Raw genomic sequence first — 72089 nt, forward strand, 5'->3', positions numbered from 1 at the left:
TTAGGAACCAGTTAACCTGACCTAATTCCGTATATTAGTTTTATCTTTCTACTTGATAATTTTATAAATTGAATATTTATTTTTATTTTGTTTAGAAATGTTTGGGCTCCACTAATTCTTGATATATAGTGGGCTTTCTATTAGGTTTCTTTAACATAACAATTTCTTGGTCACATTTGTCATAATCTATTTTTGGGTTATTTCCCAATTCATATTTTTTTTCTCTTCAAAAAAAATAAAAAAAAATATAACAATGAAAAGAGGATGCCAGAACGCTCAAAACAATGGTTAGAAATTGGTTGAGGAGGTTCAAAAATACAAAGATTAAAATTTAACAGTATTTTATTGACTGACGAGAGCCATATTGTTGATAAAGAAAATTCAATTTGAAGAAGAAAAGTCCAAAATCAGATGTTTATGGACTCAATTAAATTTTATTAAAGGTTTAATTGAATTTATAGAGGGTTTGATTACAAGAAAAATTTATTTTGAAGTCAATTTAGACTTTAATTGGAAGAAATTAAAGTTCTGGGGTCAAATTATAATTTTTTTAAAGTTCATTTGGTTAAATTAGGGGCTTAATTGCATAAATATTGAAGTTTGATGCCCAATTAAGGACTTAATTGAAGAAATCTGAAACCAAGGACCAAACTGGAAAAGGCACGTAAATAGAGGGGTTGTAATTAAAACCAAATTAAATGCCAAATTGAAAAAATTAGAAGTTTATTGCTTAATTATGGGTCAAATTGCACTAATTTCAGCCAATGATCAATTTGGAAAAAGCAGCCAACTTCAAGGCCGACAATTGAATTTGGCAGGGATGCAATTGAATTGATTTTTAAAATCAAAATTGCAATTGAGGACTTGATTGAAAAAATTACAAATTGAAGACTGATTTGGACTTTGACATAGGTTTGGCGCTTTTTTCCTTTTAAATGAAACGACGTGTTTTGTCCAAAACAGCGTCATTTCATGCATTGTTTACGCAAAAAAAGAAAGAAGGAAAAGACCCAAATGGTGCCGTTTTGAACGACACTATAGGTCTTCTTCTTCCCCTGGACACGCGAAGCAGGGGAAGAAGAAGATTTTCCTTCCTTTGTTTTCCACCGCCATTTCTCTCTCAAAAAGACGTCGACCAACCCCACTTGTCCAAAAAAAACTTTCCACGTTTTGGAGTGGCGGCAGCACAGTGGCCGCCCTATCCATGTCCCTCCCCTATTTTTTCCTTTAAAAACAAGGGGGCAGAATAGATGAATAAAAGGAAAGAAAAGAGACAACGAGAGAGGGAGCACGAGGGGAGCACACGAGCAAAAAAAAAAAGAGTGAATAGAGCAGAGAAGAGAGAAAAGAGGAGGAGAAAAGGAAAGAAAAAGAAAAAGAAAAACAGAGGAGGGAGAGGAAGAAGAAGGAGAAGAATTGCCGGCCACCGCAGCCCCCAGCCACCACTAGCAGCGTCGTTGCCACCGCCACAATCACCAGCAGCACCGTGAGTCACCGCAGGTCAGCCATCTTCCCTCTCCTCCTCCTCTACCTCCTTCTTCTTCTGCGTCTTCTTCTCCACTATTCACGTTGCATGTGAACAGTGGAGAAGCTCACTGTTTAATGGGTTGGCAGCGCCAGCCCAGCCCAAAATGGTTGGGCCGGGTCCGGCACAATTCAAAAAAAAATTCCTTTTTGAAAATTGTAATTGTTTTCTGTGTTTTTTTTACTAAATTTTGCTTAGTATTTGGTTGGTATTTTTATACTGAACAAATACAAATTCAATATTAAAATACCTAGTTTTAGTCAAAACTTCCAAAAATACAAAAAAAATTTGAAAAAAGAAAAATATTTTTGTGCATACGACCAAGTGTCTAAAAGCTAAAAAATCATATCATATTTTTCATACGTCGAAAAACAATGTTTTAGCATGCATTTTGGCTTTAATAATCAGTTTATTAAAGTTAAAAGAACATTGGCCAAAATTTCAGAAACAACAAAAATTTTATTTTGTTTGTCTTTTAGTATATGGGGTACGACATTACACGTAATATGTATTCCGGATATTAAATTTTTTTTTCGGACGCTAGAACGGTTAGGTTTTACCCCATTAAGATAATAACCTCCTTATTAATGAGAGTTTTTCTTGAACCTTAGACAAACCAACAATTAGAAAACACAACAATTAGAAAACACAACAAAATCTTAGATTTTATCAGACAATAAAACAATGCAGCTTACCTTAGGTAGGGCGTAGTTGGGGTGCTAATACCTTCCCTTTACGCAACCAGTCTCCGCACCCCATCTCTGAGACTAGTTAGGGTTTCTAGTGACCAAAATACTAGGTGGCGACTCCTAGTCTATATTTTACTGTCTCTCCACATTTGCCAGATAGACCAATACACTTCCACCTTGAGAGGGTGGACGATCGCCGCGACAGCATATGTGCGACAACATTAAACCCATAACCACAACAAAAGACATATATAAAAATCAACTTATATAAATTTTACAATGAATAATGCTAAATGGATTACATAGACCTATGAGTTTTCATGGTTGGAAGATTTATGTAGTAATTTCATATAAATAGTACACAACAATGAGATAGAAAGAATTTCATACGCAAACATTAAATAGAACAGGTAGAAATGAACAGTAAGATATACTAGTAGGAAGCCATTCAAATTTGAATTAAAATACAATTAAATCAACCATATAAAGTATATATACCCGGTACATCACATCAAAGGTGTGGGAGGGGGAGGGGGGAGAAAAGAATGTTCAACCATAAGATACGGGAGGGGGAGGAAAAGGTACATCCATAGTTTCACTTAGTTGAGCCCAATACATCCCATTTTATTTTAGGAATTATGTACTCATCTTTTCCATCTTAATAGACATTTGTTCTGAAACCTTTCTCTACATAATCTCATCAAATTCTGTGATAAATAGTTTAGGCCAGAAAGTGGTGTGTCTAAAATTGAACCTATATGTCATCATTTGAGGATTATAGTAATATTGAATAACCACTTAATAAAGAGGCTTTAGTGATTAGGATATCACTTAATGTTCGGATCCAGGATGATGATGTAAAACAACAAAGTGAGAACATCTTCCATACTAGATGCAACAAAAGTAACAAGGTATGAAATATGGTTATTGATTGTGAGAGTTGTTCTAATGTTGTGCTTCACTTGTTTGAAAATCAAATCTGAATAATATTAAGCATGAAAGACCTTATAAACTACAATGATTGAATGATTGTGAAGTAAGATTTACTAAACAAGTTTTGATTTATTTTTTGGTTACAAAGTATAAGGATGAAGTTTTGTGTGATGTGATTCATATACATGTTACTCATCTATTATTGAGGTGTCTTTGACAATTTGATAAGAATCCCAAGAATAATGGGTTTAAGAATATAAATTATCTTGAAAATGATGGAAATACTTTCACACTTGTACCATTGTCACCTAAACAAGTTTATAAAGATTAATTGAAACGGGAAAAAAATGGTGAAGCTGGAAGTTCAGAATAACCATGTAAGAATATGAGGAAGAGTGAAAAAAATAGGAGCATTGAGAGAAAATATTTGGCCAAGTGGAGAAAAATAGAGTTTCAGTTGATAGAGGAGAGAAGAAAAAAAGGGTGAGAAAAGAAAAGAGTATAGAAAAAAAAAAAAAATTAGTTTTTATGCCAAAAGGGACTGAGATTAAGAATGCTTATTTTTGTAACATACCTATGATTTTACTTATGTCTATGACATATTTTAATACCAATGAACTTGATCCTTGTATTCCTAGTGTTTTTGTTTTTTTATTGCGGGATTATAAAGGTATTTTCCTTGTGAGATTCCTAGTGGAGAATTGAACATCAAATTGTTTGTGTTTCTTGTACTTGGAATAGCAATACCTGACTAACTAGCTTATAGAAGCAACCTTAAGGAGATAAAAGGAACTTCAAAGGAAAATGATGGATTTAATGTCAAGGGGGTGTATAAAAGAAATCATTAGTCCATATACAGTTTCAACATTGTTGGTGTTAAAAAGGATAAGACTTGGAGAATGTGTGTTGATTGTCATGCAATTAATAATATTATAATAAAGTATAGACATCTAACTCCTAGATTTGATTATATGTTAGAGGAATTGCATGGATTCTATGTGTTTTTTAAAATTGATTTGAAAATTGGATATCATTAAATTAAAATGAAAGAGGAAGATGAATAGAAAATTACCTTAAAAATTAAATATGGTTTGTATGAGTGCTTATTTGTGCCTTTTGGACTTATTAATGTACCTAGTATTTTCATGAAATTAATGAACTATATTTTGCATAATTTTATAAGTAAATTTATTGTGGTTTATTTTGATGATAATTTGATTTAAGCACGAATTCAAATGAGCATGATGAACATTTAAGGAATATATTGGATGTTTTAAGAAAAGAATGTTTATATGTTATTTTGAAAAAAGTATAACTTTTGCATGGAAAAAATTATCTTTCTTGGTTATTATTATAACTCAATTTTGACCCATTTGCTTTTAATTTAATTTTAAGGGGGTTAAAATTTTAAATTAAAAGATTAAGTATTGATTTCAATTAAAGGTGTGATTTGTCAACTTGTGGAAAAACAAACCACCTTTTCCCTACACCTACCTCGCTAACCCAAACCCACATCCTTCTTTCCCTAGTACCACAAACCAGGTCTCCCTTCCATTCACTAATCATTGATCCAGAGGCCACGACCTCATTAACCTAAACCCACAACCTTCTTCCACTAGACCTTCCTTCTCTAAACTAGCCCCCCACAAATCACCTCTTATTGTCTCTCACCCTCAGATCTGATTTGTCTTCTCCACTCAACCAATAAAGTGCCACAACAACCGTAACATCAGCTTCTCTATAACCTTGATTTGACCCCCATCATGACAGATCTGAACCAAGACCCAACCATAAATTGCAAAGCAATGTTAAACCTCACAATTCGGCCACTCTATTGGAACAATAACTAGCGATGGACCTGAAAGGAAGAAAAATAGAAACATATCTAAAAAAATTTAAAATCAACTGCTGGTGTGATTTCTTTGTTATGCAGGTAGTGGTGATACTCACCATCGACAGAAAAGGAAAGAGGGGAAGGAGCCAATCTAGATCCCCATTTCCTGGTTTTTTTTCTCGTGGGGCACGTGAACCCATGCACCGCCACTGGTAGGGATGCGAAGGTACACATGCCGCCACTATTCCTGCAACTTAGGGACCTCCTAGCATTGTTCTAGAATTCTCAATAGATGGATTTGTGATTTTTTTTTTTGCAAATTTTAAATGTGTTATTTAAATTAATTTGAATTTTGGTGATTTTTAAATTGATAATTAATGGTTAAACGATCCTAGTATTTACTGATGTCGAAGTCAGAAATATCAACCTTGATATTTACTAATAATAATGATATTCACTGACGCTAGAGTTAGGAATATTATACTTTTTGGGTTGCGTAATATTTACTAATGCTAGAATTGAAAATATTCATATATAAATATTCATTGACGTTAGAGTTAGGAATATTGTAGGACTATAAAAAAATAGAACAAAAAAAACTTGTAGCAATTTAAGACAAAACCAACAATGCAGTCTGCTTCATGTAGGATGCTTAATGGGTGATAGTATCTTTTCTTTTATGTAACCACTATCGTGCCAAAGAATCTATGTTGACCAGTTAAGGTTCCTAATGACCATAACACTAGATGGCAACTCCTTAAACGAGATTGTTTCCCCAAGAACAAGATGTCAAGTATTTGTTTTTTTTTCTTTTTCCTAGAATATTTTTAATTGGTCATCTTGATGTCCGGGTATGACAATTATGTTGTTAGTTCAAAAGGTATTGAAATGGATGAGGAAAATATAAGGGCTATCTAAGAATAGCTTATAACTAAGTAAATCATAAAGGTAAGATTTTTTCATGGTTTGACTAGTTTTTATCAAAGATTTATTAAAACTTTTATCACTCTAACCGAACCTTTAACTGAAATTGTTAAATGGGATTTAAATGGGATAAAGAACAACAACACACATTTAACTTGTTAAAAGAAAAATTGTTTTCAGCTCTATTGTTATCATTAAATTACTTATAAAAAATTTTGAGATTGAATATGATGCCCCAAGATAGATATTGAAGCTATTTTAATGGAGAAAAAATAGCCCATAACTTATATTAGCAAAAAGCTCAATGGTACAGCCTTGAATTATCCTATATATGATAAGAAGCTTTATGCTTTGGTAAGGATATTGGAGACTTGACAACATTACTTATAACCTTAGGAATTTATGATCCATTTCGATCATAAGTCATTGAAACATCTGAAGGGTCAAAGGAAGCTGAACTGACGACATGTCAAATGGATCATAAAGCGTTCCTATAAGTGATAAAATACAAGCAAAGTAAGCAAAATTTAGTGGTTGATGCACTATCGTCAAGGTATGTACTTTTTAAGCATGTGAAAGATTTATATGATAATAATATTGATTTTGTCTGGACTTATAAAGCATGTGAGAATTTGGTATTTGATAGATTTTACAGGTTTGATGGCTGTTTGTTTAAATAAAAATGATTGTGCATACCTAATTTTTTTATGCGTGAGTTTTATATTCATGAAGCTCATAAAGGCAAATTAATGAGATGCTTTTGGGTTACTAAGACTTTAGATGCTTTGCATGAACACTTTTATTAGACTAAGAAGAATAGGGATGTGAAAATAATTTTTGATAGATCCATAACATGTAGACAAGCTAAGTCTAAGGTCCTACATCATGGTTTGTATACTCTTTTACCAGTACCTAAGGAACGTTGGATTGATATATCTATGAATTTTGATTTAGGTTTGTTTAGGTCAAAAAAGGATATGGATTCTATTTTTATGGTTATAAATAGGTTTTTTAAAATAACACATTTTATATCTTGTTATTTAAGGAGATAGTTAGGCTTCATTGGGATAGTAGAAGCATTGATTCGAATTGTAAAGTTAAATTTCTCAGCTATTTTTAGAAGGTTTTGTGGAGTAAATTACAAATAAATTTTTTATTTTCTACTACATGTCACCCATACACAAATAGTCAAACTGAAATAGTTAATAGGAATTTAACTACATTGTTAATTAAGAACTATCATTTAAAAGAATTTGAAGAATTGAGAAGATTGCCTATAGTTTGTTGAATTTGCATATAATAAGAGTGTGAATTCTACTACTGATTATTCTCCTATTGAAATTATTTATGGCTTTAATCCTTTAGCTTATTTGGGTTTGATTCATTTACTTATTGATGGAAGGGTTAATCTTGATGACAATGAAAAAGTATAAATAGTGCAAAAGAGTGTATGATAGAAAATACAAGGAAAAAAAAAAGCAATATGCATTTAAAGCTAATAAGGGTCAAAAATTGGTTGAAAAAAGGCTATATTTAAATTAAGTGATTGGGTCTGGGTACATATATGTAAAGTAAGGTTTCATGAATGTAAGAGATCTAAGTTGATGCTAGGAGGAGATGGTCAATTCCCAATCCTTACAAGAATTAATGACAATGTCTACAAAGTAGATCTATCAAATAAGTATGATGTTAGTACTAATTTTGATGTTTTTTTTATCTCTCTTTGTTTGATATAGGTGATAATTCGAGATCAAATCTTTTTGAGGGGAGAGGGGATGATGCGATACAAATTACACAAAATGATTCATTAGATATTCCAGTTGGGCCAATAACAAGATCAAGGGCAAAGAAGTTCAAAGATATATTTAATGGGTTTATTTAGAGTATTTGGGCCAAGATGAATTTCAAGGAAGCTACAACTTCAACAAGTGATGATCAGAACTTAGTCAACTTAATCTATGTACAAGAAGGGTCTAACTATCTACTTTCTAGGCTTAATTAATTTTGGCATCGCAGATTAGATATAGGGGGAGCTTTCGACAACTATGGGGTTACGTGTTTCCATGAGTTTTATGGATATCAAACTATAGGATGATTTTTTATTATATGTGGAAACATAAGAGGTTGAGGAAGAATTATTTCCTTATTTGTTTTGGATACTAAAGGACGGCACCACATCCTATTAGGCCAAGGATCCTTTTTAAGCAAAGATTTCATTTAACAATTGTCTTTTTGTATTCATAGTGTGCAAAAAATTAGTATTATTTTTCAGAATTATTATTTTTATTATTTTTCATGTCTTGAGTCTTATTTGAGATACTTTGGGATTTATTTTAATTTGGGTTGATGTTTGCCCATTAGGTTAACTAGGGTTTAGTTTCTCCAAAGTATAAAAACTCATGCAAAGTTTTTTTTTTTTTTAAGGTAGATAATACATTGTTTGGCATTTCTTGTGTACACTATGAGAGGACTCTCTTATTTTAATTTTTCATTGAACTACTTTAACTTGTTAAAGAATTTATCAAGTTTTATAGTGTCTTCCATACTACTTGTTCACATCACTTCATAATTGTTGGGTAGGGATTTAATGTTTATTATTTTGGTTTCTTGATATAGGTTATTATTATATCAAGCTTAATAATAAATCTTAATTTAATTTTCTTTAGTCTTCGATATGATTATGAATCTCTTGAACAAGGTGCGCATCAAAACCTCAAATCTAAACAAGCAAGGTTGACTTTAGGAATCCGTTCTCTTGTTTTGATCTTTATCTTATTTAAGATTATAAATAAAGATAATACAAAGTATTCATATTTTAACCACTAGCAGCCATTAATTTATGAGGTTAACATTTCAAAAAGGCTAAAACTGTAAGCCGTCTAATTTATTTATTTTTAAAAAAACCTTGGGATAAATATATTCAGCACTCACTAAGCATAAAAGGTGCAATTTGGCATAATAGGACGATACAATTGAGAGAATATGTATAGTTTGTATTTTTTTTTAAAAAAAGTATATTGTCTTGATCGGGAATAAAATATAATAATAAAAAAATTATTTATTTTTTTTATATAGTTATTAGAATCTCATGACTTGAATTAGAAATTTAATAGATTAATATAAGTTGGTTCGAGTAAATTTAGGTTAATTTATATATTATCATCTTAATATTTAAAAAAGATAGCATCTTAATTTATTTTAGTCAAATTATAATTTTTTTTATTAAAAAACTTGTTATTAACATCAGAATAATTCTTTTATCTTCAATAGAAATTTGATCTAACAAGTAAGTAGCTCAAGAAATTATCTAATCTAATATATACTATCTCTACCCACTGCGATGTCTAGCAACCAAGTATTTAAAGCTTGTTTGAGATTATAGTAGTGTTGGCAGTTTAAAGTGTTTTCGTTTAGAAATGTATCAAAATGAAGTTTTTTTATTTTTAAAAAATTATTTTTTATATCAACACATCAAAACGATCTGAAAACATAAAAAAAGTTATTTTAAACAAAAATAAATTTTTAAGAATACAATTTACACTGCATTCCCGAACACACTCTCATATCTAGTCTATTTGGAAACTTTATCTACCTTTTTTTTTTTGCACAAATCCAGATTTGCAGAAGATAGAAAAATAATATCGGCTTCAGCTTTGGCGAAAGAGCCTTCAAGAATCCTTCTCTTCGGTGGCGTATCCTGGCTTTGCATCCTATTCTTTGGAGTCCACCCAAAATGACGGGTCTTGCCTAGGCAGCCACAAAAGGATGTTTCTGTTGCTCCATGTTTTTGCTCAAGATTCATCGGCAAAAGGAACTTTGAACAGAACTTCCCAGATTATCAAATTAATTTATTGTGGCCTTATTTTCTCCAGATTTGTGAAACCTCTTGTTCAGTTGCCAACGACTGGGAACGTTGGACAGAGCTAACCTTCAGTAGGTCATCAGAAACATTGCAGCATCAGCACTTACAGTCAGTATGCTGCAGGTGATGGATCTAATAATATCCCATTGATACTCTCCGAGTTCTAGGCGATAACAGTTGTTCAGCACAGAATGAAACAAGATGTTTTATCAGACACCAAATTGGCTGCCTTAAATTCACTAAATGAAGAATGATAAAACTCTAATTTGGTTAGTCATGCTAGCTTGGGCTATTCTCTCCTGGGGCAGAATAAGAACAGTATTGTTTTTTCCTATAAATATTCTTTTTATAGGAAAAAAACTAATAAACCTATAAATAACTATTTGTCTATTAAGTAGCATAACATATATTATTTAATGACAGTTTTAGAAATTTACTCAATCAAATAGCTATTTGATTTTTCTAGGTCTAGAATTGTAATATATTGTATTAATTATATTTTAGTCATTAACCTTTAAAACTTATTTACAATCAAGTTACACGTGATTAATCATTTCGGTTTAATTTTTAACCAATGAATCTTAATATGTGTGACCAATTAGGTTATTAATAAGTTGATCCAAATATAAATCACAATTCTAAATAAAATAAATAGAATAATTTAATTTATTATCAAATCAATAAATTAATTGATTAATAATTAAATATGAAATACAATATTTAGTAACTTGACATGATCCCTCAAATATTAAGAAAGTTATATGTTGTTTGACTTAACCTTTAATGATTAATTTCTTAGTATAATTATTATTTCTTCATTAATAATGTTTCGATTTAGACACTATAACATGAAGTGTATATTCTCCATCAAATAATGTTTATCATTAACCCTCATAGTCTTTAATTTTTTTAATGCGATATGAAACTCATTTCAAATCTCAATCTATGTTATACACAGATTTTACAATCAATATTATCTAGAACATGTGTAATTTGTTTTTTCTAATTCACCTAGGGTGATTAATCATCTCTTGATCACCCAATCACCTTTATATAGTTCATGTTATATATAATATTTGCTTATTTGTTACCCAGATTAGGACAATGTATTGTTAGGATTAAAGCATAATATTTCATATATAAAATTGTTTAGTGATCTCAAGTCTAAGAATCATTTATACAACTATCACGTGAATCTTTTTATAGACATTAATGATCTATCTATATGGAATCCCCATATATTGATCATGTTTCTACTGAGATAATGTCTTAGTGAGAGGATCTATGAGATTCTCTTCAGTGGGTACACAACCTATCCTTGCATTTTTTTTCTTTTTATTATTTCTTTAATCAAGTGAAATTTCTTAAGTACATGTTTGGATCGTTGATGAGATCTTAATTCCTTTACTTGTGTAAATAACTCATTTTGTTATCTTAAATGTAGATATGTATTTAACTTTAGTTGTGGAATTTGTTAGTCTCTTGTTTGGAACTTTTCCAACTCATAGCACTACCATTTAAAGTAAAAACATATTTTGACTAAGATTTGCTATCATCAATGTTAGATTTAAAGGTAGAATCTGAATAACCATGAACTAATTGTTTATCTTCTTCATCGACTAGAAAGACATTCTTAGTTCTTTTGAAGCACTTAAGGGTTTTCAAACTATTTTTTAATGACCTTTACTTATATTAGATTGGTATCTACTTGTTATATTTAAAGCATAAGATACATTTTGTCTTGTACATAGCATCATATATATTATGGATCCTATAGCTAAAGTATAAAGTATCCTTTTTATTATGTCTCTTTTTAATTTATGTCTTAACACTGATGTATTCCTTGTAAAATAGATAACTATCATCTCTTGGATTCTTCTACACTAAACTATTTTAGCACCTTGTCTATGTATGTGGATTGTAATAATCCAAGTAAACTTCAAGATCTATCTCTATAGATTTTTGTTCCCAATATATAAGTTGTTTTCTCTCATATCCTTCATGGTGAAATTCTTAAACAATAAGATCTTTACTGGTATACATATAATATTAGAAAAACAACTCCACTCCTACTAACCTTTTTATAAACACAAAACTCATCTGTATTTTTATATAAAATCGAAGTGTTTGATTATCTTATTAAAATGAATTTTCCAAGTTCTTGAAGTTTTTTTAAATCAATAAATGAGTTTTTGTAACTTGCATACTTTGTTAGTAAATTTCTTATATTGAAAACCTTCAAGTTGTATCTTCTTATACACATATTTACAAAGATTGTTATTTAAAAATATAGTTTTGCATCTATTTTTCAAATCTCATAATCATGGGTTGCAGTTACAATAAATAAGATTCTTATGGATTTTAACATAGCTACTATCAAGAAGGTTTCATTAAAGTCAATCGCTTATTTTTATTTGTAACATTTGACAATCAATCTAGCTTTGTATTTGTGTACATTGTCATCTATGTCATTTTTTCTCTTAAAGGTTCATTTACATCCAATGAGTTTTATCCCTTCATATGGATCAACCAAGATCAATATCTAGCTAATGTATATGGAATCCATCTCAGATTTTATGATCTCAAGTCATTTCTCAAAATTAATATTAGATATTACTTCCATGTCGTTGGTAGGCTCATCATGTATGAGAAACTTGTCATTTTTAGTTTCCATAAGAATTTCATATCTAATTGGTATATGATATGTCATACCAAATCTATGAAGTTCTTGTACTTCTAGTTAAATATCCATAGTTGTAACCTTGGACTCGAATTCCATTTTAATGTTAGTTTGTGATTTCTAAACATCTTCAAGTTTTTTTTTCTCTCACTAATCCTTTCAAGAACAAATTCTTTCTCTGGAAAGATAGCATATTTGAGACAAACAACTTTTTATCAATACAATGGTAGAAACAATAACCAATAGTTTTGAGACAAACAAATTCTTTTAAGTATTTTTGAAAAAAAAATTTATTTTATTTTTTTCTTTGGTTCAAATAAATTTTTTAGTGTTTTCAAATCGTTTTAATGTGCTGATATTAAAAATTAATTTTTTTAAATAAAATAATATTTTAATATATTTTCAAGAGAAAAACACTTTGAAAAATAACCGCTACCACAATATTAAATGGGTATAAAACTGGATAAAAAAATAGTATTGATATAAAAAATTGATATAAAAATATCTTATGTCAAGACAAAAAAGAAAATTTTCAAGAATAAATTTTTTTTTCTATGAAGATAGCATGTTTTGAGACAAATAATTTTTTATCAATACGAAGGATGAAGGTAGAAACAATAACCAATAGTTTCTTTTAAATATCCTATAAATTTCAAAAGTATTTTTGAAAAAAATTAAAATTTTTATTTATTTTTTCTTTGTTTCAAATAAAGTTTTTTGATATTTTCATATCGTTTTAATATATTAATATCAAAAATTATTTTTTAAAAATAAAAAAAATTATTTTAATATATTTATAAATAAAAAATATTTTAAAAAATAATTCTCATCACAATATCAATGGCTGTAAAATTTGATAAAAGAATTAGTATTGATATACGAAAATTGATATAAAAATATCTTATATCTAGACAAAAAAGAAAATTCATACTACACTGACGTTAAAGAATAAAAGCTTTCAATTTTTCATTCACACTTTCATAGAAAAATGTGATTGTATGCATTCAATGTCCAGATATTAGGAGTTTGATAGATAGAAACATCAGCATCAGCAGGAAAAGAAAGAAAAAGGTATGGAATGGAGGTTATAACTAGATCGCATTGGAACCTACAAAACGTTGCATAAAAGGGTACTATTGTAAGGTTTTAATAGTTAGGGATTGAAAGTGAGAATTCTGTAAACTACAAGGTTGTGTTGGTATGTTGGCCAAGACAGATCACATTAACAACATACTCCATCCCAGCTCTGTAAGAATTGAAGGGTAATTATCCAGAGACAAATCCAACGCTCTCGGTGAACTTCTAAAAAGCTACAACGCCGAAAACAGAAACATCAAAGCAGAGAGAGAGAGAGAGATGAACCCCTATAACGGCAACAACAGGAGTGATGAAGAGGAAAAGGGTTTGCTATGGAAGCTTCCAGAGGTTAGGTTTAAGGAGCTTGGGAGGGTGGGTCCTGCTTTCGGCTTTGGTGCTGGCTGTGGTGTTGGTTTTGGTGTCGGCCTCGTTGGAGGTAATCCATCACTTCTTCTTCTTCTTGTTCTTCCTGGGTTTATCAGTTTGTTAATTTTATTTTAAATATTCATGTGCTCTCAAATCTCTTCATAGAAAAAAGAAAAATCCCACTTTTTAATTGCCCGAATTGGGTTCTAGAGAAAGACTGAAACTTCGATATTCTCAATTGGCCTTTTTTTTCTTGAGTTGGGGTATTTGACTGCATTTAATATTTCTATTTGGTGGCTGCAGCTTGTGTTGTTTTTTATCTTATATGTGATAATGATGATCATTATCATCATTATATTTTGTTTTACTGAGATTTTAAATGGCCAATTCTTCAGGTGTTGGGTTTGGTCCTGGTATTCCTGGTTTACAGTTTGGCATTGGATTGGGTGCTGGATGTGGGATTGGTTACGGATTTGGCTATGGTGTGGGGAGGGGTGTAGCTCATGATGAGAAACGGAGATACTCTAATGTTGGCAAGCATTTTCGTGGTCCTGTAAATCTTCCAACTCAGTAAGTATATAATCATGTTTCTCTCTGTTTAGCTTATTCAACTGCACTGAACTTGCTTAGATGGATCGTGTTTTATCTTGATGTGTTAAGCAGAATATTCACTAACCTGCTGCAGCGGTATAAATGGAAAGCACTTTGAGAACTTGCCAATTTCTTTTGCATTAGTTTTTCTGGGAGCCTTTTCTACTCTAGCAGGGGAGCCTGCCTTGTTCAGACAACCAATTAAGTTTGCATTTACTGAAATTAGTCATCAAGAATGGGAGATCAGTGGCTGCATAGAAATTAAATTAAATTTGGTTTGGTTTGGATTACCTGAAAATAGTAAGATGATAATGCATTCTAAATGACTCTTTCTGGGGCCGGCCATGCTGGTGATGCAGTGTGTGAATGGGATTTGCTAGTTGGTGATGTATAGGAGAAGATAGGATGAAAATGAAATTTCATTATACAAAGTTTGGAACAAAATATTGTTCAGCTCTTTGGTAGACACGTATCAACCTTGTTTGTGATAGTAACAATAATTTGTGAAAATGTGATTCTTTTTATATTTTGGACAACCTTTGTAATATCCTATATCGGCGGGCGAGGGAGTGGTAGCTAGTCTTATTAAGAGTGCTAGTTGCCAACTTGTCATACATGTCTTGGGGTATCAGGCTCAGAAGTGAGCTCGCGTCACCAAGAACAAAACCGTGAGTTGGGCCGGGCTGTTACATTTGGTATCAGAGCTGACCTCTCTAGCTGTCCGGTTGTGCCGACGGGGTCATCGGGCTCCTTAAAGGGGGTGGATTGTAATATCCCAGATCGGTGGGTGAGGGAGTGGTAGCTGGCCTTATTAAGAGTGCTGGTTGCCAACTTGTCATACGTGTTTTGAGGCGTCAAGCTCAGAAGTTGGCTCGCGTCACCAGGAACAAAACCGTGAGGGCGGTAAGGCTCAAAGCGGACAATATATGGCAGGTTGGGCTGGATTGTTACAACCTTGTTTGTAATAGTAACAATAATTTGTGAAAATGTGATTCTTTTTATATTTTGGACAACGGTAAGGATTTTGTTTGATGCTGTGATTCAGTGTGTCTTTTGTTCTCACTTTTCAATGGTTAGAATTATTCGGTTCACAAAATGCATGAATTTTATAAATTGCTTCTCAATACAGTTTCTTTCAAATTCATTTGTTTGTTTGATGCAAATAATTTTAAACACTAGATATAATGAAAACATATGACGAGACACAAATTGGTTGTGAATTCATAATTTTTTTATATTTTCTATTAGACCATTGTCACCTCTCCCCATTACTCCACAAAGGCATGTGAAGTACACACATGCTTCTATATACATGTATGTGTTTTTGGTGTTTCTTTATTATAATTTGCATGATCACATCGCATTCTTCTCACTCAGCTTCTGGGTCATGCCAGACTTTTTTACTGTTTGTTAGAGATTTGTTCTCATTAACTAACGAGGCTGGATTTGGTGTTGCAGCTTGTTAACATGTTTATTAATAAGCAAAAGATTTGAAAGAGTATTAATAAGCAAAAGTTGTGCCAGTAACTGGTGTCTTATATGCATATGTTGTGCTTTGCAAATAACAGTATTGGGATTTTTTTAGTTTAATTTTTTCTTCAATTAATTTTTCTTCGTGTTGTTAATTATCAGTGATGAGGTTGGTTCCCTTATTGACGAGCTGGTCATCAACACCAAGAAGCTAGTCAAAGCAACTTCAAGAGAAATTGAGAAGTGGAGAAGATGAGTGAAGTCTGTTAGAGCTCTTGTTTCATGGTGTAAAATAGCATTAGTTTGGATCCAAGTGCTCTAACAAGAGTGTTCACAAATGCTTGTATAGATGAAATTATGCCATATTTGTTTTATATGCATAGATTTTAGATTCAATAGTTGTTTGGTTCGGTTGTACCAATAATTGTGCTCGGCAAGAAATTTTTCTTGCGCCATTGTGCATTAAGCCAAAAGGATGCAATGATTTTTCCTTGGAAATTATAATCAATGGTAGCTTTTCCTAGATTTTTTTAGCATTGCTATTGAAGTAGCAGCAGTTATATCTTAGGTTGCCTTGAGAGTGTTTGATGCCAGGATTTCTGCTGATAAGAGCTAGGAGTTTGCTGAGCTATTCTCTCTGATAATCATGCCTGTTCTGATCTGGAAGGATGCAAATTTTGCTTCCTAGTTAACCTTAGTCAATACCCTTTTTAATTGGTGATTTCTATAGTGACTTCAAGTCATCGGATTCTTCAATTCTTTTAACACATTTTAAAACAAAAAAAGACTTTTAAAAAACATACGAACTAGAAAAAATATAAATATATACTTTCGGTGGATATATTTATATTAAAAGATAGCGTAAATGCAAGACGTTCTTAATTAAATGCATGCAATGGAGTAGATGGATGGAACATGCTTCATGCAACTCAGAGAATCTAAAACTCTAAGCAATATGGATTATGTTTTAATTAAAATCATATAAATGAATATTTAATTTCAATACATGCATCTGCAAACGTAAGTACGAGTCTGAAAGAATATGATCTTCAAGTTGGATTAGTTTAAATGCATGTCCACTCATTTGCAAAAAACAATATAAAAAAATGTACTTAACTTCCATAGAACCCACCACCAAGCTAGCAAGCTATTAATAGCGATTATCCGTATGGTGGCTTCCAAAAAATGACTTTCTCATAGTGTAGACTTGGTCTCACTTATTATAAGAAAGAAGTTTCTATACTTTACTTTATTTAATACATGTTTGTTTTTGCTTCGTATCTGATATTTTTAGTAGTGAGGTTCACCACTAAAAACAAAAAATACAACTGTAAAAATATAAATTTGATATTTTTGCTCTTGTATTTTTTTGCTGTAGAGAATTGTACTCACAACACATATAAAAGTAGAAGCAAAAACAAATATATCCATACTAATTTCAATTCTAAATTATATTAACAATTTAAAAATAATTTTATATTATTTTTTAATAATAATATTAGATGGATATAATTTCCTTCAAAAACTTTTGTGGATCAATATTATTGCAAGCCAAGACCATCATGATCTAGACAAGTTGATTTGTATATATGATCAGAAGTAGAATATTTGCTGAAGTACTTTCGCATCATGATAAAAGAGTTGATTTCAGATAAGAAAAAAAAAATAAGGAAGGATTTCACCAAATGCTATTTATTTCTATCGTAAAGACAAGCTTGGAATTTAAGCTTATTATTGGGTGAAGATAGAATAACTTCCAACCTTGATTTGCTATCTCTAGGATAGAAAACGTCTCAACTTCAATATTTATATATTCAGCAGTTCGTGAGCACGATGACGACGTACCATGTCTGACTTTGTTGCTAGAATCTTAATTAGTCCAAGTGGCATTGAGAGAAGCAGCCATGGTGGCGAGAATTATTGAGAGATTTTTTAAATTCAATTATATGTTCATTTTTATCAAGCATGCAGATTCAAGTTTCAATCCAGTTAGCTGATAATTGAGTGGTAGAATGAACATCTTTGCCGCCTGAATTACGGCCAACTGTTCATTCATCCCCATGAATTGCTCGAATTTGATTGTGTATAGCTTAGTTACTTTGTTTTATAATATGGATCCAATGGGAGCAATCACATGAAGCCTTCCTTATCTACTGTGCTGTCACAGATCATTTCCAGCAGCTTCATCTTTATAATACGAAAATGGAGCCATCATGATCTTATAATAATTAAGTCAACAGAAAATTAGGATGTGATTATGCGCCACCACATGATTTAAATAACAAAAACAAATCATATTATTAATTGACTTTCTTAAGGGAATAGCAGATCGAACATCTTGTAAAGAGAGCTTTTCCCACGATATAAACAGTATATATGTCGAGGCTAGTATAAAAGAGGTGGCATGTTTCATTGAGTTCTCACCAAGAAACAAAGGTTCAAAACATTGCGTTGTCACCTTGACATGGCTAGCTCAAAGCTTTCCCCATGTCTAATCTTTCATCAGGTCGTTTTCTTGGTATTGGTCTTTAACTCGGCAAATGCGCAGTTGAGGGTAGGGTTTTACAAGGATACATGTCCAAAAGCTGAGGCTATTGTGGAAGAGGTTATGCATCAAGTGATGAAAGTAGCTCCTAGCCTTAGTGGTCCTTTGTTGAGGATGCACTTTCATGACTGCTTTGTTAGGGTATGTGAGCCTTTAATCTATCTCTGATCATTTGAAAATCCTGAAACAGTTTGAAGCTCTCTTTTTTTCTTGCTCGAACTCATGAACAATGCTTAATTATGATGACTAGCTAATTATATATCTTCTACAGGGTTGTGATGGCTCGGTGCTTTTGAACTCTAGCACTGGCCAAGCTGAAAAGGATTCACCTCCGAACTTAAGTCTTAGAGGATATCAAATTATTGACAGAGTCAAGACTGCATTAGAAAAGGAGTGTCCTGGAGTAGTTTCCTGTGCGGACATCATGGCCATTGTGGCTAGGGATGTCACAGTTGCGGTAAGAAATTTCTTTCAAGATAATTTCTTTTGTAAGAAAAATCTTAAGGAACAGAATGGTTTTAATTGATAATAATTTATCCTATCTATCAGACTATGGGACCTTTCTGGGAGGTTGAAACTGGAAGAAGGGATGGAAGGGTGTCCAATTTTTTAGAGCCCTTGACAAACCTGCCACCATTTTTCGCAAACATTTCTCAATTGATATCAATGTTTCGTTCGAAGGGTCTAAGCGTGAAGGACCTCGTAGTGCTTTCAGGTACTTGAGCATTTCACTTCAGGTTCTTTATAGAGAGTCTTGTAAGAAGAGATTGTACGGAAGTAAATTCTAATTATTCTGTAATTCTGTCACAAAGGTGGGCACACCATTGGCACTTCTCATTGCTCTTCATTCAGCTCTCGGCTTTACAACTCCACCGGAAAGGATAGCACCGATCCCACATTGGACTCAGAATACATAGAAAAACTGAAGAGTAGATGCAAGGTAGGAGATCAAACTACGCTAGTAGAGATGGATCCTGGAAGTGTCAGGACATTCGACAACAGCTATTATACGCTCGTAGCTAAAAGAAGGGGACTTTTCCAGTCTGATGCAGCTCTCCTTGACAACAGTGAGACAAAAGCTTATGTTAAACTTCAATCTGCTGCGACCCATAGATCCACTTTCTTCAAAGACTTTGGTGTTTCCATGATAAATATGGGCAGGGTTGGAGTTCTAACCGGTAAAGCTGGTGAAATCAGGAAAGTTTGCAGCAAGGTTAACTAACTAGTTCAAGTTCACTGTCATTATGGAATAAATTATTATTATTATTATTATTATTTTGCATGGAAAGATTTGTATGGCTTTACGTACCTTGTTAAGAATTCTTTCCTTTTTTCCTTGACGATTTGCTTAATTGTTTGAAGTGTGGAAATCCATTCCATTACTCAATCAATAGCAAATAGTAGTTAAATTATCACTAAATAGTAACTTTGGTGTTTTTCATATATATATATATATATTGTTGGGTTGAATATTCTCAATACAGGCTTGGCAAATCAAGCAAAGTTCTAGTTAAATTAGTTGACTTGCTCACCTTCTTAAGTGAATTCGATGTGTGAGAACAGGAAACGAAAAATTATTATAGCAAGATGTGGATTCAAGATATAATTATAGGCTACCAATTTATATTGATTATTACAAGTTTTTTTATCCTTTTTGGAGCACAAAATGGACTTGCAAAACAAGTTGAGTACTGTTCATCTTTACATCCATCATGCACGTTATTAATCATCACCAGAACTAATCCTTATATACTATAATTTAATTAATTTTATTTTTATTTTTTTATTTTTAAAAAAATTATAATTTATATCCTAAACTTTGTTGTGCGTATAATAGTTCACATCCTATTGTAAAATAGACTAAACTATATGGTTGATCCTAATAAATTGTTTATACGCACAATAAAATTTGTAATATAAATTAACTGTAATTTAAAAAACACAAAGGGTAAGTATAAAAATGATAACAGAATGAGATAATCAGACTAATTTTTATTTTTATAGATATAGTTCTTACATATTATAGTCTTCAAAACCCATTTTTTTTTTAAAAAAAGCTATAGATCACTTAGGTCATTGAATTATACAATGATATTATTTTTTTTATTAACATAAGTGTTCGGGTCAACTTGCGTGTACTTCGACTAATCCTACGAGCTCTGAAGTTAACAACCATGTAAACCAGCAGTGACCCTAAGATTTGTGAGACTTGAACTGGTGACCTTTAGGGAACAAATCTAGAGCCTGACCAGTGAGCTATATCTCTCAAGGTTTTGTTTTTGTTTTTTAATACAAAAAGTAATGATATTAGATTAATCCACCATATCAACTAATCAATCAATTTTAATCTATATGGATTAATTTTATAAATAGCAATCAATGGGCGAACTATGGGTACATCGGGCAAGTGTGCATGACATAGTCAACTGTTGTGACAAACTATGCCTGGTTACAAGTCACCGTTGAAGTTACGGAAGTAAAAACCCTTTCTTAGTTAGATGTGATAGTTTTTTTTTTTATTTAAAAATTTATTAAAATAATTTTTTAAATTTTTTACATAGCACTTTAAAATTATTATAAAAATATTAATTATATATATATTTTCAAGATAAATATATTTTTAAAATTCCGTTAAACCCAATTGAAAATATATATAATAACAAATAGTGGCCTAGCACTCTCACCTTCTATTGATGGCCACTGCATGATTATGAGGGCATTGTTATTGCCAAAGCTTTTGTGTAAAACAACAAAAACTTATGGATGAGAATTTGGATAGGCCACCAATATTATCCATGAACTTCAAGAGCATTCCACGTCAGCCCCGTGATCTTCCACGTCAACAAAACCACCCTATCAAACCTCTGTGTCAGATTACACATCTGCTACACCAGCCAATCACAAACCATGATGTGTATCCAATGTGGCATGTCGACATCCACCAGCTCAAGCATAAAGTATCTCCTCATTCAGTTTTTCTACATCCCATTGTTACCTTATCCAATCCACAACAGAAGCGCCTGAGCAGCACGAAAGACAGAAAGCTTTGCAACAAAGAGATATGGCTTCCCTGGCAGCATCCAGAGCAGCTGCCTCCCTTGGAGTGTCTGAAATGCTAGGAAACGCTCTCAACTTCAGTGGAGCCACCAGGTCTGCTTCTCCGGCTGCATCAACTCCTGCCACGTTCAAGACTGTTGCTCTCTTTTCCAAGAAGAAGCCCGCTCCTAAACCAAAGCCTTCTGCTGTTTCACCAGCTGATGTGGAGCTCGCCAAGTGGTATGGTAAGTGATCCATGTTTCCGTCCATCCTCTCTTCTTCAACTTGGTGAAGTTGAGTTCTATATGCTTAAAAAAATGCTATTCCTTTGGTGGTTTCAGGTCCTGACAGAAGAATCTTCTTGCCGGATGGGCTCTTGGACCGATCTGAGATCCCAGAATACTTGACTGGAGAAGTCCCTGGAGAGTAAGATCACTTTTCTTGCTCTTTATCTTAACTGGATCTTGGTTATTATTCCATTAAACTACAGCTATGGTTTCTAAATTTACTGTCATGATTATATATGTTGACTGATAGCTATAAATATTAATGATGTGGTTACATGTGACTTGCAGCTATGGTTACGATCCTTTTGGTCTCAGCAAGAAGCCAGAAGACTTCGAAAAGTATGTTCAATGTGACTCTAGCTTTTCTTTCTTAAACATGTCGATTTTTCTGATGGAGATTATACTTTTTATTACAGATATCAGGCATTCGAGTTGATTCACGCCAGGTGGGCCATGCTTGGAGCAGCTGGCTTCATCATCCCTGAAGCTTTCAACAAATTTGGAGCCAACTGTGGGCCAGAAGCTGTCTGGTTCAAGGTATGCAACTCTTTATTGGTTTTTTCAATGACAGTTGTTGATTTTTCTTGTCTCGGAATTAATCTTGATAGAAAATTATCATGATACTAGACAAGAGTATAAATGATTTCTGTTTACTTGCTGCAGACAGGAGCTCTACTTCTTGATGGCAACACATTGAGCTACTTTGGCAAGAACATCCCCATCAACCTCGTCCTTGCTGTCGTTGCTGAGGTTATCCTTGTTGGCGGTGCTGAATATTTCAGAATCACTAATGGCTTGGTACTGTGCTTGGACACTATTTTGTTTACCATCCCAATCTAAGAATAGCTCATTTCATGCTCCTGCACTTCTACAATACTAGGAACTATGAATCATTTATAGGATAATTAGTTGCACAATTCTTAGCTACAAGGTTAACGTGTCCCAATTTCCCCTTCTATTTGCTAAACAAGGTCATTAACAACCAATTATGTGTAATTTGAGAAGATTTTGAAATCTGCATGTTTAAAATCTATTTGAACTGTATGGTGCATGGCCTAAGGCTCTCAAATATGCTGGTAGAGATTTACGATTGAATATTAATTACTGGTAGGGTTACCTTATTTTCTAAATGGTGGCAATGACACTGTTATCTTGTATTATTGGTAGGGTTTTGATGACAAGCTTCACCCGGGTGGTCCTTTTGACCCACTGGGCTTGGCAAAGGATCCTGATCAAGCTGCACTCCTGAAGGTGAAGGAGATTAAGAATGGTAGACTTGCAATGTTTGCCATGCTGGGTTTCTACTTCCAAGCTTATGTTACTGGAGAAGGTCCCGTGGAGAACCTCGCAAAACATCTCAGCGATCCTTTTGGCAACAACTTGCTCACTGTCATTGCTGGTTCTGCTGAGAGAGCTCCTTCTCTGTGATTTTACTTTTCTTGATGTTCCCTTACTCATAATCTAAATGCACTGTACATCTCATTGAGATATTTCAAGGTGTTACCGGGCGATCAACCTTAATCCATGCACTTGAAATCTGATCTTTCGTTTAGATTCACAATTATTCACCTATACATAACTGCAAAATATAATCATTCAGCAGAGATACTCATATGTGGTGAAGGGGAAAAGGCAACACTAAATTCCAAGGTAAATGACAGTACACAAGTGGCCTTGTTATTTTATTTTTGACATGCAGAGTGATAATTTTTTGTTAATGGAATTATTCTGGTGCTGTGGAAATAGTAGTCAAGCTAGTCAGATATTCAGCACTGTATTAATAAAAGAGAGAGAGAGAGAGAGAGAGAGAAGAAGAAGACACAATATGACTAATGTACTAGAAAATAGTTTGTTGTTTCACTGAAGAAGCAAAACTGAGGCTGTGATTTGCAACAGAAAGAAAATTAGCTTAAGACCTAGAAAGAGCAAATTAGCCTGTTCTACACTGTAAATTGATGATAACTCTTACAACTACACTGTATCTATTCTGTTTTTGTGCTCTCTCCTTCACAATTTAGCAGCAATCACAAGCTGACTGTTCAAGAGTGCGGCATCAGTATTCAGGATAAACCTATAGGAGTACACATCAAAGATCTTACAATGTCCCTTCTTTTCAACAAAAAACTAAGTTTGGAGTTTGGTCAATCTTAGGAGCTGACAAAACACAGTGTAGATGCAACTGTCTGCCTTGTTGCAGGCAAGCTACCTCAAGTTTCCATCTTTTACCATTGCAGTGCACATAGATGCAACAGTCTGCTTTGATCATCCAGTTCCAAGACTAAAATGTTGCAGCCACTGAGACAGGGCATCAAAAATTGAGTTGGAGTCTTAGTCAATCTAAGGGAGAAATAAACCAGAAAGAACAGCTGGTAATACGTTCAAATTCTTGGTTACAAACCCTGCTGGCCCGGGGAAGTGCATGAACACGCTGAAGTTCATATATTTGCATTGCCCTATAGTAGCAGAACCATCAACCGAAAGCAAATCCTAAACAATATTCAAGTTGTTCGAGGAACATTATATTACTCGTTCAGTTCTCCTTGAGTGCTTCTAATCACACATCAAATATTGCTAAATGTTTCAATTACGTCAATGCATTTCAGTCACCGTTCAAACAATCAGGTGATGTCAGTGCCACAAGCTCAATATTTTTACCAGATAAATTACTCAACAAGCAGCCTTAGATCAATCAGGCAAGTCTCTCTGATGGTTAAGCCTGCAGGAAATCATTAACAGACACTACTGAGTCATAACCGATCAAGGCTGCCCAAAAACGAATTATTTCCAGGAAACCAAATGTGCCCTGCATTTATAATCCCTCCATGATACTTTTCAATAAGCAATTGCAGAAATAGCACTTGCGATTTGCAGGGATAATGAAAATCTTTTGCATTATTTGTAAAATACTTAAATAAGATCCATTTTAATCAAGGAGATTATCATCAAAGATAATGATTTCCTCAGGCAACAGGGGAACAGCTAACAGAAAGGCAGGGAAGCATTTCCTTTTTCACTAGAACAGGACCGCTTTGTTCTTCCTGCCAGCTTAAACCAAATGTATTGCCAGGGTCATGGCAGAGCTTTGATCTCCTAACTGATACCCGTTTATCTGGTCATGAAGAATCTAGCTCTGTATTAATTTAAAAGATTAGCATCCTGATGCAAAGTAAAATAATACACGGCAGGGCCACCCTGCAAAAGCTAGTACCTATACATGATGAGTCTGCAACAATGCATCAGTACCTGCTCTCAATTAATAATGGACCTGCTATGCTTTTAAAACCCTTTACAAAACTGCAGCAACGAAGATAACGCAAGGAACATCTCAACTCCCTCCATTCTAAACATAAATTCATTCATCGAAAAAGAAATACCCAAAATTGGTAGATCAAATTAATGCTTTTTTTCTCTTAAAAAAAACAAAAAACTTTGAAGTCCAATTTATGTAGTTTAAATGTGGACGAGAAAGAAAAAACCACCGAATATGTAATGAAAAACATACTTAAAGAGTTCCAACTCAACAATGCAAGAACAGAAATTAACGGAAACATCCAAAGCAAATATATTTGAAGACCGTCGCTAACTCAATTTTAGAGTATTTGAAAATGTGGTAACAGTTGATTTTTAAAATATTTTTTATTTTAAAATATATTAAAATAATATTTTTTATTTTTAAAAAATTATTTTTAATATTAATATATTAAAATAATCTGAAAATATAAAAAAATATTAATTTAAAAAAAAATAAAAATTTTAAAACTTTTTAAAAAAGTTTCCAAAATCCATCCACTCAAATGAAAACTAGTCAACGTGAAGTTGATATATTAATAAAAGATACATAGAGAGGGAAAAACATTGTTAAGTGAGATGATTCACTTTTCATTGTAACTATATAATGATTAATTTACATTTTTTAAAAAAAAATCAATGAAAATACTTATAAAGGATAATAAAGTCTTTTTATAAGGTTTATTAGTTATTATCATTTAATCAAGAATAAGTAGGTCTTTTCACATTTTAAAAGCAAAATAAAATAATTAAATTAGTATTAAAGCAAAACTTATTTATTCATCCTAATTTTTTAGTTATTATCAAATTAATTAAGGGACAATTTGATATTTTTGAAATATAAAATATAACTTAAAAAACAGTTGGCTAGCATGTGCAGGTGAGAGATGCTTGTGGTCTTCTAGCAACGTATTTAATGTTTCCTGACCTCTAAACGTTAGCTTTCACCATGGTGTTAGAAGCGTCAAGGTGTCTCCATCTAAGTGAGACGGCACATGTCATTGTTTATATGATGGTGTTTCACCAACGGTCTTTTCTTTTTTCTTTTCCTCTTTTCTCTCTCCTTACCTTAAAATTCACGCATGCCGTTCAAAATTTAGTCCTTTATTTTTTAAAAAAAATTTTGTTTTTTGTTCTTTTGTCAAAGTTTAATTTGTTTTTAAATTCATACTTGAATTCATAATTGTGATATGTTATGTTTTTCAAATCTAGTCCTCATTCCTTTGATTTTGATTTTCTATTTTGGATCCATTTGAGAACTTGATATTTTTTTTTAATTTTTGCCTTCAATACAAAATTTTAATTTGTACTCTCATTTTTCAAGTTTGGTTTTCATACTCTTAATTTCTATCTTTTTATTCTTTTATATAATTTTTTATTTCATCCTTCAATATTTGATTTGTTGGGAATTAGACTTTATGGATTTGTCAGATGGGGTGCTTTTGATTTAGAGACTCAGGTCACATGTTTGAAAAGTTAACACAGGTTGACATCACTTTTTTATATTTTGTATATTCCACCCTTCGATGTTGTTTATTTTGCAAAATGAGCTTTGTGATTTCCTTTATTTTCTTTTCAATTAAGTTATCGCAATCTCATGACTTGGAAAATAGATTTTGCCAATTAACTCAATTATTTTTCTTGGGTTGGTTTGTTTTATCTCTTTCTTCAGTTTCGTCTTTCAAAATTGAGTTCTTTTTAAAACTAAGCTTCATCATTTATTTTATTTTTTGCATTCTATTAGATTATCATGTTCATATGATTCGACGCACAACATTTGGCAGTCTTACCCAAGTTTGCATGTGTTTTTTTAGCTATTAATTGATTGGTTTTTTTTTATTTCATCCTTCTATATTTGAATTGTTGGGAATCACTTATCATTATTTTTTCACTTTTATTTCTATGAGGTTGGCCCGGTCATAAACTTGGATTGCGAGTTTGTCATGCTAGCTCAAGTTGACTTGAGATGCTTTACTTTGTTATTTTTTAATTTGTTTTTCAATTTCATCATTAAACATTGGATTATCTTGGAATTTGGCTTTGTAGTTTGTTCCCCTTTTGATAAGCATTCTTTTTTTTTCTAGTCATTGTTATCACTTTTTCTTTTAAAATCATGTGTATTTATTATCGTTGCTTTTTCTATCATATAATTAAATGAAACCATCTTATCGGACCCAATAGAGCCTATGACTGGAGTCATTTTTATTTTATTTTTTCATTCTTTAAAACTCACTAGCAACGCTTGGTTAAACCAAGGTTGTTAAAAATACTTTTTTGACACGATATGAAATATACAATATAAACTCGAATCATAAAATTGCAAGTAAAATTTTAATTAATAATATATTGACAATTCCAAATGTAATACAATTAAAATAAAAGTGAAATAAACAACACAAATGTCCAAAAACTTTAAAATACATAATTCAAATAAAAATTCATACATGGTTTAAATAATTTAAAAATACAATACAATTATGTCCATAGAATTTTATTAACTAAAAATTAACAAATCTAAAACAAACAATTGTTGGTATGTCATGTAAACTAAACATGGCCTCATTGTCTTTATCTTCCCCATTATTCCTAAAACATTCATCAAAATCATTATTATCTAAAAGATTATTACTGCTACTACTAGTATCAGCATCGATATTATGAGTATTAGTGCTGCTACTAGCCCTAGTTGATCTGGATCAATGCAGAACGACATCTTTCAAGATTTTTTTAAAAAAAATTGAAAAATCAAACCATATTTTAATAAAGTCGTCTAAGTTGTACTTCAATTGTATCACGCCAAGTCAACCACTACCTAATTTAATTTAAAACTCAACCTAAAAAGAACCAGATCAACAAGTAATAAGATGAACCAATGTAGCTAAACCGAGTTTAATGACACCCATTAAAATGAGGATGCTCACCAAGCTCTAGTTATCATCTTCACGTTTCAGTACAATTATGCAATTATGAATATATGTTGGTAGCTATTAGAGAAGGGGAACTTGTGATTAAGATTAGCTAGTGGTCATGGTGATCATCAACAATAATCAATTCTAGTCCTGGAGTGGAGCATCAAAGCACTCTCTCCATCGGATTCTTGCATGCTTTAAACCGCACCCACATTCCACAACCACCTTTCCCTCACCAACCCCAACTTCTTTTAATATCCTCAACCCATAACCCGTCTTCAAGCCTTTCCTTATTGTGATCATCAATCCTTTCTCTTGAATCTATGCATATGTCATATAATTTGATAGAGAAAGTGGAAGTTGTTAGCCTATTAAGGTTAAGAATGTGAGATTTGGGCAAAAGGTAAAGGGGAAAGGAAAGGTTGGGGAGTGGGGACCGTCAACTATGAACTCAGAAGGGAGAGTCAATAAATTTTGTAACTTTTGTCAAACTCGTAAACTTGGTTCGAGTTGACCAAGTCTGCTGATTTTCGAGTTTTTAATCTGATTTTACACGTTATATACATGTTGACTCATAAAATTATACGATTTTATGAGTCAATTCGCGATTTTGACAACAATGACCTAAATATCTTTTTTTATGTTAAAAAAATCAGTTTGACCTTCAGTAAAATGAGAACCATCAATCTAGTGCAAACTAATAAAACAACAGTTAGAAATTTGTTTTAAAAAAAAAACATGATTAATGAACATATGTTTAATATTAAATTAAAAGTGGGTTCTACTTATTTTTTTGGTTAAAATTTTATTTAAAAATATTTTTATTTTAACCACTAAAAAGATTTATAGGTGGATGTGTAATTGATTTTAAAGAATTTTTATTTGATATATTTTTATGAAACTCAAAACGCTTCAAAATAATATGAGATTTTCTTGTAATTTATATAATGATAAGTTAAAAAGATTAAAAAAAAATGTCTTTAGGGCACCAATACTTTCAGAGAAGCGAGACTTATACAAAGTGAAATCCACGAGCTTCGGGTCCTAAATCTAGTCTTAGGTTTAGGTTTTGATTTATTACAAAACAGTTTTTTGTTTATAAAAAATTATTTTTTATTAATTCATAAACTAAACAATTGTAAGTTTTAATTTTAAATAACTACAACAATTGCATCTAGCCAATCTAGCTATAACGTAACTGTAGGAAACACACAATGGGGCGCAATCTTTGAAATTGAAGTCATCACCATCAAAACTGGTTTCTTTCAGCAAGGAAGATGATGCAGCAGCACACCATCATCCAAGAAACCACAGAGAATAGAATGCATAACATTTTTTTCAAGAACTGAGAACCATATCAATTTATAGCCTTGATCAGAGATATTCTCACGAAGGCACAGGAACGTGAACGTGAGGTGGGTGTGCTGTCACATGAACAGTTTCTTTTCTTTAATCGGAGGTGTCCTCAATTTCGAGTTCAATTTCTTCGACTGGCGTTTAGGCTTAGGCTGAGAGCTAGATTGGCTTGATTTCCTCTTTCTACTGCAATTCGTGTTACTCTTTTTCCGAATTCGACAGAGCACAGTATAATGAGGAACATTCTGCATAAGAGAATCAGCGAGGGAATACTCCAACATAATCCAGGAAGCATCAGGAGTGCCTATATTGGGATTCTTGTAACAATATCTCCTTCGATTCCAAGTAATTCCTTCGGAATGGAATGAATGAACATCGTCACCATGCCAACGGCCCCCATTGGACCCAACACCACGATCAAATCTGGAGGATTTCATGCCAGGGTTTATCTTTCTCAAATTTGTGAAAAAGAAAAGATCATCCTGAGGGGACGGACCAGCCTCAACTTCATCATCATCCTCATCATCACTAGTAGTATTATTGTATTCTCCAAAATTTTCCCATATTTGCCAAGGCTCCTCATGACCATATAGATCATAATCTTGAACAATGTAAGGGCAAGATAGAGGAAGACCCATGACTTTGTTGTAAAGATAATGGCAAGCAAGTTCAGCCTCTGTAGGGTTAAATCGGAACCCTACAGCAATATTAGCAAGAGACATGATCGATTCCGGAAAGAAACAGAAGATAGCAGCGCGCGGGAGAAAGCCAATCTGAGAGCAGAAGAAGAATAATCCATGCTGCTATACTGCTACTAGTAATTTATAAGAGAAAGAGGGTCCGGTCGGTGCAACAAATTACTGATGAATTGTTTTGTATTACTAGTTGTAAACGGAAAATATATGCAAGGAAAGGAAGGCCTCCCTTTTTAAATCCCAGAAGAACTTGGACAGACTGATGGTAAATTACCCACGGAAATAACAATAATAAATATGATGATAAAAAAAATTAAAAAAAACAATGAGAAATATGATATTATGCACTTCGAAATTGTTTGGTTAGATAGTACGAATAAAAAACTTAACACATTGTAGAATAATAAAATGAATAAACATTTTTTATGTTTCTAGAGCTCAGCAAAATTAATTTATAATCTTGATCTGATTTTATTGAATAAATTTTGTTCCAGTTCCTAATATTTGAAAAAACATCATTAAAAATCTCTAAAACATGTAATTAAATCATAATGACTCGTTCATTCCCATGTTTTTATTTTTTTATCATTACATTCTAATTGCAAGTTATTTGGTCTCACAAAGTAGTTGTCCCATACAAATTATCTTCTCATTTACTAAAAAATCAAACAAATGACATATATTATCTATGCCCAGGGCATTGTCATGGCTATACAATCATGCATGTATCATCTCTAAATTGATCATAAATGCCTTATTATTTGCTTTAATTGTTTCAATTAATCCATTTAGTAACAAAACATCAAAGCTTGATGTAAGGAAGATAACACACATATTAGCATGTATTTTATCTCATCCAAGTAAAGCGTTGTAACTTGTGTTTGCTTCCACCACAAAAAAAGTTGTCTTGGAGGAATTGGACTGATCAATAGTTAAATCCACCTATAATACTTTTACAGTATCTCTTATACCTTATATAAAATTCCAGGATAACATTTGCTTTGTAGTGGTACACCATTGAAATTTACTATGACATGCAGAAGTTTCAAATGGCAAGTCATAGCCAATGTTGAATTAGGAAATACGAGGCCTGGTTGTTGGTCAACTATAAGTCTTGACTAGTTGATTTTTACTATTTTGTCTTTTTTTTCTAATTTGTTTTTATAGTCACTCTATAGATAAGACTAGATACATGCCCCTTATCCTCTACTGCATTTCTTTTTTGTCATTGCGCTGAACTTGGTTCCTGTTTGTGCTAAATATGTAAGATAATATAAACATTAACATCTAATAATACAAACAGAATTTAACATAAACCATAAGCAGTAACATAAATAGAAAAGTTTTAAGATGTAGAGGAGTTAATACACAAGCAAGACAACAAGAGTGGAATTCAAATAAAAATCAAAGCTTGTCCATTGCAATTTTTGCCAAGTTCATATAACATGGGTCTAGCATGTTTGTCAAACCCAAGATGTTGGACTCAAGTAGCTTGGATCTGGCGTGGTTCCTAGACCTAAATTGCTTAGGTATGGCGTGGTTCCAGACACTTGGCACTTAGGTCTAGCTTGGTTGTCAGACCCATGACGTTTGAGTCTGGCATGGACGTTTGGGTCTAACATGGTTTCCAAACCAAAATCGCTTAGGTCTGGCGTTGTTCCAGACCCATGGCACTTGGGTCTAGCTTGGTTACCAGACCCATAACGCTTGGGTCTAGCATGGATGCTTGAGCCTAGCGTGATTGTCAAATCCAAGTGTATTGAGTCTAGTGTTGTTGCCAGGTCCAAATAGCTTGGATCTGGCGTCTAGGATTTGCATAATTTTTGTAAGCCATGCAAAGGTAATGGTTTTGTTGAGAACTAAAATACTCATGCAAATGTGTTGAATGATCTCAAGACATCCAACTAATAATTCCTTGTGAACTTCTAATGTATTGTTAAGAAAAAAAAAGCAACAAATACTTCTCCCAAACACTACTAAATTTCAATAAATAGATGCAGAATTTAAGTTAAACTCTACTATGTTGACTGCAATTGTTAGATACATGTTCGAGTTCTTACAGCTTTAAGAAACTCTAATCAAGAACAAAGAAAAATTACTCTTTCAAGTTTCTCTTGTTAACAACACAAAGATATACTTATCGTCCTCCAATAAAATATTGATTCAACAAACTCAAAGTTCTCCTACTCTGCCCATTAATTTGTTGTCCAAACTTTTTGTTATCCATTTCTAATCCTTCGAACATTATTTAAAAAAAAAACAATAAAAACATGTTAGATCTTTGAAAAAGATCTTACCTTTGATGTTAGAACCTTTAAAGTCCACTACTTTTCCTTCAAAATCTATAGGTTTGATGGTGAAATCAAGATATTTTCGTTAGATACATCCATTTTGTTAATCTTAAGAACAGACAAAAACAAACCACACAATTTTCTCACCATTAATTGTACCATAAAATTCCACTCTCTTTGTTGTCTTCTTCTTTCTATAGCAACTTTGTCCTCTTCTCTATCAATATGGTGCCCTCTTCTCTACCATTTCTTCTACCAATTTGGTTAAGAAGAAGGGGAAGGACTGAACACAAGAACCATCTTCATCCTCTCTTTGTAATTTCCTTTTATTCGATTAACTTTCATTCTCTTTGTGATCTGAGTTGTAAAAAGTTAAAAGAAAAGAAAAGAGAATAAACAATGAATAAGAAGAAAAGGAAGGCCAAAGAAATGTTTTTCCACTCGTTAAAAGATGAGAAATTGAAAGTGAAATTATGATTACAATCCATAGTAAAAGATATATTGATCCAAAGTGATTTTCCCACACCAATTACCTTTTACTAGTTACATGACCCGCGCGATGCCGCAGGTCAATAATTTTTGCATAAAAATATCAAAAAAAGTTAAGATCTAAAAATATTAGATCTTTTTGCAAAGCTATACCCAAGAGTCTTGGGTGTGGCTACAACGCCTGATCCAAGAGTAATATTTATAATATTAATAATAACATTAAACTTGCATGACCCAAGTTTAAGTGGGTCTGACTGTAATACCAGACCCAATAGTCTTGGATGTGGGTCTCGCTGCAAGATCGTGTCATAAAAAATATGATAATTAAATAGATTAATTAAAAAGAAAAAAATCTGAATTAACTGGGTTAACCCTTCAAACCAGGTTAACCCGTCAAACTTTGGATTCGTGTCGTGAAAGTTTGATAACTAAATAGAAAAAAAAAATTGACAGGTTAACAAAAAATTAACTGGGCTAACCTGTCAAACCACGTTAACCCGTTTGAACATTAACAAACTAAATTAAATGAAAAAAATTAATTAAAAAAAAACAAACAAAAAGGCATCAGCCTTTTCACTGTGGACTACAGTGCGCAGTCCACAGTTAAAGGCATAAAAACAGCAACAAAGCAAAAAGAAAAACTAAAGGCATCAGTCGATAACTAAATAGAAAAAAATTTAATATTGATGAAATAAATTAAACAAAAAAATATTAAATAAAAAGAAACAATAAAAGAAAAAAAACTTATAAGAAGAAAAAAACTAATAAAAAAAGAAAAAAATCTAAATTAACTGAGTTAACCCATAAACCTGAGATCAATGTCATGAAAGTTTGATAACTAAATAGAAAAAAATTTAATATCAACAAACTAAATAAAAAAATTAATTAAAAAAAAAAGCATCAGCTTTTTCACTATGGACTACATACATAAGATGAAATCGGAAGAACAAAACTAATAAGGAAAAAGAAAAAAATCTGAATCAACCAGATTAACCTGCCAAATCAGGTTAACCTGTCAAACCTGAAATTCGTGTCATGAAAGTGTGATAATTAAATAGAAAAAAATTTATTATTACTGAAATAAATTAAAAAAAGATTAATTAAAAAGGAAAAAGCAAAGAGAAAAAAAAACCTACAGGAACAAAAAAACTAATGAAGAAAAAGAAAAAAATCTGAATAAACAGGGTTAACCCGTCAAACCTGGGATCCATGTCTTGAAAGTCTGATAATTAAATAAAAAAAATTAATATTAAGAAACTAAATTTAAAAAAAATAAAAAAAAGGAAAAAAAACTAAGGCACCGTAAAAGGCTTAAAAAGGAAAAGAGAAAAAAAAAAACAAAGGCACACGTCTCGGGTTAAAATTTTTTTCTTGCATAAAAAATATCAAAAAAGGGTAAGATCTAAGAGTGTTAGGTCTTTCTGCAAAGATATGCCCAAGAGCCTTTGGTTTAGCTGCAACGCTTGACCCAAGAGTAATATTTATAATATTAATAATAGTATTAAACTTACATGACTCAAGTTTAAGTGAGTCTGGCTACAACACCGAACTCAAGAGCCTTGAATGTGGGTCTGGCTGCAAGGTCATGTCAAAAAAGTATGATAATTAAATAGATTAATTAAAAAAACAAAGAAAAAAAACCAACAGGAAGAAAAAAACTAATGAAGAAAAAGAAAAGAACCTGAATTAACTGGGTTAACCCGTCAAACCTGGGATTCGCGTCATGAAAGTTTGATAACTAAATAGAAAAACAAATTAACGGGTTAACCCATCAAACCCGGAATACGTGTCATGAAAGTCTGAGAATTAAATAGAAAGAAATTTAACATTAAAAAACTAAACTAAATAAAAAAAATTAATTAAAAAAAAAAAAGCAAAAAAAAATTTTGGGTTAACTCGTCAAACTAGGTTAACCCGTCAAACCCGGGATCCGTGTCATGAAAGTCTGATAACTAAAAAAAATAAAATTAACATTAACAAACTAAATTAAACAAAAAAAATTCATTAAAAGAAAAAAAAACACAAAAAAAACCCATTAAGGCATAAAAAGCAGAAAAAACAGAAAAAATATTAAAAATAAAAAAAAACAGCTTAGCGTTTCACTGTGGACTGCACAATGAAACACTGAACAGTTTTAGTATATATTATTAATTAAAAAGAAAAAAAAATTCAGGTTAACTCGTTAAACCCGGGATCCGTGTCACGAAAATCTAATAACTAAATAAAAAATTAACATTAACAAAAAAAAATAAAACAAAAAAATTCATTAAAAAACACAAAGAAAAAAGCAAAAACAAGAAAAAAAAACAAAGAAGAAAAAGAAGACTGCTCAGCGTTTTACTGTGTACTTGCACAGTGAAACACTGAGCAGTTTTAGTTTATTATTAATTATAATAATTAGTGAGGTTTGGCTTTAAAGATTCATGGAAAAGCGAATAACATTTTTATTATAGATATGGTGTCATCATGGTCACTTGTCTTTCTATCACAAGAAATTTCCAATCTATTATCTTTGATTGTATTTTAGTCATTCAATTATTGCATCAATAATAAGTATTTAGAAGTATTTCCCTCTTCTTATTATGTACCATCATTAAGAAGGGTATCAATGCCTTCTTTTAACATATCAACATCCAAGATATAAAATCCCAACCAAAAAAAATCCAACTCTCAAATTTAAATATAGAAATAATTTAAATAAAAATAATAATATAATATAGGAGGGATAAAAGATAAAGAAAAGTGGGAAATTTGAAATTTTATTTGGTATATTCATCTGGATAATCTGAACCTGTATATGAAAATTCAAAACCCTGATTTTAATTCTTGGAATTATAATGGAATTCTAACAAAAATAAAATAACCGAACAATAATTTATATTTATTTGAAATTTTAAAATACCTTTTTTAAATTTATATTTCAATTGATATCCCTCCTCTATGAATCTTTATTTTGTTTATTTAGCTTTTTTTTAATAGAGTTTTTTCTTTAATTATTGTCTGTGTATTTAATTTTTGAAGATATTATTCAGATTCATCTATAATTTTTTATGTTTTATATAGATAAAATTTATTTTTAAAAATAAAAAAACAATATTTTAGATAATATGTGCAACCTTACATAATTTTGTTTTTCTTTTATTTTATTCAATTAATTTCATGTGTGTATATATTTTTATTATTGTTTGATTGAATAAAAAATTAGTTATAATAAATAAGTTCAATAAACGCAACTAAGTAAACGTTTCATATTTTAAGATCAAATCTTGATCTAAATCTCTCACACAATTTTTTTAGTTTTATTTTTAGTTACTATTAATGAATTTTTTTATTTATTTATACAGATAATTCTCGATTTATTTAATTAGATACTTACAAGCTTTTTAATTTGCACTTATAATTTTTTATGTAAGAAAATGTGTTGAAAAAGCATGTATATTCAATTTTTTTGTTGGAAAAAAAATACAACCCGCAACGAAATGCAAGCCAAATAGCTAATTAGTAACTAAACATCGTAAGGCCATTAGCCGCAATGTTGATGACGCAACTACGCTTCTCTCCTCCTTTATTCTTTTCTTTAGACAATTTGGGACCAAATTGTAACAAGATGAAGTTTGAGAAGCAAAATGTAAATAGTGGATTTTGATGCATTAGGGATTGAAATGAGACTGTCAAAAATTAATAAATTAAATTTTATCACATGAATATACTGTATTTGGTACTTCCAAATGTCAATTCTATGATGTCTAGAAACAATAATACACAGCAAAGCCGGAGGCTTACATGGTCGTTAACTTCAAGGCCCGTGGGATTAGTCGAGGTGCGCGCAAGCTGGCCCGAACACCTACGATAATCAAAAAAAATAATACACAGCAAAGCTAAAATGTCAATTCCATGAGAGTATGATGCCACTTTTGTCACTATTTGTAGACAGCACGTTGTCTACTAATCACTACACAATTCATATGAACATTTCAGGGTTTTTAATCTCTCTCATTTCAATCATTAAAGTCTTTTATTTACAATTTCATCCTTGAAAATTACACATGATTTTTTATATTGAATGTTTTTTTAATTCATATTCTCTCTCGTATACAAATTGCCTAAGAAGGATTATGCATTTACATAATTTCATCCTTTTTTAGGAAGCATTCGAGTATGTGGTATCGGTTGCTTTTCAAAGTATTTTTCACTTGAAAATATATTAAAATAATATTTTTTTTATTTTTAAAAAACTATTTTTGAAATCAGCATATCAAAATGATCTGAAAATACTAAAAAAAATTTAATTTCAAGCAAATAAAAAAATAAAAATAAAATAAAATTTTCTTGAAAACACTTTTGAAACATAAAAATAAATAGGATATAAATCTAAATATTTAGGAGGAAGAAATGAATGAGACAAGTACAATGTATCTATGTAAACCTAATTAAAAACTCAAAATTAGTTGGTAAAAATAATTAAAAGCTCGTTTGGTATTCTATTAATGATTACTTTTTAAAATATATTTTTTAGAGATATCATAATAATAAATTTTTATTTTTATTTTTAAAATTTTATTTTTGATATTAAAATATAAAAATAATCTAAAATCATTAACAAAAATTTAATTTGAAGTGAAAACAAATAATAAAAAAAATTAAAATATATTTTTAAAACACAAAAATAAACTAAGTAAAATATCAATGGTTAGATACGAATAACTTGATGCATATAACTAATGCAAATCTTGCTAAATACTCTTTCCTAATTCACTTACGAAACGGTCTCATGCTTTGAATAAATACATCCCACCAACTAATTAATCACATAAATACAATGTTTCAAAGGAAAATCTTTTGATAAAATCAGTATTTCCGAAACAACTTGATGTATTTCCTTCATGCATATATACTTGTAGAGTAGAGGGGACGAATACACAACAAAATACGAAACATTATAATATTTGAAGACATATACTAATAGAAAAGGATACAACATTATAACTTTTCCTAAATTAACAACAATATATGCGGTGGTTGGATTGCCTTTGAGTTCTAAGATCATCCTTTTTCAATTTATTATATATATATAGATCTCCCATCAGCCACATTCTCTTGATTGTTTTATTAGGGTTTGCTTGATATATAGTCCTATTTTCTCAAATATGGCGATGAGGGCTCAAAATCGAAAGGAGATGGTTTCTCAACTCGCAAGAAACAATATCATCGTAGCAGACATTCTATCAAGACTGCCTGTGAAGACCCTTTTGAGGTTCAACTCTGTATGCAAGTTATGGCACTACATGATTGACTCGAGCCTTGGCTTCCAAGCCTTGCACTACGATCGATCGCAGAGGAAACCTCGATTCCTTTTGCGGTGGCCTGACTTTGATTTTCAGCCGCTTGAATCCATCGGATGCCGGTATGTGTATAACTTTATTCCGACAGACACTGAGGGAAACATGTTCAGTCCGATTCAGGTTAAGGTGCAAGAACCTGTTAAACTCGTATTGCCAGGTTGCTTTGGTTTGCTTTGCTTAGCTACAGAAACACGTATTTATGTGTTTAACCCTAGCACTCGTCGTCTTCTTGCACTGCCATATGATAGAAGTGGAATAGCAGGATTCGGGATCGGATATCTGAGCTCAGCAAAAACACACAAGATTGTGCGGTTAAATATTCCTCGGCAATCAAGAACTTCCTTCAATTGCAAACTAGAGTGCTCTGTTTTCACTCTTCGTCCAGAGAAAAGAGGACTTAAATGGAGGGCAGTAAAAGAAGGTTGCCCATATTTGGTGGAGCAGTTTAGTTTTCCAGCTTTTGCTAACGAAACTATTTACTGGAAGATCGATCTTGGGCAACATCAAGCACTCCACAGGCATAACGATTTTATTGTCTCGTTTAAACTTAGTGACGAGAAGTTCCAAACCATAACTCATCCTGCTGACAGGACTGACACTCCTCGTCATTGGAAATCGCCTACTCGACATTCAACGCAACTGGTGGAACTACGTGGGCATTTGTACATGGTGGAGACTTTAGCATTATCTCATGTTGCAATATGGAGACTAACCAATCCCGAGAATTCCATATGGTCAAAAGCATGCACAATCGACATAAGCAAAATTTCTCCGAAATTTGTTGGAGAACTCCAGTGCGTCAAGGGTACAGAAATCATATTCAACTCTGGTACTCGTCTTCTGCTCTACTACGATGAGGAAAAGAAAACATTTCGAAGGAAGATACTACCTTGCTCTGCAGAAAATCTTACCATTTATTGCGAAAGTCTTGCTTCCCTGACAACATCACAGGGATAATTTACAGGAATATTTTTCTTTTTTTCTTTTCTACAATAGTTGGTACTTGTTTCAGTTGATACCAACCCCTTCAGTTTTGACAAGATTTTCGTTTGGTTCTTTGCAGTTATGTATGAGAAGGCTTTTTCTTCATTCTTCAAAGAAAAATTACAATAGATGCATGTCATATAGTTGATCTTAAATATGATTCATATACTTCAAATGCAGGAATGAATAGTTTCCTTTCAATGCATGTATCTTTACTGAACTTCACAGTCATCAATCTTTTGGGAACCTGCATTCTATAAACCTACACTACTCCAGTGTACAACTTCTTAGCGCAAAGTAAATTGTCTAGTAGCTACCATTCAGCGCTAAGTTTGAGACTAAACGAGATTGTGTCATCGAGCCTTGATTATTGAATCCAAGAATATTATACAGTTATATGTATATTTTTGTGTAACCATTTATGAATGTTTAAAATCATATTTACAGAGTACGGAGAATAAATATTGTAGGTATAACTAACAGCCTGCCCTATCCAGGCCGGCTCTCAGTTTGTAGAAAGCGGACATATTCCTGCTGCAACATCTGTCCTCCATGAACCGGATCAAAGCTGCACCTGTAAAAGCTGGTAATGGAAAAATCTTTAAGATAAAGAAAATTGTGAAGAACTATTCCGTCAAGAGATGGAGAGAAAGAGTACACATGCAAAACACTGTATTTATATTGTTGTGCCCGCTGTCCAATATCCACAATTTTACCACAACAAGCTTTGCCAACAATGATCACCACCTGATATGGTCATTATTGAAGGCACACTAGCTAAACGATCCACATAGTCCATAGTCGGTACATTCAATTATGAAAAGTAGTTTCAATGTCCATCTACATTTCTTTTCTATCTTCCCAATTCATTCAGAAAAAAGTGTACAGATCAGGAAGATGTGGTTGGTTAGGTTATGGAGATTCAAAAAATAAATCTTTGTAGAGCATAAGGTCAACAATGAATTACGACAAGCAATCATTTTTTTTTCTTTTAAGTGCTAGAGTTATTAATTTTAATGAACCATAATTTATTTATTTTTAAATCCTTTACTTTCAAAAGCTTATAGTTTCTTATACAGCCAAATAGGAAAACAGAAGCACGTGTATAACAGCATTAGGTAACAGGATGAAAATAACCGCATTACCTCCCATTCATGCCAACAATAATGACAGTATTCTGAGATGCAAAAGCTGCAATGTACTGAGTGTCTTCAGGCAAGTGGAACTGAGCAAATGACCACTCAGAACTAAAATACCTCGGCAAAACTCCTGGACAAGCACGAGAAATATGAGACTTCATTTATGAGAAAAAGAAACAAGAATGCGTGTGGAAAAGGTCTCCCATAAGATAAATATATAACCCTCATCTCTCTCTCTCTCTCTCTCTCTCTCTCTCTTGATGAACCAGCCAATTTCATTTATTAAATAGTAATAACAAGAGTTATAAGAAGCTATTAAGGAAATAACAACCAAAGATAGTGCCTACTATCACTGCCAAAAGGAAATCAAAGCACCTACTCCATCTCACATACAGAGGACTCCATTCTCACAATCAGGAAGTGGATTAAAAAAGGGGAAGAAAAAAGATGTTCAGACCAAGTGGATAAGCCCAGTCCCTCTTTCTCGCCCTAAGAAAGAAATGAAAGAAAAGAAGGAAAATTCAGATTTGTGACTCAGATTGATTACACGTGTTTGGTATTGTGGTGCAAGATGCCTTTAAAAAGTGTTTTTCGCTCGAAAATACATCAAAATAATTTTTTTTAGAACTTTGATTCTTATTTTTGACATCAAAAATCAAAATCATCAAAAAGCATAAAAAAAAAGCATCAATATAATTTTTTTTCAAACCAAAAAAACTTTTGAAATGCACTCAAATGCAATTCCAAACGCAAAAACATTTGGCAGTTGAGGTGTAGTTACTTCCCATGGAGCCAACTACAGTTTCATTAGTTCTAGTTTTACTTTTAAATCCGTTAGTTCAGCAACTTCTGTTAGCCCGCTGCAGAATTACTCCATAAACTTTTCCCATAAAATGTTCGTAGCAGGGAAAAATAAAAATGATGGTTCTTAAAACGAATAAAACAAGTTATCACATCGATGATTTGACGCATACTAGTGGAGTTTTGGGTTAGATTTCTGCATTTTTTTGATATGATATGGGGTAAATATAATGTGAGTCGTTCAAACTCTATGGTTTTATGAGAAGTTGTGACTTGTGATTAATGATAAGACATTCCATGCTTCCAATCTCAACTTATTGCTATCTGGAATTATCTTCAATTTTTCATGGATAATGTATATACAGAGGTCATTTCAGATGGATATTGAGTTTTTTTATATTGCTTCAAGAAGTCATTCTTAAGCTGGTTCTTAAAAAAATAGAAGACATGGAAGTTAAATTTGGTGAAAAATTGAAATTGGCCATCCTATACTTGAAGAGTTGAAGGCACAAATCTCATGAAGAGAAGCAACATTGCAAGGGAAAGAGCATGTCTCCCGGAACTGATTGACAAGCAAACAATCAACTTATCGTCATTTTACCATTACAATGTTGAATGCTTTTTCCGTCTTGCTTTCAAGAACCTTGGTTTATGTGGATTCATAAGTTTGATAATTGGTAGGTAGTAAGATTTAAGATTTACATCTTTTCACTCATCCCATTTCTTGCATTCTCTATCACACATCTTGGGAAAAGAAATGAGATGATATTTTAGACACTTCTTTCATGTTTTTGCAACTTTCAACAATATATCGCGAGGTTTCATTACTTAAAAATCAAAATTTCTCCATGTATTTCATTATAGGAGTTGTATGTCTTCATCCAAGCCATGAACTAGATTGTTGTTACTAGAGTCATTTAAAGCCTTTTCGTTCTTTTCAAACCAAAAGAACAGAGAATGGAAAACTAGGAAAAACAGGAAGCAGAATAAGAAAGGATTTATAGGTTCATCTTTAGAACCATTTATCAACAGAGCTTTCTTACCTCTCATAAAAGACAATGACGAGCCAGGATTCGCACTAGTGCTTGGAGAAATAAGGCCATCAAGGGAAGATGATGAATTCTGTTCTAACAATGCCAGGCCCTGAGCAGGGCTCAGATGAGAGGATGAGTCCTCTCCAGCCACTCGAACTCTTAGACTGAATATATGAACAGTACCTTTGTCACTCGATACAGCCAACCACTGGACATTCCGAGAGAGTGCAATCCCATAAATCTCTGCTCTATCAACTCCTCTTCTCACCTGCAGAAAAGTGGTATTATCAGCACATAAAATGCTGTTTAAAATTTTATTAGCTGCTCATCTAAGGGAAGAGAGATGGGAATGTATTCCCGTGTTCTGAAAATAGTACAATTAATGTTTAAAATTTAATTGGATACTAATCCAGATGCTTCCATAGCTGCTGAGGAATCTAATCCAAGTAAAGGGAATGATGAACAAATGAAGTGAGTTTCATTAAACATTATATCAGTGATACAAGCAAGTAACAAATAACTGGCACCTCAGAATAAGTTTTTAGCATATGATACAAGTTCCCTATCAAGTAACATACAGCTAAATAAGCACTGCAGTGAAATTTCAAGATGACATCTTGTAAACTATATTTTTAACAAGCTACCTCTTGTAAACGAGTGCCATCCATTGTATTGAAAATTCTTATCAAAGTGCCCCTTGTACTAGCAGTCGCAAGAAGCAAGCCATCCATTGTCAAGGTCAAGCATGCAATATGAGAATCATGAGCATTAATCAACTTCATGACATTCAACCCAAAGTGTTCAATTCGGACCTGGCCCCGATGAAGCCCAGGGCACGCCAACACAAATGTATTTGAATCATGAGAAAGGCAGCACAGTCCTCTGGGATTTGCCAGAGTCTCAATCTGATGAAGAAGCTTCAAATCCATGAAATTATAAACATATAACTTGTGCTCAAGAACAACAACAATGCGATCCCGCCTTAACTTCACAGACCGAACCTCAGACCTAAATGAAAATTCACCAATGCACCGGCTCTGATGATCATCCCAGATCAAAACTTTGTTTGGAGGATACTGAGAATTAGCATCAGCACCAACAAGTGCCAGAATGTTGCACCGGAACAGCATCTCAACGATTTTGAATCCCCCACTTTTGAGATCACGTCTGAAAGTTTCCTTAAAAGGCTCACAATTATAAATGCGAAAGCCATGGCTTGTGCCAGCAGCAAAGCAGCCATAATCCTGGTTCCAGGATGCAGAAATCAATTCCACTTCATTGCTACCATTGGATTCCAGCTCGGGCTGACCTAAGGAACCAGAAGCAAGAACATTTGAGGATTCAAACGAACCATGCCTTGCCTGGGGAAGGAATCCTTGAGAAGTTGAAACAGTTGAACTCATGGTCATCAAGACTTGCTTGAAGCAATCAAAAGTCGTAGGAATCCATATGAAACAAGATATACAACGTTGGAATAGCAAACGTAAGGCTCTGCCACATCAGATGACAAGCATGTTAAACATGTCAATCTATACTTCACACATTTCAACATCCACAGTTCACCATAAATCAATCATTAGCATTCAAAAAAGATAAAACAACTACATCAAGCAAAAAAAGCTAATGAAATAAGTATAATTGGATTCACTCATCTGTGTAAAAGTTTCAATTTGCTCACTATGAAAAGAAATTGAGAGCCCGCTAAAGAAAAAACTGCCCTTTACAACATCCACTTTAATCTCATTCTCTAAAGTCCACAATCAACATTCCAGCATGACCCATAATTTAAAATGACGAGAAATGATCTCCCTCTACCCCTCCCTCCACATTGAACATAGTATAACACAGTAAAGAGAGAGAAAAAAAGGAGAGAGAGAGAAGAGAAGAAATTGACTTACAGGCAGGGAGGGTTGACGATAACATGGATTGTGTATTTCCTCTAATCTTCAGATCAACTTTCTGGATTTAAATAACTACAAAAAAACAAAAGGAAGATGCATGAATTTCTTGAATAACCAAAAGTGGGTGTTAATGATTTGCATTCATTCATATTTAGAAAAGGCAAAAAAAAAAAAAAGGGCCTTTGAGATACAATGAGAATTGAGGTGTGAGATGAACCTTGTGATCAAATCAACGAGTCTTCTTCCAAACTATTCTTCCTGCCTCTCTCTGTGTTTATGTTACTTTTTAGAGACCTGACCAGACCAACTGTAACACAATGTATATTTCTAGACCAAGACAACAGGGACGGATGAACAAAAACATTTCCCTTTTTTTTTTTTTTAGAACTTTTTTTTTTGTTTTGTCTTTTATTAGTTTGGCCAGCTGGCCATGAAGTCATTATTGGGAATCTTGCACGATATTCCTTTCACTTCACCCTGCCACGCCCCCCACAAATTCTACTATTTTTTCTTTTACATATTTCATTTTAGGTTTTAACTAGTTTATCTCTCAAAGCTTTCATTGCGGTTTGAACATAATTTTTTTTTAATATAAAAAATATATTGGTATTGGTATTTAACTTGGTAAAATGGTTTGAATTTTAAAATTTTTTATTCTATTTTTTAATTGATATTTAGTGAGTATGTTAACATTGCAAATATATTATGCACTTCACTTAGTTGGATTGATTTTTTATTTTATTATATGATAGAAAATACAAAATTTACTTTACCATATATCAAATACCGAATGATAAAATTAAATTCAAACCTCTCCATGAATTATAAAATTAAAAAGAAAAAAAATAAAAATTATTAAAAAAGAGCAAAAAAAATCGCACCACAACTCTTTGACTAATATTCAGTCAACACATCAAGCCTGTGATCTTGATTATGCAATCCATTATTTCACTTTAATTTTTATTATTATTATGTAATAAAAAAATATAAAATTTATTTATCATCAACCTAATACTAAAGAAAAAATTGAATAAAAACTTCATGATAAATAATAAAATTAAAAAAAAACTAAAAATAATGTTGAAGAAAACAAAGCATAATCATGCTGGGCTGGGTTTGTACAAAAGAGCTAGGCACGTGAGCCTAGAAAAGACCCACTGGTTCAAAATGTATAAATTTTATCAAATAGTGGTAAATCTTGGCTAAAAAATAAAAATATAAAAAATAATTAGGGGAGAAGTTTTATTGAAAAACATATGAGGACTATAAATAAATTTAGTGAATGTATCGTGTAAGTTGTACTGGTAACCGATAAGTTTATTTAAAATACCCAAGAAAAGTTTTCCTGGTGGAAAAATTGTAAATAAACTCAAAAATTTTCAACTCCCACTATAAATTAAGGTGGGCAACGATGAGAGAAGAAATTAAGCTCCCTTCCTCTTATTTTCTTGCAATTCCACATAAATCTTCTCCAAAGTTAGAGTTCCTGGGGTATTATAAGTGTGAGTGGTGGGGAATAAACAAGTTAACACAAGATTTGAAAGAGTTTAAGAGAGAGAAAATTAGGAGTTAATGAGAGAAAGATGAAATTTTGGTGAAAGAAGAGGAATTGGAGGAGAACTTTGCAAAGAAAAGGAGAAATTGGTTTTAAATTTACTTGGAAAAGTACTTTAATTCTCGTTATTTGAGTTTGGGTGTGTAGAGAAGAGAAATCCATAATCTCTCACCTAGGGTTTATAAGTGAAGTTTGGGGAAGATGAAAAATTGCTTATAAATTGGTTAGGTGACATGAAATAATAGATAAAGAGAGTAAGATAATGGAACTTAAGAGAAAAACCATGGTAATTCCTAATTCTAGTGTTGTCCATGATAAATTATGGGGAAATGGAAGAATTGAATGAAAATGTATAATTATGTGTTAGTTTGATACATATTGTGTGAGAATTAGGATATAAGACAAATGGTTAGTTGAATATGTATGGATGTGCTATAAATTTGTTTGGGAACTTGAGTTTAATAATATGAAAGGGAGGTAAAAGTGTTGAAATTGTATGAATAATTCTAAATTGGTGTGGTTATGGTATTTAGGATGCTAAGAAAGAGAGTAGAATTAAAATTGTAAATATATGTTATTAAGTTGATTATAGGCTTGATTTTGAAAATTAGTTGAATTGTATGAGATTATTTGTTTATTAATATATTTTCATGAATAATTATGTCTTTAGGAAAAGAGTTTTGTTTAGATTTAAGTATTGTGTATGTAATGTATGTTTTACAGAAAATTATGGACTAGATGTTGAATTCTTTTGTGATGTTAAATGTGGTAAGTCAATGAGAAGGTTTTAAGAATTAATAATTTAAATGGTTTTATTGATTTGAATGCATATCGAGATAATTTGAGATACATTAAAATGTATGTATGAATATTAATAAATCGTGTGAGTATAAGTAATGTTGCTTGTTGTGATGATATGTTCGAGTATATATTAAGAAGCTTGGAAAACAATATGTATGCATGTTGATGATATGTTCATATTGATCGAATAATTATTGTGTAAGTTGAGAAATTTGAAAAAAGGACAAAAACATTAAAGGATTGGGAGGTTTGAATATCTTATATGGAAACAAGATTGGTAAATGTATCATGGCAAATAATGTATACAATGAAAAAAATAACGTATGCATACAATTTAGAAAATATTGGATTTAGGAAATGTATTTTTGACAATGGAAAAAATATGCATACAATTTGCAACTATTTACTTAGTGGGTTGTGTAAACAAGACTAAGGTAATGAAACCATTTACTTAGCTGGCCTTGTAAATGGGAGTAAGGTTATGGAACTATTTCATTATTCAATTATGTAGATGAGACTAAGGTTATGAAACTATATACTTAGTTGTTATATAAACAGGACCAAGGTTATGGATTTTTACTTTGTCGACTATATAAATAATGACTAAGGTGATTATTATGATTCATAATGGATCAGTTAGGTGGAAGTTATTACTAATGAGATTATGTTAAAGTTAGATGTATGAATAGCGACTTGTTTCAATATAAATATAAAAGATAAATATTTATATTGATATATGAAATTCATAATGTTGTTATTAAAATAAATTTAATTATGTTAGGGAAATTGATGTCAAAACTATTATAAACATGTTAATATCTTCTCTCTTTTCAACAATATATACACATATTATGATTAACTAATGTATCTTATAATATTTTATTCATGCAGGTTCATTATAGGACAACATCAATCTAGATGTTATTGTTGTATAGTCTTATTATGTATATAATTCTATGTAAACTACATAGTTCATAAATGTTTAATAACTTCATTTTGTTATGTATTAAATTTTATAACCTTACTTTTAGCATTATGGAATGTGATGTGTATATTGCAAGATCATGATATATGAATATGTTATGAAATGGTTTTGCAATGTGATGTGAAATGATATAATGGATGAATAAATGAATTGAACCGGTGGAATGCTTATGGTTATCATGTGGAAGTTATTTGTGATGTGGTTTTATGCAAGAAATGGAGGAGAAGATTTTAGATAGATTAATTATTGAAAGTGATAATGAACGATTTGTGATAAGGTAGAAGAGAAATATATTGGAGTTATCATTTAAAATGGGGGATTTATTTAGAAAGAAAACTTTTCTTCCAAAAACATTTTTAGCCTCAATTTTATGGATGTCATGTGAAAATATTGTCTTTAATTGCATACAAAATATTAGGGTGTTACATGAATGACAAGTCATCTACCTCTTTTTTTGTTCAAAAGTAAATACAGATGACATGTCATTTATTTTTGTTTTAAAGAAAATGGAGTCGTCCTCTAAAATCAAATTTGCAACACCAAATTGCATTGCACGCTAACCACCCTAATTAAGCCACAAACTTGATTCAAAATGACAAAAAAAAATATTAACATGATTTATTAGTTATATAAATAATTAAACTAGCTCTCAACTTTTTTTATTTGTCAATATAATTTGGCTTGAGAGATTGCATCCTAATATAATTATCCAACAAAAATATCAAGAAGAAAAATCCAATTCAAATATAAAGAGAGTTTAGAATTCAAATATAAAGAGAGTCTAGAGCACTATTTAAAAACTGACTTGGTTAGACAAATTAATCTGGAAACATAACCACCTAGATAGTAGACCAGACTAGGTTTAATTTCTATCCAAGCAAACTTGGGTTATCAAGTGAAAACTAGACTTAATAAAAAAAAATTAATTTTTGTCTAAAATAACATGTTATAGTTTTTTTAAAAAAAAATTATCCAAATCAATGTCATTTTGGAAAAAATTAAAAAACAAAATCATGGCCAACCTACTGAGGTTGACTTGATATGTAAGGTATAATTTTTTAAAGTATAGAAAGAAAGTTTCTATACCATGCTCAAAATATATGAGGTTTAGCTTAATTTAAAAAATTAAGAAAAATGATATTGATACCAAACTTGTTTACATCTAAAATAAACATTTTTAAATTAATTATGAGTAATTGTGGAGAATTCCAAGATTTAGATTTTTAGGTATCAAATCCAAACATTCAAGGAAAATCAAGGATATAATTTTTAGAAAAGACAAGCTAAATTATAGAAAATTGAAAAAGGTTGCCATGAACTTTCTGGTTGCATATTGAAGCAGCAACATAATCTAGAATAAAATTATTTCAAGTTGTATTTTATCTTTTAGGAAAAACTAGTGATATTATCTGCGCATTGTTTTGGATAATTGTTTGGAATTTATTTTTTATTTAATTAACAACAATAAAAATATATATTCATAGGAAATATAATGAATAAAATTATGGAGGAAAATGTGTTTTTCTTAACAGAAAACAATTTTTCACTTTCATGTATTTTTTTTCTTTTGACAACAAGATGATTTTTTTAAATTAAAATCATAGTTTATTAAATAAAAAGGCAACAAAAATTAGAAAACAATATTCTAAAAAACTATATTGATTTGAATTGCAAAGGAAAAAAACACATACTTTTAATTAGAAGCCTAATTTTCTTATTCATGCATTTCTTTTTTATTTTAACCAAAAAAATTATTTTTTTATGAGAAGTATTGTTTTTTAGGTAAAAACTTATAATGATCATGAAAGCAAGTTTCAATAAAAAAAATCATAAATCAATTACTTTTACACATATATGAAAAGATTTAAGAACAATAAATTTGAAAAAATCATATACGAAACTTATAATAAAAAATTAAAAAAAGATATATTATTCTCATTAAATTCTAATAAGAATGTTATTTTAAAAATTATACATTTTAGGCAAATGCATAATTATTCAAAAAGCAGTCGATAATATCATTATAAAAGAGCCCAAATATTTTTAAAAATAATGACATAATTAGATAATTATTTAGATTTTATTTTAATAAATTAATTTAAAGAGATATTTTATCAAATTGTTTTGTAAAAAACAAAACTAAAGAGATATCTAGAAAAAGACAAAGTGTGCTTGACCTAAAACAAAACACGTTGGACTTATGCATATATTTGATTTTTAAAAAAAAATAGATAAATAACAAGTACTTGCCTTTTAATTTTCTTAAAAAAAATTAGCAAACAAAGCGTTGCTTACTTGGGCAAACGATGCAACGTCGTTTAGTTGATTTTTTTTGTTACTCTAGTGGTTGGAAAGTCATGATTCAAGTTTTGAGACCCAAACTTGTTTTTATTTGAAAACATCCAAAAACTTATTTTACAAACCTCAATAAATTCATTTAAAACTCCAAGAAAACATATAATGACTCTAAAAAAATAAATGACCAACTAAATAAAAAAAAAACTTTAAACAGGTTAAGCATCATTTTCTAGTTGATTTTTTTACCATCTCTAGTGGCGAGAAAGTCAAAAACCAAGTTTTTAAACCCTAAAAAATTGGTTTTCAATTTATTTTGACCTAAAAACACCCAAAACAATATTCTACAAACATCAACAAACCCATTTAAAACCTCTAAAAACCTATAATCACTCTAAAAAATAAAAATACAACTAAAAAAAATATTTTATAGGTGTCGATCTATTTTTATGACATGTTCAAAGAGAATCACCACTTCCACTAAACCCTTTATCTCCAAGAAGAACCTATTAACACTAACATTAGTCTTTTAGGTTGGTGAATTATGGTTGACCAACCACTTTCTCTTTTCTTTCTTATTTTTTGACAACTCTCTCGCGACTTTCAAATTTCAAGGATTGAAATGAAAAAATAAAGTTTAGAATTGAAATGTGATATCTCAAAAAATAGAGACTAAAAATATGTAAAAAACAAGTAAAACTTTTAAGGACCTAATTATTATTTTCTGCACATCATGAAAAGCAAAAATTAAAAAAAGGTTGTTGTTTGGTTTCTATGTTAAATTTGATTCATGTTGTTTCAATTTTATTTTTTTTTACTAACATAAAATAAAATTCTATTTTACAAAACAAAACATATGTCGAGGTATTCTTTGACATCACGAATATGATGTAGCACACAAACTAAAACAAATTATTAGGCTTAAAATCATACAAACATACCATGGGCAGATGAAATTTGTCACACCTGACATCGTGATGAACTCATAAAATATGTTTGACTTGAAAATGGGATAAAAATAAAAAGAGAAGTTATCACCTAATATTATGGTCACTAGAAATCCTAATTGGTCTTCAAATATCTATGAAAATGAACTGGTTATACTAAAATAAAGATACCATTAGCATCTTACTTGAAGTAAGTTGCATTCCTAACTTGTCTTTTAATTCTAATGGTTTGTTATGCCTAATAGTTATCTACATGGGTGATAGCAAGTCTACTGCTATGAATTAAACTCTGGGTGGACAAATGGATTCAAGCATATTCATTTTATAGTCCACATTATCTATGACACTTTTAATTTCTTAGTGAATTTACATATCTACAACCATTTACTATTTGATCACAACTTGCGACTATTAATAACCTATCAAACCATGTTTATGAATAATTAGATGAGTCGATGGTGGGCTCATTGAATCCAACCCATATCTTAAAAGAGTTATCGTTAAATGTTTTGTTTATGTAATGGTGACTCATGGATAATGACCTATTTAGGTTCATTTATTTTATAGTACCAAGGTTCACTCATAATTTTTATTTAATGAGGATTTAATGTCTTAGTTCTTAATATCCAAGCAGTAATTATTATGAGTTGATCTAGTTAAAGGTAAGATTTAGTGACATGAATGCTTTGAATTTACTAAGAAAATTAATACTCTCTATTAGCACTCAGGTATATATAATTGATGAATATTGGATCAAAAAACTTGAAATTTTAAAAAGAAAATATGTTTCAAACATAAAATGAACCAAGGCATTACTCCTTAAAATTTAAGATAATAGCTTGTCATAAGTCTATATTTCTAGAAAACTACAAGAGAGCAACAAAATATTTATTTTCAATGCAATGTAATAAAAGGAAAAAAAATTTAAAAGGATTTTGGAATGCCGCCCTTTCAAATGCATTTTAACGTGGGTCAAGCTTCAATAGTTTTTATAAACAAATTATAGAATAAAAAAAATGCATCCGATATGATAAATATTTATGTTTTTTTTATATTAAAAACAAGTACATAGAAATTAAAATGCTAAAATGATATCAATGATTAACAAGACATACATAAACTTTAAAATAAATGCAGGGATTTGTTTTTACGCACGAGAGGCAAAAATGCAAGACTGGAAAAAGGAATTTTAACAAAATAATTTTTCTTTCTTGTTTTTTTTTTGTATGTTACACAACAAAACGCAAACATCTGATTGTTGTATTTAAAAGGCAGGAAAAAAATCTAGACTATTTGCCAATTAAAAGTCAACCTTAAACCCCATGCAAAAATACATAACCAACACAAAAACAAATATGCATGAGAATTAATTAATAGAAACATTTTAGCAAAAATACATGTGTTAATTATTAATATAAATATTTTCATTTATATTAAGCATCAAACAAACAAGTTTAAATTAATACTTACATACAAATATAGAGTATAAAGCTGAAAATAATAAAATTATAAAAAGTTTATCGATAAGATTAAAAGATAAATTGCAAAGCAAAAGGCTTCAGAAACAAAACTTGTATTCAAATTCCTTGGAATAGGACAAGGAATTACAACAACAAGACTCTTTGACCTAAATCTACTTGTCTTACAAGATATAAATAAAAATTAATATAGAATTCAATTCCTTCCTAGAAAATCCTCATTCATAATAATTTATAATATATGAATGGATCAAGAAAATAAATAATTCGTTATAAACAAAATCGAATAAGCACAATAAATTAATGGTAGGATCTTATAAAAAATCTCTCAATCACAAAACTTTCTTAGTCTATATATTTCATTATCTTCTTTAATTTATCAGGAAACAATAAGTCTTTAAATCAATTATAGAAACGATCCAATCTTGAAGAGTATAGCTGAACTGATCAGGTCATAAGTTTATTTTTTAAAAGTTATCAATTCGAGTGTAACAAATCTTAGAGTCATTGAAAACTTACATGATCATTAAGTATTTTAGGATCTCGAATGATTAATCTTTGTGCATGTAAACTGATCCAGATATCCATGATTACCAAAAACAAATATAGAAGTGATCCGATATCCTGTGCCCAAATCTGGCCGCAAATGTCTTGTGATGATAACCCTCCTCCATGAAGAGAGACGATCGAGGACCACATTGCAGTCTGCATGCAACGTCAATGGGCACCATGCCTTCAAGAGCTCCAGAAACAAACCTGATTCTGTGCCAAGAGAAAAGTTTGAATTTCCATAACAGGAAGAAGGCTAGTCTAGGGAGCTGTGGCCTCGTCCATATTTGGCAAAAGATGTCACATGTTTCAACACTCACCGCACGATCTCTCCAGCATTGGAAACCAGCCACCAGCATAGAGATATTAGCGCCCAGCATGTCTATTTCCAAGAAAGCAAACCCTAGACATATTGTTCAAGCAAGCGTGGTTAACAAAGGAAAGAAAGGCATATATATTAAAATATGTGCTATAAAGTGGAAGCTAAGGTTTCGATAATGGTAAATGGACCTCATAGCACAGTTTCAAATGAATAGATAAGTGATGGCAACTGTACTTTCCCCTTCTAAGAACAGCAAGATAAAAAATTTGAAGGCATCTTTTAATTCATGTAAGCTATATCTTGACTTGAAACACCCACCAATCCCCCTTTTATTAAGGCAAAAAGGTGAGCTTGTACCTTAATGGTGCTCTTAATTTGAAAATCAAGAGGGACGTGATGTAATTTGAAACACCCACCAATCCCCCTTTTATTAAGTCATTTTATATTTTTATGATTACGATGAAATGATTATTTTTTAATTCTCGAATAAAATCAGATAACTTGCTTATAGAAGAAGGTAAACATTCTTTTCTGCATGATTAGTTGATTATTATTAAATTGATTAGAACAACTAATTGTTTTTATAATTTTTAGTACTATAAAATGACTCAGCAATCCTTAAAAGAAAAAATATTAAAATGATGTTCAGAGATTTTTTTTATATTTTTAACATACTTTCTTAATTTTTTATTATAATTAAGTAGATTAAAGGGCAATTTGATACACACACGCGCGCGTATGAAAGGCATAAATGTCATTCGAACAGCGCGTGTTGTATTGTCCAACGATCAAATGGTAGCTTTCAAGGCAGTGTGTGTAGCCAATAGACCTCTAATTTGGTGTCAACTTCTTTTCTCTCTTCTTGTTAATGTTTCAAAGAAGCCAATCAATTTATTTTTTCTTTAAATTTAGTCCTTGTTTTTTTATTACTATTTGTTTTATTTGAAATAATTTATAAAATCAGATTTTTCTCAATCTAATCCTTCAATTTTTTGTCTGTCATATTTGGTCCTCGTTCTTTTGATTTATATTTGCTTTGTTTGGGATAATTTATAAAATTGAATTTTTTTAATTTCATCCTCCAATTTTTTCATCTATCATATGCGGTCCTCATTCTTTTGAATGATATTTTCTTTAATTTTTAAATTGAATATTTTTAACGATTTCATCCTCTTTCCTTCAGTTTTTTTTCTATCAAATTTAATTTCATTCTTTCGATTGCTAATTTTTTTTACTTTGAAAATTTTTTAGATTAGTATTTTTTTTAATTTTATTCTTCAATATTAAATTGGTTAGGTATTGAGCTTCTTGATTAAACTTGAGTCTAGGATTTTACGGGTTGCAAGTTTAGGAGATTAACCTAGGTCTAGGAGATTTGCTTGGGTTTGCTTGCTTCTTTGCGTTTTTTATAAGTTTATATTTTTTTAGTTTCATCTTTTAACATTTATTTAATTGGAGATTGGGTTCATTTTTTTTATTTTCTTTCTATAGGATTTTTCACTAATATTGAAAATGATAACGGTTATAGGATTTTTTTATTTATTGTTCTTTCTTAAATTTACCTTTTTAAAAAAGAAATTTTATTTTATTTTATTTTTAAATTAAATTAAATTAATTGATCAAATATATACATGAGATGCTCACTTCATGATATTTTATTTGGTTTACTTTCTAAATCATTGCTATGACAGCACGTGCGATCTCTTTTGATGTTGTCTTGCACCGTTTTACAATGACAATATAACTATCCCGTTGAACTCTTTCTAATGTAGAGATGATATCTATTGTAGAGTAATGATGAGTCTTCAACGAGTTTTTATTTCTTTTCCTTTCGAGTATAATATTAGCAACTTATTTTTTATAGTTAATTATTGTTAACTTTGTTTTTTCACATTATTTATTATTAATATTTTTTATTATATTATTAAATTAACTGAACTTATTAAATCTAATTCAATAAAATCAAATCAAATAAATGACTAAAGTCTCATAATTTTTTGACTTGTTTAAAATCATTGATGTCACCTGAATATTATTTTCTATGTTAAAAAAATTAAATCAACCTGTGGTATAGTTTCTATTGTGTGTTTCTGTCTATATATATATATATATATATATATATATATATATATATATATATATATATATATATATAAAGAAGCATCCTACAAGTCACTCAACTAGGCCAGTTTCATTTACTTTACCTGTATGGATTATGAAATGAAAATAAGAAAAATAAATCCATGATTTCATAAACCTGGAATGAAGAGATAATTGAACTGACAAAGAGAAACAATGCGAAGTACTTTCTAACCAAGAAACGAAAGAGGGAGCATAGGCGAAGATTAATTCAAACAGTTCCAGGTTTTGACATCTGGGAGACCATATCATATGTTGCTAGCCAGAGTTTAAATTATCCAAAGGAAGTCTCAATATTGTCCAAAAACAATTCCAAAAAAAGTCACAAATTAAGGAGAAAAGGGAAGACAAGTAACAAATGATCTTATAAATTCATTTGACATGGAAAATTCAGAGAGAATGCCTCCTTGTCTGCCCAACATAGTGAGGAGTAGGGGTGTTTTTCTCTTCAAGGAAATTGAATAGTAAATCGACTGGTTGGCTACCAGTTCAACATGTGTTGTTTCCCTGCAAAGCAAAGCAGGTATGCCAGTGGGTAATTAGCATTAAACAGTTATGTGTAAGAAAATGTACAATTATTTCTACGTATTGGCAGGATGACAGTACTAATAGTGGAAGAGATTTGTAACAAGAAAATTAAGAACATTAATTAGTTGATCATGATATGACAGAACAGTACAAGCCAAAGTATCAGCTGGCAAATGATGGTGATGGTAAGAAAGTAGAAATTTAACCAGCGAACAAACTGTATTAGACAGTTTCTTCAATAAATGAAAGCAAGAGAAGGAAGGAGCTCCCTTCAGTCCAAGCACAGAAAAGGAGAGGATGGAAAATTATCTCCCGCATCATTCACACAATCACAGTAGCAAAAGAAACACCGTTCGCCTTTTTTTCTACTAGTGCTTGAATGAATGAGTCGGCAGCTAGTTCAACCCCTTTGTCCTATCCACGAGTGGGCTGAAAGAAGCTCTCTCCCACGATTAATTCTCTCACAACTAAGTAATACGGACCACTACAGTCTAAACTTCTAGCTAGCACACGCACCCCACTTCAAATTCACGCAGTAAATAGCACAGTATGTGCTTTTAGGAAGTGATCGGCACGGTTCATCAAGATATATAATAAGTCACACCTAGGTATACTGGGTGGATGTGACTGGCGACTTGTTAATGAAGAAGGCAAGTACAAGGGGCAAAGTTTAGCTGCTAGCAACTTTCATATCAAGCTCTAGACAATCTAGTCATTAAATCAGCATTATCAAAGAATGTGACATGCTATATCACGAAAGAAAAAGACATTGATAATAATAAATACATTGTAAGAAAGGTTTCACGTATCTGGATTAGGGGCCATATCACTGTCAACAGTGTACAGATAAAACGGAAAGCAACTACTTAACAAAGCTAACAGTAGAGTGGTTTTGGACAATATTCCCCATCTAGCAGCCTTGCAAAACCACCCACAGGGGCCTTCTAGTTTTGTCATTCCTGTTTAAATGAAAAGAGATTTCAAACATCTACAAAACCTACAATAATAAGAGAAATGTCCCATGAAACCCTGATCTTAAGTCATCCCATTATTACATAAAAGAATCGAGTTTGGCCAAAGACTTACAAAAACATATATATTTATAATTTTTATATATATAAGTGCATAGAACTTGTAGTAGAAAAGTAAATCTATCATAGCAGGGAAAAAGAAAAAAGAAACTCAAACGTATATATCCCAACATTTTTGTTCTTAAAATAGGCAAATGACAACACCAAAAAGAAAGACAAAGAAAGAGAAGAATGCAAGTGATGAATCACTATAGAAGTTAAATCAGCTCTGTTCATCAGCCTAGAATAATACTGAAAACATATACCAGGAAACTAAATAGAAGAGAGAACAGATCGAGTACTATCAGTTATATGATTGACTACATCAAGACCATGTAAAGAAAGTAGGAACTTACCATGGAATCCTGGGAAAAATCACAGGAAAAAGGTTTTGCTCAGCAGAAAAAGTAGAGAGAAGATAAATACATGATCTAATTATCAGGGACCGCGTGTGTGTGTGTGTGTGTGTGCGTGTTTGTGTTTCGAAAAGTAACTTCACTGCTGTACTCCATAAAGAACCGAAACCCTAAATCTGATGTTAACATGATGCTCTAGGGAAATCTAATTCTCCCATGTATCTATATATTACTATAACTCTCGGTCCACTGCAAAAGGGAGAGAGGCACAGAAAACTCGAGAGAAGTTGATTTTTTTTCGTAGGAAAAATGATGGGTCATTTTTGTTTGTGTCTCAAAAACTTAAATTCCCTCGTCAATGCCTTGATTTTTATAGGAAAACAAAGAAGAAAAAATGGAGACTTGCACAAAACAAGGAAGAGAAGTTGATGTTTATTCATGGGGAAAATGATGGGTCATTTTCGTTATAAAAGTCAAGCAGGAAAGCGACTCCAGATCTTAATAAATCGAGAGAGAGAGCGAGACAGAGAGAGTTACGCAGGGGACTGTGTAGCAGAAATGAGGGTGTCAGGCACTTAACCAAAGAGAGACAGCTACTACGAGAGAGGTTATTTTCTTACTTTGACCATCAAATAAGGGGCCTTACACCTCTCCATTTATATAACTGTATTTTTCCGGGCATCGGACATTTTCTTCTTCTTCTTTAATTACTGGTATTCTCAAATCTCATAAATAAAAGGAACCACTTGAGTAAGTTCGACCAGAACAAATTCTATCAAACAAAACCTAAAATTTGCAGGCCTTTTCCTAAGGACGATGACACCCGCAATTAGTGAACAATGACATGTTTGATATGATATATATAATGTAATCAAAATAAAATATAATGGAATGGAATGGAAAAAGACTTACATGAGTCTACTCATAAATTATGTTTTTATATTTAATTAATTTTAGTTAAACTTTAAATGAAATAAAACTAAATTAAAAAATTATTGATTACATTGTAAGAAAAAAAAACAATTGCACATTAAGTTGACAAATAAATAAATTATAAGCTTCATATTAGAGGATAAATATGCACTCTAAATTTGACTAGCTAGGTTAAAATATTTTTTGAATCACACATATGAGATTGATAAATAAATAATTTCTAAATATGTAGTATTAAGATCTATTTCAAATTGAATGCCACATGTAATTTTTAATAAAACCCAAATAAATTTTAAACTATTCATATTGAATTGATAAATAATTACAAAATTAATTAATATTAAGAAATTATTTAAAAATTTAAGCCATCAGAAACGAAGAAATTTTTTTAAAAAATTAATTTTAGTGTAAGTTTAAGTTTTGATTTTTAATTATATAAATACTTTTTAAAAAACTACGAGTTGTAATTTAATAAGTTTTAATAAAAGAAATTAATATTATCATTGAGGCATGATTTTTTTATAATTTTGTTACTTTTTATGTATTTTGACACTTTTAAGGGTTAAAAAAAACTAATATATCACTTCTAAAAAATTATCAAATAACAATGATATTACTAGTTAAAATTATTACGTTGATAATATTTGATGACAATAACGATTGAAAATATCTGTCGGAAATTTTCAATGTAATTAGCGACGGAATATATTCCCCCGGTAATTATGCTAACATAATAAAAATAATTAAAAAATAAATAAATATTATGTCGGTGATTCCATCGGTATTTGGCTTATCATAATTTGTCAATGGACTTACTAACAAAAATATTTTGTCTTCAATTTTCATCGAAAATTTCATTGACAGATTTAAAAGTGTTATAACCGACAGAAACTTCATCTACTTTTTTCTTCTTTCTTTTTTTCTTTAACCACAAATCAAAATACCAACCGCTGTATTTTTTCATAAATTTAAGCCCCATCCTCATAAATTCGGCCACCCTAACACTCAGGAGTGTCAGCATCACTATCTTGATTTATTTTTTTCTAAATATTTTCTATACCAAGTAATATCTTTATGTAGTATTTATAGTTTTCTTGTACATTTAAGTGTTTTACAACCATTTTATAGAGAATTTTGTTGTATTAAAGTATGATTTGGATGTTAGAATTTGTTTAGGATTTGTGAAAAAATGAATTTGTTTGTAATTGGATGAAACTGAGTTTGATTTTATAAATTAGGTGTATTATATTAAAATAAATGATGGGTTATATAAGGGTACCGAACATATTTTATTAATTTTATTGTTAAGTTAGAGGTTTTAAAAATTTTGATTTTTTTTATGGAATTGATAATAATTAAATGATATTAGTTTATATTGAATAAGTTTAAATTAAATAAATGATAGATATTTAGTTGGATACCGATTACTTGTTATTAATTAGATTTATTTAGTTTATATTTTTATACAACATTAATTTTTTGTACAAATAATAATGGGTTATTAGATTTTGAATTCATTTTTAATTATCAAAGTTGAATTTTGAAATGATTGTTATTTATTAATAAATTTTTTCATTAATATTTTATATAGTTTCTTAAGTAATGGATGATTGTTCTTGGATGTATCGAGATTCGACCAAAGGTTTGTATATGAAAAATTATTGTAAAAGAGTTGAGGGTTTTATTAATTTTATACTTTTAAATTTAAATAATATCAGTGGAGATGAAATTAAATGTTCATGCACAAAATATAAAAATAAAAAGTTTCACCAGTCAGATGTTGTGATGATGCATCTTTAAAAAAAAAAGGTTTGTATGGAAATACTTATGTTGGTTTGCACAAAAAAAACTATATGTTCCTTATAAAACCATGTTAGAAAGGAGTATGGTGATGGATGTAACAATTCACGTGTAGATAAAGAACCAAATATAGATGCAACTAGTTTTTTTAACTTTTAAAAAATTATGATGAACCATTATAAGATGGGTACACAAATCAAACAAATTATTGATCATTGCATAAATATTTATCATCAAGTCAGATTATAGGTTGATTGAAGTCGGTTATGATAGTATCATCAAATGGGTAAAAAACATTTTATCCTGAGGAATTAGGATGAAAGATATTTTTTATATTGTAAAATTCATAATGAAACTCTTGAGTAAGTCATATAAGTGAAGTAGGACAACTTTTTAGCATTGTCATGTTGTAAGGTGCCAATGGAAAGGAAGGATTGTGCTCGTCTACAAAATTTTCAATAATACCTACTCATCTTTTCCAAAAAAATATTTAACCTTAAAGAAATCTAGACTCCTTTCTACAAACCAACACTAGCAAACCATGTATTTTAAAAATAAATTATGGAGTATTAGAGCTTAAATTCAATATAATTGTTAGAAAGAAAACCAAAGAAAACTTGTGAGGTTAGAAAAGAAAAGAAATAAAGTAATGGAAAATAGGCTATAACTTAATTAAAGTGAGTGATTAAACTAATAAGTATGCATAAATTCTATTGTTTTAGATTTTTTATATCAAAAATTCCCTTAAATGCTTACTGAGTTTTCAGAATTCATTATATAAATCCTAACCTAAGTTTCGAATGGAGACTTCATATGATAATTACTAATTAAGAAGGTATGTTTATAAAAGAATGAATTATAATTTTTTATATTAAAGTAAACGATGTGATTTAGCTCAAATGTTATGTTGATATAATAGCACATGATATGTGAAATGTGAAAAGAGAAAAGAGAAAAGCTTACTTTACATGAAATTATGGTTACTCATATGCTACATATGCTATTATTGAGGTTGTATATGGATATGAGATATGAACATTGAATTTTCATACATGATATACTTGTGCAAATGTTATGTCAATATGATGTTAGGACTAAATGTTAAAAACTTGTTTTCCATGCTTATTAATCTAATCATTCACTAAGTTATACTCATTAGTAGTTGATAAATTATTTTTAGTTGATAGGCTACCAACTAAAGCATTTTTGAAGAGTATATTATTAATTAGATTAAACAAAATAAATTAATTGTCTTAGCTTTGAAAATCAAATTTTATCAAACAAGAATTAGATTTTTAGGATATAATATTTATCAAGAATCTATAACTCCAATTAGCATAGCAATTGAGTTTGCTAATAAATCCTCTAATTAAATAAAATGATAATACTCAACTTAGAAAGTTTATTGGATATGTTAATTACGTCTTAGATTTTTTTTTCCAAATCTTAGAAAAATTTGTCAACCTTTCTATAAGAGACTCAAGAAAAATCCTCTAGTCTAGAGTCCTCAAATGACCGAAATCATCAAGTCTCTCAAAAGTTAATCAAAAATATTTCTTATCTAGGTATTCCAGATCCCTAAGGCTTACCTCATTATTGAAATTGATGCTTCAAATATAAGTTATGGAGGGATTGTCAAACAGAAAGTTCAAGATCATAAACAGGTTGTTTGGTACTATTCTGGTATATGGTCGGGTCCTCAAACAAAATACTCAACCATTAAAAATAAGATTTTATCAATTGTTTTATGCATACCATCTTTTTAAGATAATATATTTCTTAAAATATTTCTTTTAAGAATTGATTGTCAATCAATGAAATATGTCATTGAAAAAGATATTCAAAAGATTTTATCAATTGTTTTATGCATAGTGTATTTTCAAGATGATTTATTTTTTAAAAAGGTTCTTTTTAAGAATTAATTGTCAATCAGTGAAATATGTCATTGAAAAGGATATAAATATTGTCTCAAAACAAAATTTTATTAAATAGCAAAATATACTTTCTAACTTTGATTTTGAAATTGAATTTATCAAAGGTGACACTAATTCTTTTCAGGGAATTTTTACAGATTCAGGATGAGCACACCAATCAAAAAAATTAAAAAGTCATATATCATAATCCCTTTAAGACCCAAGTCCTGTTATTTCAACCTAAGTCAAGCCTCCCTCCATAAGACTAGTTTTTACCTCAACCAACGGGTTTTCAATCTTGTCAAATTTTTCTAATCATACTACCTCACTTTCAACTTTTTTCAAGCTTAGCAAACCCGAACACAAAGACTCATTTCAAACACATTATCAAGATTTTCTCAAAAGAAACTTGTCAACACATATAAATCAAGGAACTATCATATATATATATATATATATATATATATATATATATATTTTCCTTATAAAAAAACCTTATAATGAAGATCCTAATAAAATCATCCTTCATATTTTTCCTCATTTCTCATCAATTCCAATTTTCCCTAAAAAAATTACAAAAGACCAAACAATTTAATAAATTTATCTTGATTGACATTGACTTACTTGAGATAACTCATAATCATAATACAAATAATTCTTCTAGAATTGCATATTCCAAAATAAAGATTTTAAAGGTCTTAAGTCTTAACCTATCAATATTGAAATCAAAATCCTTATACCCAAGAGATTTTCTCAAAACTTTCAACCTTCTAGATTTAGTTATCTTGACTATTAACAAGCATGGTTCAATACTCTTTACCTCAAAAAATATGATCATTCTTGGTTTATTCATTTTGATAAAAGTTGTTCAAGAATTTTCCAACATGGTTTTCAAACAAATGGTGGCAATACTTTTCTTTAACATATGAAATTCTACCTCAAAATATTTTAGAAACCTTGGATCTATTTGCATTAAAGAAACTTTCAAATAATGTTCATGCATCCTTACACTTCATCTCTATATTTGGGGTCCCTTGGATCATATGTTAGGACTTCATAATAATACATGATGTAGATGAAGAAATTAGTTGCTACCCAGATCTCATGAGATATATCAAAGTAAAATAGTGGCCACAATTCAATATAGACAAAACCTACTCTCAAGCAATTTAATCATGGATGTAGTCTTCCCAAGCCCTAATAGCATCATCATCCTCATCTCCTTTCCAATATATACTTTTCAGATAGCAAAATTTAAGCTAACATTGCATCTTCAAGTTCTAAATCTGAATATAAAAAGAAACTTTAAAAAGTCGTATCATAGATTTCAAGTGTTTCTAATGAAGTAGAATATCTTACACTAGTCAATAAAGATCCAGATTTTGTTTCAAATTCATTTATGAGATCACTCATGATTTCCTCATTCACCTTGACAAACCAACAAGACCTTAATAATAATTTTAAGAATCATTTCCTCATAAGACAACAATAATATTAATATGGCAGACAACCATCAAAATCAATTTTGTTAGAGAATAATATAAATCATATCATATGACCTTACTTAACAGCTTAAGCTATTAGATTGAGATGGTTCTTTGACATGGTATCAAAGTCTTGATAACCAAACGGTCATGAGTTTAAATCTCACCATCCTCATTTATTTGATAAAAATCAAGCACAACGTAATGTAGGTCTGTGCAAGTTTCAAGTCCAAATGGCTTTCACTGAAGGGGATGTGTTAGATAATAATAGAAATTATATCCTGAAACCTCACCTAACAGTTTAAGTTATTAGGTTGAGATGATTCTTTGACAAACTTTAATAATTTTCATATGCAATGTTTCCTTCTTCCACCTAGCAATAAAAGTCTTGGACAACTATATATATGCATGTTTATTTTTTGAGAAAATGATAAGCCTTGTAATGCCCTCAATCATCATGTATGTTGTAACTCATGTTTGGGTTCCCACACAAAAATAAAAACAAAAACAAAAACAAAATATATATATATATATATATATATATAATAATAATAATAATAATAATAATAAATATATAGCCGGAAGAAATTTAAAAAAAAATAATAGGAGGAGAGAGCGCTCAGAAAATTGTCAGAAAAATTGGTTAAAGAGGTTAAAAATACAAAGATTAAAATTTTGACAATATATTCCTGAATGATGAGAGCCCTGTTGGAAAAGAAATTTTACATTTGAGGAGAAAAGTCCAAAATTGGATGTTTATGGGCTTAATTAGATTTTATTGAAGATTTAATTGAATTTATAGATGATTTGATTGCAAGAAATGGATTTTTAAGTCAATTTGGGCTTTAATTGGAAGAAATTAAAGTTCTGAGGTCAAATTATAATTTTTAAGAGTTGATTTGGTCAAATCAGGGCTTAATTGCATAAATATTGATGTTTAATGGCCAATTAGGGACTGAATTGAGAAAATCTGAAACCAAGGACCAAATTGGAAAAGGCGCGTAAATATAGGGATTGTAATTAACAAAATCAGGGGCCAAATTGAAGAAATTGGAAGTTTATTGATCAATTGAGGGTCCAATTGCGTAAATCAGAGGCCAAGGACTGAAGTGAAAAACGCGGCCAACTATTGGGGCGGAGACAGAAATTGAAAGGGATGCAATTGAAATAAACAAAAGATAATTGAGGGCTGATTTGAAATTTGACGTGTTCTGACGCCTTGTTTTATTTAAATGAAACGACGCATTTTGTCCAAAACGACGTCATTTGATGTTAAAAAAAAAAGAAGAAGAAGAAGACCATAATAGTGTCGTTTTGAACGACACTGTTCCTCTTTCTTCTTCCCTTGAACGTGCAGCAGGGGAAGAAAGAAAAGTTTTGTTTTTTTGCCTCTTTCTCTCCCCGCGTGCTCTGCCAAAGACCTAAAGCCCCACGCCCTTTGATGATGAGGAGCCAGGGGAGCCGCGCCTTGCCAGCGGCACCCACTGGCCAATCGACCGACGCTGCCCTGCTCCCCATGCGCAACAATAATAAGCCCCACTCCTTTGGCTCTATAAATTGAGGCTCAATGCCAACACAAAAAAAAAAAGAGGGGGAGAGAGAACGAACCGAGAGGAGGAACCAGAGAGATAAAAAAAAAAACAAACAAACTGAAGAGATAGAAGGAACCGAACAAACTAAAGAGAACCATTAAGAAAACCAAACGGGGAGGAAGGAAAAGCTTCAAACGGGGTAGGAACTTGAAAAACTAACCGGGGAGGATAAAGGGAAACCACTGAAAAACAAAAAAAGAGGAAAGGAAACGGAGAAGAAGGAAAGAGGAGGAGTCTCTCTCTCCGTCGTTTGAAACAGCAACACCGCCGCTTGGAGCCGCTGTCCGTGAGCCATGACACCGCCACCGGCCTCCACCGCAGCAACGCATCGCCTCCTCCGCGCCGTGTAAACTCTTCTTCACCTTTATTTGTTTTCGGTGCCTTACTTTTCCTCCTGCATGCAGAATTCGTTCTGCATGCAGGAGGATGGGGGGAAATAATTCCCCTCGTCAGTTATGTGGCTGGGCCAGGTTGATTCTGGCCCAGCATTGTGTTTTTTTTTCTTTCTCTGGGTCAAGCTGGTTCTGGCCCAGCCATATTGTTTTTGGGCCAGGCTGATTCTGGCCCAACCATGACAAGAGAGATTTTGTTGGGCCGAGATTGGCCCAATCCCATTTTGGGCCGAGATCGGCCCAACCCTTTTGGGGTTGAGTCTGGCCCAATTGGTTGGGCCGACCCAGCCCACTTAGTATTATATATTATATATTATAATGTTTATATATATATATAGATATATATAAAATAATAAAAAATGTTTTGTTTTCAAAAATTCTGAAAAATCCTTTAAAAAAATATTGTTGATTTTCTTGCATATTTTTATTGCTTAATATTGGTTTATATTTTTATACCGTAAAGATACAAAATCCAGTATTAAAATACCCGGTTTTGGTCAAGACATAAAAAAAATTGTTTTGTTTTCATGCATACGGCCTAGTCTCTCCAAAAAAACAAATCATCACATCATATTTTCATACAACAAAGAAAATTTTAAAAAATATATGTATTAGTATGCACTTTGGTTGTAACGACAAGTTTGTTAGAACCATGAGAACTAGGCCAATATTTCAAAAATTCTAAAAAAATCTTTTTGTCTTTCATTTAGTATCTGGATTGTGAATTTATACGTAAAACGTATTCCTAAAAAAATTTTTTTTTTTCATAGAGACGTTAAAACGATTAGGTTTTTACCCGATAAGATAATGACCTCCTTACTGAGAAGGACTTTTTTAAAACCATAGACAGACCAACAACTAGAAATACGATAACACCTTAGCTTTTTATCAGACAATCAAACAATGCAGCTTACCTTAGGTAAGGCGTATTTGGGGTGCTAATACCTTCCCTTTACGCAACCAGTCCCCGTACCCGATCTCTGAGACCAGTTAGGGTTTCTAGTGACCAAAATACTAGGTGGCGACTCCCATTCTATTTTCCACCGATAAAAAACAAGAATTTCTTGTCTCTCCATATCTGCCAGATAGATATATTACATTTTAGATTTGAAGTGGAATATTCGCTGCAACGCCGCACATGTGCGACAATGTAAAATTAGTATTTTTCTTTTTTAATAAAAAGTTTATATTTTGTATTTATGTTTCTAAACATTAAAAAAAGTATTTAAATATTGTTGAGTTTTGAAAATATCCGTGATTTGTTACCTCAATAATCACAAAGTTCTTGAGTTAACAAATCACGTCATTTCATCATCAAGAACTTGTTTTGCCAATCGCCCAACTAGATTATTGGATTGTTGGGTTCCCATTTGTGCAGGAAACAGGTATGATCACCCAACTTTTGAGCCTTGGATTTTGCCCAGTAGTATAAACCAAGGCTATGAGATGACTGGAGGGAGTAAAAACCATAGGAACAGTAGCCTGTCCAAAAATGGTGTATAAATGTGAAGAGCTGGATTGCTGCGATAATATTCAGGCAGGTAAACAGACATTGCAGAAGAAAATTGTATAAATTAAAAACATAAAACTGTTTAACACCCTGGACGTAAAGCGCAGGACCCTATCTAGTTCAGTGAGTTTTCTCATATCTTCCGTGCAAAATACATGAAAGAAATTGGAGGTTTCACTCCTACCTCACATTAACAGTAGCACTGGCAACAGCAAAGGATTATTTCGAGAGTGCCAGCAAAAAACCAGATGTTTACACATATAACAGTCACAGAATCCATTTCCCGCATGCACACAGCAAACAGAAATGAAAAGGAGAATCCATTCCCTAAGCTAGCCTCTCCAGTTGTCCTTCATTAGCCTTATCTTTCGAACAGCTTCAATGGGGGAATGGCAACCAACCTTTGCCTGTAAATGAAGCAAATGTTTAAATATAAGGGTTACGTCTCAAAACAAGCCAAAACAAGCAATCAGATCGGTATTGTCGGGGGTTGGTGAAGCAAGAACAGGGAAAACATGACAGACCACATTCCATTTCCAGAATAGTATTCCATGTCATCTCCTTAGCATAGGATTCATGCTGTTAAAATACAGTCAAAATCCCAATATTGTTAATGAAAAGTGAACCTGAACATCTGGAAGCTCAGCACGCATGAATGGATTTGTCTCCATTTCTTCCTCTATAGTTGAAGGAATGGTGGGGAGCCCTGCTCTGCGTTGTTTCTGAGCCCATGATAGCTTCTCCTGAATCTTTACACTGTCTGGTTCAACCGTCAAAGCAAACTGCAAGTTCTTCACAGTATACTGGGGAGCACAAAACCAAATGTCACAGGACATCAAAAGTAGGGAATGGCACTCCAAAATGGACTGGGATCAACAAAGCAGTTAATAGATCTTTGCATTTAGTTGAACTTTTCCAATTAAGATTGGAAATTAATTTGTAGACATAAGAGTTCTTCTGGTAACTGGAAAAAATAAAAAATAAAAACTCACTACCACGCTTGAATTCTACCACAAAGCACAACTTAGCGGGGCTTACTCCCACACCCAGCTTGTGCTAAATAATGCATCACAATGTTTCTCATTTGCATTGGTAAATAGCATCTCATTGCTTTCCATTATATCAGACATATCTTTAGGGAAAGCATTGGCCCTTGCCCCTCAATCAACAGAAACAACACAGCAGCCACCTAAAATTCACTTTCCAGATTCCTAATTAATTTGAATCTACTCTCATATCCACTGTCACACGGCTATGCTTTCAATACAAGTTTTTCTAGCAGCACCCTAACTGCAAAAGATTAATCACATACATGAACTCTGGGGGATTCTTTTGAATTCAAGCACTCAACATAATAATGCTCCATTGCGTGAGGGTGGAGAAGAACACCATGGCGGAGAGAGGGGGAGGAGAAACATACATAACACATGCATACAATTTATTTGATTGTCATGATACCAATTGAAAGTCCACATTAGCTGGGAGCATCATATAGGTCATGCATCCAACCCCAACTTCACGTCCACAAAAGATAAGAAAATTTTAACCGATTTAAAGGTACTGAAAAGAAAAATGAAACTAAATAAAGGGAAAAAAAAATCCTTGCCTCGTGGCCACAATAAACTTGAGTAGGCTTTGGCAATGAACCCAATGTTACACAAAGCGACTGATACATCTGTTCTGCTGTGCCTTCAAAAAATTTCCCACAACCAGCAACAAACTGCACATCAATGTGTATTTGCATGAAGCTGATAATTACTTCATAGCTCTCTTCAATGAAGAGAGGATAAGAAATCTCCCAGACAAAAGAATTTCATCTTCATACTGTTATCTCAAAAAAATTCAATCCAATGAAAAGCAACTGATGAGCTTGAGGGCATCCTTTGAACTTACCAGTGTGTCGCCAGTAAAAACCGCTGGGTCCTCTCCCTCCTTGCCAGTCACATAATAACTTATGTGGCCTTTGGTGTGACTGATAATAGTAAGTCGAAGAAAGAAGAGAGACAAAAAATGAAAAAAAAATATATTACAAAAGCCTCATGAGAGAAAAAAACAAGGAAATAAGAACGATTTGTCTCCACAAAACAAGACAGACATGCAACATATATATATAAAAATCCCACGCCCTCGTAGTTTGATTGCAAAAGGGAGAAGGAATATTGTCCAATCCTTCATATCCCTCAATCAAACATGTACAATTTCAGCAAATGCATTCCCAGGACGAAGTAATCATTACACTTCCATAATGTAAACAAAATGCAAGGAAGTGTTTTAAAAAATTGGTTAGCCTCAAATATATATAAAGCACAACTGGATAACATCAAGAAACAAAGAAGCAAACTTCACTGATATTCAAGAATCCAACTTTGCTTAACAAGCTAACTTTCACTATAATAATTGAGCAAAAAGCCAAATATCTTAAAAAAAAAAAAAAACATACCAAGGAGTGTGAAGAGCCAAAATATTAACATCAGCACCAAGTGAGACCTTGTCACCATTCTCCACTTTATCAGTGCAACCCTTAACATTATCAAGTGAGCCACCATACACCTTAATTCCAGGCACCATCTCCTTTATCTTCTCATTCCCCCCAGCATGATCCCTACCAAAACAAAGTTTGATTGATTACTACTTACTGTACATGGTTACCCAAGGTGGCCCATATAATTAATTTGAGTGAGTGAGCCATTAATAAATCGTTTAGAGTATGAAACATTCCACTAAAAAAGAAAAAAGAAAAGGTAGGTATGGAATAGCAAAAAAAAAAGAGGAGGATTTTGAAGAGTAAAAAGAAAGGACCAGTGATGGTGAGTAGTGAGGACGAGCTTGAGATGGAGCCCATGTTCATTGGCAGCATTAACAAGCTTCTCGGGCTCGACTGGATCAACAACCGCTGCTTCTTTAGTACTCTCATCAATGATTCTAAGAAATTATTCATATAATTATAATAATAAGTCAATAATCTTGTATATATTCGAATAATTAAAATCCCAACAGTAACATATATATCCAGGTACTCACAGGTAAGAGTAGTTGTCTTCTAAGCAAGGAACGTGAAATATCTTCATTTATGCTGTAACTTCAATTACGGATTTGTGTAGCTGCCGTCTCGGCTGGGTCAAAGAAGAAGAAGAAGAAGAAGCCGGAGCAGGAGCTACAAAAGGGGTCAGCACACCGCACAGCTGGGAGCTGTTTTGTTTTGTTTTGTTTATCTTTACAGAGTCGAAACAATCACTTGCTGTCTCAATACGTGGCAGATAGCTATGCCTTTGTAATATATTCTTTTAAATACCGATTAATTATTTTAAGATTAATATTATTAATTAAGAAAAAAAAAACTAAAAGGCCTATAGAATTCATTGAAGACCTCCAGCATTGTTCAATCAAACAGTGCAATTTTTTTAAAAAATAATTTTATTTTAATCATGAATATTTTTAATTTCATTCTTAGAAATCACATTGTGCAATTTATTTTTTTTTCCTTTGAGATTTTTTATTTTATTTTTTTCAATTTTATTTTTAATAATATTAAATTAGTGTTTGATTTTATTAATTGAATACCAAAAATAAATAATGAAAAAAACTTTCAACTCTTTAGGATACTAAGTTCTAGCCTAGAGAATTCATTTGTAGACCCCTCAATGTGCACTTTTCACTAGGAATGTGCTTGTGCAATTTTTCTTTTTTTATTATTTTTTTATTTTAAAAAAATTATTTTATTTTAGTCACAAAATTTTTTAATTTTATCCTTAAAAATCACATTGTACAATTTGTCTTTTTTTGTTCCTTTGAGATTTTCTATTAATAAATGGGATTTATGAGCTCATCATTTATTTTTATTGGCTTCCGATAAGTTTCATTGTAGTTCCCCTTGTTTATTAAATTGATGTTTGATTTAGAAAGATAAAATTTATTTTTATTAAATAAAGAAAATTGAAACTTTGGATACCAAATTGAAAATAAAAAACTTCAACTTTTTAGGAAGCTAAAATAAAGAGTTGGTTCACTAAATCCTAGCATAAAGAATTCATTGTTGACCCTTTTATTTGCATTGTTAACTTGGAAAGTGTTTTATAATTTTTTTTGTTAGTTTTTTTATTTCAGTCATAAATTTTTAATTTAATTTTACTGTTAAAATTTGGCTTTGAATTTAACAAAATAAAAAAATTATAATTTAATTAAATAATAAAAGATTTTTTTAATAACAGTAAATCGATAAATTAAAAAAATTAATAGGAACTTGTAAAAAGAAATTGTTACAAAAATAAAAAAAAAATAGTGAAGCTAAGATTCCAACTAATTAAATGTGAAAGAAAAAAATTGAAAAAAAAAACTTGAGTAATCCTAAGTAAGCATGTTAAATATGTAATTTAGATCATTGGATCAAGATAAGCCAATAGAAAACAAAAATAAAAAGTTAAAGCCCAGATCCAAACAAATCTAATATATAAACATGAATAAATAAAAACAGCAAATCTAGAAAGCCTATCAAACTTGGTGACCCGAATCATATGAATGAGATAACTCAATAAAATACAAACTATAAATGATGCTCAATTCTAAAATAACCAATGTTGAAAGACGAAATAGAAAAGGAAAATATTAAACTTTAAAAAATGATCATAAAAAACTCAAGTCAACCCAGAAAAACATGTCAAACTCGTGATCTAAGTGATGAGACTAAGATAAATGAAAAAAAAATCACAAAGCCCAATATCCTAACTAAGATAGGTGGTCTATACTACATCGCGAACAGATCTAAATTTTTTCCAATATAAAAAAGGGCACCAAGGAGATGCAAACACCCTTAAAAATAAAAAGAAATTAATACTCCATTAATTGGCTCAACCGGGTTTAACAAACTTGGCTCACCTAAAAAAAACATTGGGACACTTCCAGCGCCGCCATGGAAAAATGCATTTGACCTCCAATTTAAGCCACACATGTCACCTGAAGGGTATACACACCGCCTCATATGCAAGCGTATATGGAAATGTGCCAGCCATCTTTTTTCATAAATAATATTTTTTTATTAAGAAAAATACCAAAGTGCCCTTACTCGCCAGTCCAAGATAAAAAAAAAAGATAACAAAAAAAATATGCTTTACCCGCCAGTCCAATGTGTCAACCATCTTTAGCTGAATTGACAATAACAAAAAAAATCAAGATAAAAAGACTAAAATACCTTTGCCTGCCAGTCCAAACAATTTTAATCCATAACATGGGAAAAGTAAAATATGCCCCTACATTACAATTCAATTAATTATGGTTTAAAAGGTAGTTAAGTGATTTTGCTGTGCAACAAAAATATAAAATGATTTTTTTATCCTTCGTAAATTTGACAATGACAAGTGAATCATAGAGAACTGATCATTTTACCCACAACCCCAAG

At 31.3% G+C, this 72089-nt stretch overlaps 7 protein-coding genes across 7 annotated transcripts; 4 read left to right on the forward strand and 3 right to left on the reverse strand.

The window, feature by feature from the left end:
- Positions 1 to 13681: 13681 nt before the first annotated feature.
- Positions 13682 to 16474, forward strand: LOC133667876 (protein TRIGALACTOSYLDIACYLGLYCEROL 5, chloroplastic). Its single transcript, XM_062087561.1, has 3 exons — positions 13682 to 13960; positions 14286 to 14460; positions 16114 to 16474. Exons 1-3 carry the CDS (start codon positions 13804 to 13806, stop codon positions 16205 to 16207), a joined length of 426 nt encoding a protein of 141 aa, XP_061943545.1. The 5' UTR covers positions 13682 to 13803; the 3' UTR covers positions 16208 to 16474.
- A 1861-nt stretch (positions 16475 to 18335) lies between these two features.
- On the forward strand, positions 18336 to 19922 carry LOC133668721 (peroxidase 27-like). Its single transcript, XM_062088668.1, has 4 exons — positions 18336 to 18637; positions 18768 to 18953; positions 19046 to 19211; positions 19309 to 19922. Exons 1-4 carry the CDS (start codon positions 18416 to 18418, stop codon positions 19716 to 19718), a joined length of 984 nt encoding a protein of 327 aa, XP_061944652.1. The 5' UTR covers positions 18336 to 18415; the 3' UTR covers positions 19719 to 19922.
- Positions 19923 to 21462: 1540 nt separating this feature from the next.
- On the forward strand, positions 21463 to 23371 carry LOC133668401 (chlorophyll a-b binding protein CP26, chloroplastic). The gene is made up of 6 exons (XM_062088215.1): positions 21463 to 21777; positions 21874 to 21958; positions 22108 to 22158; positions 22236 to 22356; positions 22483 to 22617; positions 22987 to 23371. Exons 1-6 carry the CDS (start codon positions 21558 to 21560, stop codon positions 23245 to 23247), a joined length of 873 nt encoding a protein of 290 aa, XP_061944199.1. The 5' UTR covers positions 21463 to 21557; the 3' UTR covers positions 23248 to 23371.
- Positions 23372 to 29443: 6072 nt separating this feature from the next.
- Positions 29444 to 30094, reverse strand: LOC133668427 (NAC domain-containing protein 101-like). Its single transcript, XM_062088276.1, has one exon. It carries the CDS (start codon positions 30092 to 30094, stop codon positions 29444 to 29446), a length of 651 nt encoding a protein of 216 aa, XP_061944260.1.
- A 7900-nt stretch (positions 30095 to 37994) lies between these two features.
- Positions 37995 to 39146, forward strand: LOC133668684 (F-box protein At1g30790-like). Its single transcript, XM_062088637.1, has one exon. It carries the CDS (start codon positions 37995 to 37997, stop codon positions 39144 to 39146), a length of 1152 nt encoding a protein of 383 aa, XP_061944621.1.
- Positions 39147 to 39521: 375 nt separating this feature from the next.
- LOC133706213 (autophagy-related protein 18c-like) lies at positions 39522 to 44416 on the reverse strand. The gene is made up of 6 exons (XM_062131693.1): positions 44266 to 44416; positions 44046 to 44120; positions 42792 to 43638; positions 42157 to 42415; positions 40319 to 40442; positions 39522 to 39756 (listed from the first exon to the last, which is right to left on the reverse strand). Exons 3-6 carry the CDS (start codon positions 43554 to 43556, stop codon positions 39663 to 39665), a joined length of 1242 nt encoding a protein of 413 aa, XP_061987677.1. The 5' UTR covers positions 43557 to 43638; positions 44046 to 44120; positions 44266 to 44416; the 3' UTR covers positions 39522 to 39662.
- Positions 44417 to 66739: 22323 nt separating this feature from the next.
- LOC133667880 (hydroxyacylglutathione hydrolase cytoplasmic) lies at positions 66740 to 69947 on the reverse strand. Its single transcript, XM_062087564.1, has 7 exons — positions 69719 to 69947; positions 69497 to 69619; positions 69138 to 69299; positions 68591 to 68669; positions 68304 to 68417; positions 67324 to 67500; positions 66740 to 67104 (listed from the first exon to the last, which is right to left on the reverse strand). The coding sequence occupies exons 1-7, from the start codon at positions 69763 to 69765 to the stop codon at positions 67030 to 67032; spliced, it is 777 nt and encodes a 258-aa protein (XP_061943548.1). The 5' UTR covers positions 69766 to 69947; the 3' UTR covers positions 66740 to 67029.
- Positions 69948 to 72089: the final 2142 nt, after the last annotated feature.

Source organism: Populus nigra, chromosome 11, assembly GCF_951802175.1.
Source record: "Populus nigra chromosome 11, ddPopNigr1.1, whole genome shotgun sequence".
In the NCBI taxonomy this organism is placed as follows: domain Eukaryota; kingdom Viridiplantae; phylum Streptophyta; class Magnoliopsida; order Malpighiales; family Salicaceae; genus Populus; species Populus nigra.

Excerpts from the sequence above, each read along its gene's own strand:
- LOC133667876 (XM_062087561.1), top strand. The coding sequence starts at position 13,804 with ATGAACCCCTATAACGGCAACAACAGGAGTGATGAAGAGGAAAAGGGT. Across the intron at positions 13,961-14,285 it reads TGGTGTCGGCCTCGTTGGAG|GTGTTGGGTTTGGTCCTGGT; the intron begins GTAATCCATCAC and ends CCAATTCTTCAG. Across the intron at positions 14,461-16,113 it reads CCTGTAAATCTTCCAACTCA|TGATGAGGTTGGTTCCCTTA; the intron begins GTAAGTATATAA and ends GTTAATTATCAG.
- LOC133668721 (XM_062088668.1), top strand. The coding sequence starts at position 18,416 with ATGGCTAGCTCAAAGCTTTCCCCATGTCTAATCTTTCATCAGGTCGTT. Across the intron at positions 18,638-18,767 it reads TTCATGACTGCTTTGTTAGG|GGTTGTGATGGCTCGGTGCT; the intron begins GTATGTGAGCCT and ends TATCTTCTACAG. Across the intron at positions 19,212-19,308 it reads GGACCTCGTAGTGCTTTCAG|GTGGGCACACCATTGGCACT; the intron begins GTACTTGAGCAT and ends TCTGTCACAAAG.
- LOC133668401 (XM_062088215.1), top strand. The coding sequence starts at position 21,558 with ATGGCTTCCCTGGCAGCATCCAGAGCAGCTGCCTCCCTTGGAGTGTCT. Across the intron at positions 22,357-22,482 it reads CAGAAGCTGTCTGGTTCAAG|ACAGGAGCTCTACTTCTTGA; the intron begins GTATGCAACTCT and ends TACTTGCTGCAG. Across the intron at positions 22,618-22,986 it reads TCAGAATCACTAATGGCTTG|GGTTTTGATGACAAGCTTCA; the intron begins GTACTGTGCTTG and ends TATTATTGGTAG.
- LOC133668427 (XM_062088276.1), bottom strand. The coding sequence starts at position 30,094 with ATGTCTCTTGCTAATATTGCTGTAGGGTTCCGATTTAACCCTACAGAG.
- LOC133668684 (XM_062088637.1), top strand. The coding sequence starts at position 37,995 with ATGGCGATGAGGGCTCAAAATCGAAAGGAGATGGTTTCTCAACTCGCA.
- LOC133706213 (XM_062131693.1), bottom strand. The coding sequence starts at position 43,556 with ATGACCATGAGTTCAACTGTTTCAACTTCTCAAGGATTCCTTCCCCAG. Across the intron at positions 40,443-42,156 it reads GTCATTGTCTTTTATGAGAG|GAGTTTTGCCGAGGTATTTT; the intron begins GTAAGAAAGCTC and ends GTGCTTGTCCAG. Across the intron at positions 39,757-40,318 it reads ATTGTTGGCATGAATGGGAG|CTTTTACAGGTGCAGCTTTG; the intron begins GTAATGCGGTTA and ends TTCCATTACCAG.
- LOC133667880 (XM_062087564.1), bottom strand. The coding sequence starts at position 69,765 with ATGAAGATATTTCACGTTCCTTGCTTAGAAGACAACTACTCTTACCT. Across the intron at positions 69,620-69,718 it reads GAAGACAACTACTCTTACCT|AATCATTGATGAGAGTACTA; the intron begins GTGAGTACCTGG and ends ATAATTTCTTAG. Across the intron at positions 69,300-69,496 it reads CTCACTACTCACCATCACTG|GGATCATGCTGGGGGGAATG; the intron begins GTCCTTTCTTTT and ends TTGTTTTGGTAG.